We start from the raw sequence: 72089 nt of genomic DNA, 5'->3' as shown, positions 1-72089 counted from the left end.
AGGGGGGGCGGGATTATGTGTGGTGATGGGGTGGGGGGCGGGATTATTTGTGATGATGGGGTGGGGGGCAGGATTATGTGTGGTAATGTGGTGGGGGGCGGGATTATGTGTGGTAATGTGGTGGGGGGCGGGATTATGTGTGGTAATGTGGTGGGGGGTGGGATTATGTGTGGTAATGTGGTGGGGGGCGGGATTATGTGTGGTAATGTGGTGGGGCGGGATTATGTGCGGTAATGTGGTAGGGGGCGGGATTATGTGCGGTAATGTGGTGGGGGTGGGATTATGTGCGGTAATGTGGTAGGGGTCGGGATTATGTGCGGTATTGTGGTGAGGGGGCGGGATTATGTGCGTTAATGTGGTGGGGGGCGGGATTATGTGCGGTAATGTGGTGGGGGGCGGGATTATGTGTGGTAATGTGGTGGGGGCGGGATTATGTGCGGTAATGTGGTAGGGGGCGGGATTATGTGCGGTAATGTGGTGGGATTATGTGCGGTAATGTGGTGGGGGGGCGGGATTATGTGCGGTAATGTGGTGGGGGTGGGATTATGTGCGGTAATGTGGTGGGGGGCAGGATTATGCGCGGTAATGTGGTTGGGGGGCGGGATTATGTTCGGTAATGGGGTGGGGGCGGTATTATGTGTTGTAATGTGGTAGGGGGAGGGATTGTGTGTGGTGAAGTGGTGGGGGGGCGGGATTGTGTGTGGTGATGTGGTGGGGGGGCGGGATTATGTGTGGTAATGTGGTGGGGGGGCGGGATTATGTGTGATAATGTGGTGGGGGCGGGATTATCTGTGGTAATGTGGTGGGGGTCAGGTTTATGTGTAGTAATGTGGTGGGGGTGCAGGATTATCTGTGGTAATGTGGTGGGGGGCGGGATTATGTGTGGTAATGTGGTGGGGGCGGGATTATGTGTGGTTATGTGGTGGGGGGCGGGATTATGTGTGGTAATGTGGTGGGGGGCGGGATTATGTGTGGTAATGTGGTGGGGGGGCGGGATTATGTGCGGTGATTTGGTGGGGGGCGGGATTATGTGCGGTTATGTGGTGGGGGCAGGATTATGTGTAGTAATATGGTGGGGTGGCGGGATTATGTGTGGTGATGTGGTGGGGGGCAGGATTATATGTGGTAATGGGGTGGGGGGGCGGGATTATATGTGGTGATGGGTTGGGGGGGTGGGATTATGTGTGGTGATGGGGTGGGAGGGCGGGATTATGTGTGGTGATGGGGTGGAGGGGCCGGATTATGTGTGGTGATGGGGTGGGGGGCGGGATTATGTGTGGTGATGGGGTGGAGGGGCGGGATTATGTGTGGTGATGGGGTGGAGGGGCGGGATTATGTGTGGTGATGGGGTGGGGGGGCGGGATTATGTGTGGTGATGGGGTGAGGGGGGGCGGGATTATGTGTGGTGATGGGGTGGGGGGGGCGGGATTATTTGTGATGATGGGGTGGGGGGCGGGATTATGTGTGGTAATGTGGTGGGGGGGCGGGATTATGTGTGGTAATGTGGTGGGGGGCGGGATTATGTGTGGTAATGTGTTGGGGGGCGGAATTATGTGTGTTAATGTGGTGGGGGGCGGGATTATGTGTGGTAATGTGGTGGGGTGCGGGTTATATGTGGTGATGGGTTGGGGGGGTGGGATTATGTGATCTGATGGGGTAGGGGGGCGGGATTATGGGTGGTGATGGGGTGGGAGGGCGGGATTATGTGTGGTGATGGGGTGGAGGGCCCGGATTATGTGTGGTGATGGGGTTGGGGGGCGGGATTATGTGTGGTGATGGGGTGGAGGGGCGGGATTATGTGTGGTGATGGGGTGGGGGGCGGGATTATGTGTGTTGATGGGGTGGGGGGCGGGATTATGTGTGGTGATGGGGTGGAGGGGCCGGATTATGTGTGGTGATGGGGTGGGGGGCGGGATTATATGTGGTGATGGGTTGGGGGGGTGGGATTATGTGATGTGATGGGGTAGGGGGGCGGGATTATGTGTGGTGATGGGGTGGGGGGCAGGATTATATGTGGTAATGGGGTGGGGGGGCGGGATTATATGTGGTGATGGGTTGGGGGGTGGGATTATGTGTGGTGATGGGGTGGGGGGCGGGATTATGTGTGGTGATGGGGTGGAGGGGCGGGATTATGTGTGGTGATGGGGTGGGGGGGCGGGATTATGTGTGGTGATGGGGTGGGGGGGCGGGATTATGTGTGGTGATGGGGTGGGGGGCGGGATTATGTGTGGTGATGGGGTGAGGGGGGGCGGGATTATGTGTGGTGATGGGGTGGGGGGCGGGATTATGTGTGGTAATGTGGTGGGGGGGCGGGATTATGTGTGTTAATGTGGGGGGCGGGATTATGTGTGGTAATGTGGTGGGGGGCGGGATTATATGTGGTGATGGGTTGGGGGGGTGGGATTATGTGATGTGATGGGGTAGGGGGGCGGGATTATGTGTGGTGATGGGGTGGGAGGGCGGGATTATGTGTGGTGATGGGGTGGGAGGGCGGGATTATGTGTGGTGATGGGGTGGGAGGGCGGGATTATGTGGTGATGGGGTGGAGGGCCCGGATTATGTGTGGTGATGGGGTGGGGGGGCGGGATTATGTGTGGTGATGGGGTGGAGGGGCGGGATTATGTGTGGTGAAGGGGTGGGGGGCGGGATTATGTGTGGTGATGGGGTGGGGGCGGGATTATGTGTGGTGATGGGGTGGGGGGCGGGATTATGTGTGGTGATGGGGTGGGGGGCGGGATTATTTGTGATGATGGGGTGGGGGGCGGGATTATGTGTGGTAATGTGGTGGGGGGCGGAATTATGTGTAGTAATGTGGCGGGGGGCGGGATTATGTCTGGTAATGTGGTGGGGGGCGGGATTATATGTGGTGATGGGTTGGGGGGTGGGATTATGTGATGTGATGGGGTAGGGGGGCGGGATTATGTGTGGTATTGGGGTGGGAGGGCGGGATTATGTGTGGTGATGGGGTGGGAGGGCGGGATTATGTGTGGGGATGGGGTGGAAGGGCCGGATTATGTGTGGTGATGGGGTGGGGGGGCGGGATTATGTGTGGTGATGGGGTGGGGGGCGGGATTATATGTGGTGATGGGTTGGGGGGGTGGGATTATGTGATGTGATGGGGTAGGGGGGTGGGATTATGTGTGGTGATGGGGTGGGAGGGTGGGATTATGTGTGGTGATGGGGTGGGAGGGTGGGATTATGTGTGGTGATGGGGTGGAGGGGCCGGATTATGTGTGGTGATGGGGTGGGGGGCGGGATTATGTGTGGTGATGGGGTGGAGGGGCGGGATTATGTGTGGTGATGGGGTGGGGGGGCGGGATTATGTGTGGTGATGGGGTGAGGGGGGGCGGGATTATGTGTGGTGATGGGGTGGGGGGCGGGATTATTTGTGATGATGGGGTGGGGGGCGGGATTATGTGTGGTAATGTGGTGGGGGGGAGGGATTATGTGTGGTAATGTGGTGGGGGGCGAGATTATGTGTGGTAATGTGGTGGGGGGCGGAATTATGTGTAGTAATGTGGTGGGGGGCGGGATTATGTCTGGTAATGTGGTGGGGGGCGGGATTATATGTGGTGATGGGTTGGGGGGTGGGATTATGTGATGTGATGGGGTAGGGGGGCGGGATTATGTGTGGTATTAGGGTGGGAGGGCGGGATTATGTGTGGTGATGGGGTGGGAGGGCGGGATTATGTGTGGGGATGGGGTGGAAGGGCCGGATTATGTGTGGTGATGGGGTGGGGGGGCGGGATTATGTGTGGTGATGGGGTGGGGGGCGGGATTATATGTGGTGATGGGTTGGGGGGGTGGGATTATGTGATGTGATGGGGTAGGGGGTGGGATTATGTGTGGTAATGGGGTGGGAGGGTGGGATTATGTGTGGTGATGGGGTGGAGGGGCCGGATTATGTGTGGTGATGGGGTGGGGGGCGGGATTATGTGTGGTGATGGGGTGGAGGGGCGGGATTATGTGTGGTGATGGGGTGGGGGGGCGGGATTATGTGTGGTGATGGGGTGGGGGGGCGGGATTATGTGTGGTGATGGGGTGAGGGGGGGCGGGATTATGTGTGGTGATGGGGTGGGGGGCGGGATTATTTGTGATGATGGGGTGGGGGGCGGGATTATGTGTGGTAATGTGGTGGGGGGGAGGGATTATGTGTGGTAATGTGGTGGGGGGCGAGATTATGTGTGGTAATGTGGTGGGGGGCGGGATTATGTGTGGTAATGTGGTGGGGCGGGATTATGTGCGGTAATGTGGTAGGGGGCGGGATTATGTGCGGTAATGTGGTGGGGGTGGGATTATGTGCGGTAATGTGGTAGGGGGCGGGATTATGTGCGGTAATGTGGTGAGGGGGCGGGATTATGTGCGGTAATGTGGTGGGGGGCGGGATTATGTGTGGTAATGTGGTGGGGGCAGGATTATGTGTGGTAATGTGGTGGGGGCGGGATTATGTGCGGTAATGTGGTAGGGGGCAGGATTATGTGCGGTAATGTGGTGGGATTATGTGCGGTAATGTGGTGGGGGGCGGGATTATGTGCGGTAATGTGGTGGGGGCGGGATTATGTGCGGTAATGTGGTGGGGGGGCAGGATTATGTGCGGTAATGTGGTGGGGGGGCGGGATTATGTTCGGTAATGGGGTGGGGGCGGTATTATGTGTTGTAATGTGGTAGGGGGAGGGATTGTGTGTGGTGATGTGGTGGGGGGGCGGGATTGTGTGTGGTGATGTGGTGGGGGGGCGGGATTATGTGTGGTAATGTGGTGGGGGGGCGGGATTATGTGTGGTTATGTGGTGGGGGGCAGGATATTGTTTAGTAATGTGGAGGGGTGGCGGGATTATGTTTGGTGATGTGGGGGGCGGGATCATGTGTGGTAATGTGGTGGGGGTCAGGTTTATGTGTAGTAATGTGGTGGGGGTGCAGGATTATCTGTGGTAATGTGGTGGGGGGTGGGATTATGTGTGGTAATGTGGTGGGGGGTGGGATTATGTGTGGTAATGTGGTGGGGGGCGGGATTATGTGTGGTTATGTGGTGGGGGGCGGGATTATGTGTGGTAATGTGGTGGGGGGCGGGATTATGTGTGGTAATGTGGTGGGGGGGTGGTATTATGTGCGGTGATGTGGTGGGGGGCGGGATTATGTGCGGTTATGTGGTGGGGGCAGGATTATGTGTAGTAATATGGTGGGGTGGCGGGATTGTGTGGTGATGTGGTGGGGGGCAGGATTATATGTGGTAATGGGGTGGGGGGGCGGGATTATGTGTGGTGATGTGTTGGGGGGTGGGATTGTGTGGTGATGTGTTGGGGGCAGGATTATGTGTGGTAATGTGTTGAAGGGGCGGGATTATGTGTGGTGATGTGCTGGGGGGGCGGGATTATGTGTGGTGATGTGGTGACAGGATGGGATTTGTGGGGGGCAGGATTGTGTTAGGTGATGTGGTGCAGATTGTGTGTGGTAATGTGGGGGGTAGGATTATCTGTGGTAATGTGGTGGGGGGCGGTAATATGTGTGTTAATGTGGTGGGGGGCAGGATTATGTGTGGTAATGTGGTGGGGCGGGATTGTGTGTGATAATGGGGTGGGGGGCAGGATTATGTGTGGTGATGTGGTGGGGCGGAGCTACTGTGCAGGGGGCAGGATTAGCGAGTAATCACAATGCCTTTTATATATATAGATAAGTGAGTGGCTAATAGCGCACAGCTGAGCTTTAATGCAGGAAAGCTTCCGGGAACTCTCAACTGAACAGATTAACCCCTGCATTGTGTGAGGCAGTGAGGGGGATGTATGTGAGGGACGGTATTTATCCCCCCAGGATGTGCATTAAGGCTGCTGGAGTGCATTGCAGTCACAGGTATACCTGTGGTTGCAATGCAGAATAAAAGTAAGTTGATCTTGGAATAGCTATTTGCCCAAGGCAGATTTAAGAAAACCCGGCATGGGTTTTTATTTTTAATGCGAACTACAGGATGGAAGTGGGGCGGTTCGCTCCCTCCAGCTGGGTCTTACAAGTGGCTCGTGGCCACAGATTCGATTTAAAAACCCTGCAGCAAAGGGTTGAGTATGTCAGTCTTGGTTTGGCAACATGGAGCCAAAGGAAGCAATCACTCACGGCAACTGTCTCGGATATGGACTGCCTTGATGGCCTGGCTGTGATCCAGACGATACCATTTGTGAGGTTTTTTTGGACATTAAAGATGTTTGGTTTGAACTTTTATGCCTATCTGTTGCACTGCACCAACCCCTCTGCACTACAATTGTTAAAATAAACTTACACCATTTAATGAGGCAGATGGAGGTACTGTGGATGGCATCTGGCCTATGATCTGGCAGTGTCCATCTTTTCAGGTGTGCAAAAAAGCATGGTCCGCTAGAGTTTTGTGCACTTCTGAAAAGAAGTACAATGCTGAACAAAGCCCAGATGAAGTCCAGAGTAACTCAGCTTCCGCATTATAGTGAGTGGATCCCTCATGGGTTTAATCTGAACCACGTCACTTGGAGATTTAGATGGAAATCTCACAGTAAGTGCTCAGTGTAGCGTGCAAGATAAATGCGATCCCAAATGTTATGTAAAATGTTCCCAATGAAAGCTTCAACTCAATCCACAAAAAAAGCATTTTTTCGAGTCCGTCATGTGTCAGTGGAAATATAGGGGTCTTCCACGCTACTGGTAGTACAAAGGCTCTAGAAAAGCACTATGGCTCCTCGCCCTCCAAAAGAAATTCAGCAAATTCTGTTCTCCCAAATACAAATGCCCCCCTTCCTTCTGAGACTTAACATCTACATGTTTGGCATTTCTGCATTTCTGTAGCGATGAGAGCCACCCGCCTAATTTACGGGTGCGTGTCTCCAGAAGCCCAAGCTAGGCACTACCATGTACTGGTCACTACAAGCTACTGTGGACCACAATGTACAGGCACTACAATGTCAGTTTGCAATTTCTGGAAAACACCAATGGAGTCAAAATCGTCATTACACCTGTAGATAAATTCCTTGGTATAACTTCCAAAATGGGGTCCCGAGTCTCGCCGTATGACTAAGAAGTACTCTATAGCCATATGTGGGGTATTTCTACATTCACCACAAATTGTGGAACAAATTTTGGTCCCATTTTTACCCATTTCCCAGTATGAAAATATGGTAAAACTGTAATTATTATATTTTTCTTCCTTGTCCAATGGTATAGAATTCTGTGACACACCTGGTGTCAATATGATCACCACACCCCTAGATGAATTCATTGAGAGGTGTAGTTTGTAAAATGTCATCAGTTAGGGGAGGTTCTGCTGTTCTGGTGCCTCAGGGGCTTTGCCAATGTGACATGGCACCCTCAAACCAATCCAACAAATTCTGAACTCCAATATTGCTCTTCTTCACTTCTGAGCTTTGCACTGTACAGCAAAAGTAGTTTTCAAGCATATATGGGTTATCAGTGTACTTAGGAGAAATTGCATAATACATTTTCGGGATCAATTTTCTCTTGCCATTCTGGTGAAAATGAAGAAAATTGAGGCTAAAACAAGATTATTGTTGGAAAAATGTATATATATTTTTTTGCTTTTCAGAAATCATTGTTATAAAATTCTGTGAAGCACCTGTGGATTCAAGGTGCTCACCACACGTCTAGATAAATTCCTTGAAGGGTCTAGTTTCCAAAATAGGGTCACTTGTGGGGGGTTTCCACTGTTTAGGCATATCAGAGGCTCTCCAAATGCAACATGACACCCGCAGACCATTCTATCAAAGTCTCGTTCCAAAACGTCACTCTTTCCTTTGTGAGCCCTGCTGTGCACGCCAAAGAGTAGTTTTCCCACACAGTATCTGCGTACTCAGGAGAAATTGTACAATAGATAGACTTTGGGTTCCATTTTCTCCTGTTACCCTTGTAAAAATAATTCATTTGGGACTAAAAGAACTTTGTTGGGGGAAAATTGTAATTTTTAATTTTCAATGCTAATTCAGTGCTAATGTAAAGTGTACATGTGGGAAATGTTATTTATTAACTATTTTGTGTGCTGTATGTCTCTGATTTCAGGGCATAATAATGTAAAGTTTGAAAATTGCCAAATTATCCTAATTTTTACATGCAAATTGCCTCTTTAGAGAAAAAGAGGACTTGAACTCTATAGCGCAAGACTCATTAAAGGGAACCGAGTAGATGTAGTGTATATGGACTTTTCAAAAGCTTTTGATACGGTGCCACACAAAAGGTTGATACATAAAATGAGAATAATGGGGATAGGGGACAATATGTGTAAGTGGGTTGAGAGCTGGCTCAGGGATAGGAAACAAAGGGCGGTTATTAATGGAGCACACTCGGACTGGGTCGCGGTTAGCAGTGGGGTACCACAGGGGTCAATATTGGGCCCTCTTCTTTTTAACATATTTATTAATGACCTTGTAGGGGGCATTCAGAGTAGAATTTCAATATTTGCAGATGACACTAAACTCTGCAGGGTAATTAATACAGGGGAGGACAATTTTATATTACAGGATGATTTATGTAAACTAGAAGCTTGGGCTGATAAATGGCAAATGAGCTTTAATGGGGATAAATGTAAGGTCATGCACTTGGGTAGAAGTAATAAGATGTATAACTATGTGCTTAATTCTAAAACTCTGGGCAAAACCGTCAATGAAAAAGACCTGGGTGTATGGGTGGATGACAAACTCATATTCAGTGGCCAGTGTCAGGCAGCTGCTACAAAGGCAAATAAAATAATGGGATGTATTAAAAGAGGCATAGATGCTCATGAGGAGAACATAATTTTACCTCTATACAAGTCACTAGTTCGACCACACTTAGAATACTGTGCACAGTTCTGGTCTCCGGTGTATAAGAAAGACATAGCTGAACTAGAGCGGGTGCAGAGAAGAGCGATCAAGGTTATTAGAGGACTGGGGGGTCTGCTATACCAAGATAGGTTATTACACTTGGGGCTGTTTAGTTTGGAAAAACGAAGACTAAGGGGTGATCTTATTTTAATGTATAAATATATGAGGGGACAGTACAAAGACCTTTCTGATGATCTTTTTAATCATAGACCTGAGACAGGGACAAGGGGGCATCCTCTACGTCTGGAGGAAAGAAGGTTTAAGCATAATAACAGACGCGGATTCTTTACTGTAAGAGCAGTGAGACTATGGAACTCGCTGCCGTATAATGTTGTAATGAGTGATTCATTACTTAAATTTAAGAGGGGACTGGATGCCTTTCTTGAAAAGTATAATGTTACAGGGTATATACACTAGATTCCTTGATAGGGCGTTGATCCAGGGAACTAGTCTGACTGCCGTATGTGGAGTCGGGAAGGAATTTTTTTCTCCAATGTGGAGCTTACTCTTTGCCACATGGTTTTTTTTTGCCTTTCTCTGGATCAACATGTTAGGGCATGTTAGGTTAGGCTATGGGTTGAACTAGATGGACTTAAAGTCTTCCTTCAACTTTAATAACTATGTAACTATGTAACTATGATTGTGACTTGTAGGATTGCTACTTCCAACAGGTTGCGCTATAGAGTTCAAGTCCTCTTTTTCTCTGAAGAGGCAATTTGCATATTAAAGTTCCCAGAGGAGCATTACATGGCGAATAAGCCTCCTTACCTTGACAAGCCAGAGCTGGTATGCCACTCTCCACAAGGAGAAACCTTGCCCCTTAGACCTAATTTTTACCAAATTTTCAACTTTTTCACAAATAAACAAAGGTCATATCAAACAAATTTTGCCACAATCATGAAGTACAATATGTCATGAAAAAACATTCTCAGAATCAGTGGGACCTGTTGAAATGTCCCAGAGTTATTACCCCATAAGTGACAATGGTCAGAATTGTAAAAATTGGTCAGGTCATGAAGGTGATGACAGGCTCGGTGGTGAATCCAGAGAGCTACTATATGTCACACAAAATACTGTAGTTAATAAATAACATTTACCACATGTATACTTTACCTCAGCACAATTTTGAAACCCAAAAATCAGCAATTTCAAATTTTTCCAACAAAATTTACAAAACCATTTATTTAAGGACCACATCACACTAGAAGTTACTTTGAGGGACCTATATGACAGGAAATACACAAAAGTGACACCAATCTAACAACTGCACCCTCAAACTGTTCAAAACCACGTCCAAGAAGTTTATTAACCCTTCAGGTGCTCCACGGGAACTAAAGCAATGTGAAAGGAAAAAATGAAAATTTTACTTTTTCAGACAAAATATTTTACTTTAACTGAAATTTAACTGAAAATTCACAAGGGTAAAAGGAGAAAATACAATTTGTTGAGCAATTTCTCCAGAGTATGCTGATACCCGATATGTGGTGGAAAACTACTGTTTGGGGGCACGACATGGCTCAGAAGGGAGAGAGCGCCTTTTTAATTTTGGAGTGCAAAATTATCTGTGATATCGGAAGCCATGTCGTGTTTCCAGAGCCCCGATTAATCTAAACAGTGGAAACCTCCCACAAGTGACCCCATTTTGGAAACTAGACACCTCAAGGAATGTATCTAGATGTGTCATGACCACCTTGAACCCCCAGGTGCTTCACAGAATTTTATAACGTTGAGCCGAGAAAATAAAAACGTTTTTCCCTCAAATATGTTTTTAAGCCCCTAATTGTGCATTTTCACAAGGGTAACAGAAAAAAAATGCACCATACAATTTGTTGTGCAATTTCTTCTGAGTATGCTGATACCCCATATGTGTGTTTGGGGGCATGGCAGGGCTCAGAAGGGAATGAGTGCCATTTGCTTTTTGGAACACAAAACTGGCTGGAATCGTTAGTGAACACCATGCTAAGCTTGGAGAGCCCCTGATGTGCTTAAAAAGTGGAACCCCCTAAAAGTGAACACATTTTGGAAACTAGACCCTTCAAGAAATTTATATAGATATGTGGTAAGCACTTTGAACCCCCAGATGCATCACAGAATTGTATAACGGTGAGCCGTGAAAATAATTTAAAAAAATCACATTTTTCCCACAAAAATGTTGTTTTAGCCACAAATTTTTTATTTTCGCAATTGTAACAGGTGAGATTCCACAATGCAGTTTGTTGTGCAACTTCTCCTGAGTATGCTGCTACCCCATATGTGGTGCAAAACTACTGTTTGGACACATGGTAGGGCCATGTCTCGTTTGTAGAACCTTTAATATGCCTAAAGAATGGAAATTACCCCATTTTGGAAACTACACCACTCAAAGAATTCAACTACAGGTGTGGTGTACACTTTGAACCCCAAGGTGCTTTGCAGAAGTTTATTTTGAAGTTTCTGTTGCGCCGTCAGAAGGGTAATAGTAGCAAAATGGACCATATAATTTGTTGTGCCATTTCTCCTCAGGACACAGATACTCCATATGTGGTCGAAAACTGAGGCACAGTGCAAAGCTCAAAAGGGAAGAAGAGCCCTATTGGATTTTGCTGGAATGGTTTGAGGGTGCCATTTCACATTGCCAGAACCCCTCTACACCCAATAAGTGACATTATTTGATGAATTCAATGAATGAGTGAATTGATGAAGAGGTGCAGTAAGCATGTTGACACAACATGTGCCTCACAGAATTTAATATAATTGGGCAATGTGGAAAGAATTATTACATTTTTACCACTAAAATGTTTGTTTTAGCCCCAAATTTTTAGCTTTCATAAGAGATAACAGGAATAAATGGACCTCACAGTTTGTTGTGCAATTTCTCCAGAGTGCGCCAATACCCTACATGTAATCGGAAACTACTTTTCAGGCACGGCGGAAAGCTCAGAAGGGAAGGCGCGCCATATTACAGTGCAAATTTTACTGTTATGGTTGGTGGGTGCCATGACCCACTGGAAAAGCCCCTAAAGTGCCAGAACAGCAGAACTCCCTGTCACGGATCCCAGGGAGGATGTTTTTATCATCACCACCGCTGACACCAATATGACATGAACTGGGGTTGTTTGATTGCCCCAGTTCTTTTCTGAAGGGGATTTATCTATATCCCACTTCCCAGTTCCAGTTTGGAACTTGCAGCTCTCTGGCGTCCCCCTTACCCTCAGGTCAGACAGGGTACTGTACCTAGGATAATTAGTCGCCAGAAAGGCTGCCTCACTATGTACTGGCTAATGGGCACGCTGCAGCGAGGGCGATATAACTACTCCCACTCAGGCAGGAACAATAATTATCAACGCCGTCCGTCGCTACCAGGTTTCCCAAAAGCGCAGGACAAATCCTGCTACCACCAGCTCCAATTTCTTAATTAATAATGAGACCGGAGCCAACGCAAATTAGTAGCATACTTCACTTCAGAGGACGTGACAGTACGTTAAAGAGCAAGGAGAAATGAAGCTAGTAATTTTATATATTTTACTCCAAAAGGTAGGCAGTGTTTACAAAAGTATAAAAAAGATATTATAAAAGTAGACAAGTATCGTTTGTACAAACAATTACAAATAAAAAGGGATTAACAGAAGAAAATTGCTTCATATCATTCAATGGTACGCCGTGTGGTGGCTGTGCACAGCCTGTCGTAGCTGAATCCCCCGGCAAAAGACCCCCCCCTCCTTGACTGGGCCTCTGAGTTTTATACCTTTGCCCAAAACTAAGGTTCTTCTTCCACCCCGGATGAGCTCATGGGGTGGAATGCACTCCTTTTTCTTGAGTATACGAAAAAACATCATCCCACATATCTTGGTGTATGAACCTCATAGAAAGACGACAACCGTGTCGTTATGCTCAGCGTGACATAGGGATTTATAGACATGGGGTAGCTGGGTGACCCAGTTACGTAATAGAAAACTCACTGGCTGATAGTTCTACCCAGGCACATGTCAAAAATGTGTTTGTCCCACCTCTATCATTAATCGGTGCTATGATATTCATGTTTGCAAGGACAAAGAAACCTTGTTTTTTTCCATGTGCTTCTACTTGTACTTTCAGTTTAAAGCCATAAAACTGCTTAGTGAAGGTTGCTGGCACGCTGGTCTCACATTACAGCTGTATAGCAGGGGAGGGGGAGGTGAAATCGCACACAGGCACATGCAGGCAGAGGAAACTGCAGCTGAGAGCCCTGTATGTGTAATTGAAATAATAAGAAATTCTTCTTATTTCCTGACACTCCCCATAAGTGACCCCATTTCTCAAACTACACCTCTCAATGAATTAATCTAAGGCTGCAGTGATCATATTGACACCACTGGTGTGTTACATGAATTTATATAATTGGGCAGTGAATACAAAATAATTATATTTGTACCACCAAAATTTGTTTTTAGCCCAAGATTTTACACTTTCACAAAACATGAGTAAAAATGGCACCAAAATTTGTCACACAATTTCTGTTGAATAAGGTGTCACGGATCCCACCGTGCTGCCACCAATATGTCATGGATCCCACCGTGCTGCCACCGATCTGTCATGGTTCACGGGGAAGATACCTTTATCATCCCCACCACTCACCAATTTGCCACAAACCGGGGTTGTTTGGTTGCCTGTGGTTCCTTCTGAAGAGGATTTATCTATATCCAACGTCCCAGTTCCAGTTTGGAACTTGCAGCTTTCTGGCGCCCCTTACCCTTAGGTCAGTCAGGGTCCTGCACCTAGGGTAATTAGTCATCAGAAAGGCTGCCTGCCATGTACTGGCGATTGGGCACGCTGCAGCGAGGGTGATATAACTATTCCCACCCAGGCGGGAACAATAATTATCAATGCTACCATCTCTACAAAGCCTCCCAAATGCACAGGACAAAGTATGATGCCACCAGCTCCGATTCTCTAAGGATTAACGGGTCCGGAGCCAAACCAAATCAGTAGCGTAATTCACTTCAGAGGACACGACAGTTCGTTTAGAGCATGGAGAGACAAGCTAGTAAATTATATATTTTACTCCAAAAAAAAGGCAGGCAGTGTTTACAAGGTATAAAAAGATATTATAAAGAAGACAAATTATGTGTTAGGGGTCGAGTTCCCTCCTCTGCACAGGGGGAATCTCAGGCCATCTCCGCTGCGGTCTCCCATTCTTCTCCTGCCGCAGTGGAGCCTGCTCAGCGGAGACGTCGGTCCCAGCGTCTTGCTCAGTCCCACTCTGTACAAAGAGTTACTGCTGCTTCTCCTGCTTCGGCCATTGAATTCAGTGCTGGGCAGCGACGAGCAGACGCTTCTGGGACTAAGTCCTGCTCTTCTCGTTCTGAGCATGCCCTGAGTGAGATCTCTCAGTGGAGATCGAGGGTCACATGGTCAGATGCTGCAGCTAAGTCCATTGGTCCTTTCAGGAAGGTCCTGTAGGTGCTAGGACTAAGTCCTGCTTGGCACACACTGAACATGCCCAGGGCAAGATCTCTCAGTGGAGATTTAGGGTCACATGCTCAGGTATGGCAGCTTCTCATTGGTCCTTCTGGGAAGGTCTTTTACTTGCTGCAGCTATATAAGGCTCGCATGGCCGCACGGCCATGCGCTAGTATTGCTTTCATTTATGTACTTTGCGCCAGTGTGGTCTTGTATGTGTGTGTTCAGGGACCCGGCTGAAATAAGCCCCTAGAATGCTGGCACCTCCAGCGAGGAGTTCGTATGCTTGTGTGTTCAGGGACCTGGCCGAAATAAGCCCCTAGAATGCTGGCACCTCCGGCGAGGAGTTTCGTGTGCGTGCAAGACCACTGACTGCTCTTGTTAGACAGTTAGCCTGTGCCTCTGTGGAGTCTAACAGGGCGCAGCGCTTTGTGTTCACGGCTGCTCTGTGAAGTAACAGAGTTAGCTTACACTGCTATTAGTTCCGCTATTTACTAGCAGCAGGTTCTCCTGCACGGTGGACCCCGGGCTGCGAACGCATCTATCCTAATAAAATATAAACTTTCATTAGGTGCGTTCCGCTAGCCCTGTCATAACATTATGTGTACATTACAATTACAAATTAAAGAAGGATTAAAATTGAAAAAACACTTACATAGCGTTGAGATCATTTCATCTTCTGTTTGCCCATGTGCTCAGGAGATACATCAAGATGCATGTCACATCTATAGAGCAGCTGGACCCTGGGCAAAAAGACACTGAAAACTCCTGCTTCACACAGTTATTCCTAGCCCAAAACCCAGGCACTCACCCTGTGGTGACATCACTTAGAGGCTGACACCTCCCCTTTACTTAGAATATGAAAATTATTTTTACGCATATCTCGCAGTATGAACTTTGTATAAGATATTCATCAGGATCACGAGGTGCACCACGTCGGGGCGATTCTTTTAAGTGTAAGCAATTACCTGAACCACTTACGAAGAAACCCGCACTTTGCACTCATTGGGTTTAGCTTCTAGCACTTTCAGTGAGTGATAGATCTATCGATGGACATCCGGAATATATAATTCTTATATCCCTAGCCCGGATCAGTGCCCCTATATATCCCGTTAATAGAACAAAGAAGCGCATGGTTCCTACACCAGTTTTGGCTGGTATTGGTTGGGAGGAGGGAATGAGTAGTTTTCACAGAGTCTGGTATTTGTAGCTAAAAGCCATAAAATTTCAGTGATTCTAATGAGGGTTTTGAATTACACACATAAGTAGCAGGCAGAGTGAGAAGAGAGGGGGGTCGGAATGGCCCACAGCGTGTCGGTAAAGCCATGTAACCTTCTGAAACTAAACTCACAATATGGCATTTTTACATTATCGTGACACAAGGCAATACTCCATATATGGCTGCTAAGTACCACTCAGTCACACAGCGACACTTGGGAGGGACGAGTAGAAAAAATAATTAAGTGGGCACCACCATAAGTATTATACTATAGAATACACAACGAAAAGGAGGGACGGAGCGCTAATTGCCTCCTGGAGAACAGATATTCTCAAAACTTGTAAGAAAAAAAAGTTGCTTGTCATCATTTTCCAAGACCCATATGGGTTTCCATTTTTCGGGATCAGGGCTGGGTGATAGCTTATTTTTTTGCCCTGAGCTGACATTTTTATTGATACCATTTTGAGGTAGATACAAAGTTTTGATTGCCTGTTATTGCTTTTTTTAGCAATGTTGTGGTGGCCAAAAACCCGTATATTCTGGCGTTTTGATTTTTTCTCGTTACGCCATTTAACGATCTGAATAATTTATTTTACAATTTGATAGATTGGACATTTCTGATACCAAATATGTGTATTTTATTTTAAAAAATTGTTTTATTTTCAATGGAGCAAAAGGGGGGTGATTTGAACTTTTGTGTTTTTTTTATTTTGCTAATTTGTTCAACTGTTCTTTTTTTTACTTTTTACTGGCTTCAACAGTCCTGTTAGGATGCTTAAAGTTGTGATCATCTGATTGTCTGTGCTTCATATTGCAGTGCTTCATTGGCCGGCGCTTATAGGGGATTCACATTGATAGGCACGGGATTCTTCTGCATACCCCCGGATATCATGACAACCCATTGGCTGGTTAGAAGCACATGACAGCTGATCAGGTCAGCTGTCATGTGTGGGGAAAGATGCAGGCTCAGTGTCGGAAAGGCAGGGACACGACCTTTGATGTGCCTATACGTCAAAGGATGTGAAGGGGTTAAAGAAGCACTCCTACCAAAATTTTTATCCTCTTAATACATTCCAGTCATATTACATAGCACTGTATGCTTACAATTTCTAATTTTGCCCTTCTACCCAGCTAATTGTTCTCTTTTCCATTAAGTCTATGACATCACGTGATTAAAAACAGAATAGCTGAATCCTTCTAAGCTCTATGTAGTAGCATTCGTCATCACTGAAAAAGTCCCTGGCAGTGGGGAGCAGCTAGGTGAGTTGGAAAGGGGGATAACTCATGCAGGGAAAAGACTTCCTGTTTCTATATAGGGCAGAGAAAAGAGAAAATAGTGAAATTAACTGGGTTAGGGCCAAATAGACAATTGTAAATACATATAATGTGTTGATTGCAATATATTAAAAGGATAAAAAATTTTATGACAGTGCTTCTCCAAGAACTGGAGAGCTCTGCAGTCTGTGAGGAAAGCTGCATTAACAAGAGCAGGAGGGGAACCTGTCATACCTATATAATAGTAAATGCCACAAAATCATGTGTAGCGCCCCCACTGCCGCAGGGCCGAGGGGTACCCGGTACCGGGCCTCTGAGTCTCTGCTCTGGGGTTGTCACGGCGGCTAGGCCCCGGTCCGTGACCCTGCCGAGGGGCGCACAGTGAACGATGTGACGGATGTAGATGGTGCGGTGCAGTAAATAACGAGGACACCAGGTTGCAGTCTCTTTACCTCTTTACTGAAGGGTTTTGAGACCTCAGTCCAGAGCGCTGTCCACCGGGCTGTCAGAGACCGGCCGGTCCAAAGGCATATCAGGAGTTCTCTTTACAGGTGGGAATCAGTGGCTACCTTCTAGCGCTGGGTGTTGTAGTCCTTCCCTGCTGAGCTCCCGGGATAGTCCTCACAACTGAATCTGTCTGTCTCTGATGTTCGTTCTCTCCGTCCCCCAGATGATATGGTAGGACGCACCCGTATGACGGGGTAGGCCTGGAGTTCTTCCGGGACCCTAGAGTCGCCCCTCTCCCACAGCTGCCTCCGTTGTCTGCTTAGGTGTTAAATGAGACAGCCAACCTTTAATTGGCTGTCCTGCCGTGGTTTGCAGTAGTACTTAAAGTCTCTTACTTGCTCGGCGTTCCGGCCACCGACTGTTTGCGCCTCAGAAGGATGTTGCCTCGGTCTAACAGCACGACTCCTTCTGGTCCTAATTCCTCTTTTACTGTATTCCCGTTGTGCACTGGTTAGTTCTGCTCTGAGGATTCTGTCAGGATCCCATCCCTGACAGGTCCTCTCACTAGCTCTTCCCAGCTACTTCTCCCTGTCTTCCTGTCCAACCCCCAGTTTTACCAGAGTGTGAGGAGTGGCCTACTAGATAGGACCACCCCCCCGGTGGCCGGAGTGTGAAGTGTAGTGAGGTGTTACCTGATCAGAGAAACTCCTTTAGTGCAATCAGACGTACCATAGCTCCCCATAGTGGCGGAGCCACAGTACTGCAACGACCAGGACTCTGGGGCGCTGCACTAGGGGAACCTGTCATACCTATATAATAGTAAATGCCACAAAATCATGTCCTCAACATAATGTGTTAAAATAAAGATAATCTGGCTAACACTGTCACGTACCCACTTCTCAGCACGCGACTTGGGGTTGCGCCTGCAAGGGTTAATCTATCTCCCCTCTCTCAGTCCAGGATTCAACCTCTGTCCTATGCTGTAATGGGAGCATAAATCACACACCGACAAAGGCCACACACCCCGCTCATACATGCTGTCACCACTCACCGAACACACGGGCGATGAGTCCAGGAAATATTACTACTACATTCTGCCAATTATAAGGCTCACAGTTTGAGGGTATGGATTCTTTAGAACATGCAAGGTTCAACTTATTAAGTTTTATGCTTTAATATAAAAAGGTACAGTGCTTACAATAAAAAGGGTTTAAAAATATGGTAATAAAAAGACATACAAATATGCAAAAGTTATAAAAATAAATGGGAGAAAACGTACAGAAATATCTAACTTTGCATTCTGCTTTCTGCTCCCTGAGGGGGAGACTAATATGGACTGGAACACATCAGCTTGGCTGCCCTTCAATCTGTGAAGACCCCCCTTTGTGTGTAGGTCTATTTTATAGAGTCAGCCTGGAGGTCAAATTTCTAGACCAGCCTCTCATGTTAATATTTATAATTGCTTGTTTGTGACTGGACCGTGAACATTCCACCGATGAATATATTATTTCCTCTTAAATTCTCTGTGTAAGTTTCTCACAGATAGCTAATGTCAGGCTGTAATTGACATCTCTCTTCAAAAGAGAAAGAACGTGTGAAACGCTTCCCCTTCCTGGTTCTTAGTGAGGCCCCGGCGAGGTTGGAGACAGTAGACTGCTTTCTCAGGATAACATATGCTGTGACCCCTGTAAGACCTGCAGTGTCAGGACAGATGTTAGATTACTGCTAGTCACACATATATACCTATACATATTTCGCTACTCCTTTCCTTATGAATGTGCATGGGGGTTGACTTACAGGTCAGCTCCTGAGCGCGTATCTGGTTCCGCCCCACCTTGGCAAGATAGGCCAGCAGCATTGCCATAATCGATTCCCTTTTTATGCTGAATTGTAAAATCATATTGCTGTAATACCAGACTCCATCTAAGCAATTTCCTGTTGTCCCCAACTACTCTGTTGAGCCAACTCAATGGGTTATGATCTGTTATCACGGTGAAGTTGCATCCATAGAGGTATGGTTGCCGCTTCTGCAGAGCCCACACAATTGCCAAACATTCCTTCTCAATGGTGGAATAAGTCACTTCTCTGGGCAGGAGTTTCCTGCTTAGGTATACCTATACATATTTCGCTACTCCTTTCCTTATGAATGTGCATGGGGGTTGACTTACAGGTCAGCTCCCGAGCGCGTATCTGGTTCCACCCCACCTTGGAGAGATAGGCCAGAAGCATTGCCATGATCGATTCCCTTTTTATGCCGAATAATAAAATATTGCTGTAATATCAGACTACATATAAGCAATTTTCCGTAGTCCCAACTACTCTGTTGAGCCAACTCAATGGGTTATGATCTGTTATCACTGTGAAGTTGCGTCCAAACATTCCTTCTCAATGGTGGCATAAGCCACTTCTCTGGGTAGGAGTTTCCTGCTTAGGTAGAGAATTCGGTGCTCCCCACCTTGCTGGTTCAGCATCTCCTCTACCTGTTCCGTCATGTGTGCTTTCACCACTGCTGACACCCGGTATGTAGACTGCTGTACTGGGGGATTAGTACCAGTGTCCACATGGTGAGCTGCAAGGTGCATCCTTCCCAGCTCCCCTGTGAAGACTTCGGTGAACTCGCTGAGCACCCCATCAGCTCAGACGTCTGACTGTTGGACAGCTCATGGTTAAACTCTGCTGACTCCAGGGACTCCATGTTTTGAGTCCCAGCTCCCACATCTAGTAACAGATCAGCCTCCTCCTCTTCAGGCATGCTACAGACAGGTAAGGCACAGGTCCCCCTGTCATGATGAGCCTTCAGCAAATTTACATGAAATACTTTCTGACGCTTTGCATGCTCATCTAGGGTCACCACATAATTAACATCATTTAGCCGCTTGTGTACAGTGTATGGTCCCTCCCATGCGGCCTGTAATTTATTCTGTAACATAGGAACCAACACCCAAACCTTCTGCCCGTCCTCGTAGGCCCTCAGTCTGGCATTACGGTCGCACCAGACCTTCTGGTTGATTTGGGCCTGGGTCACGTTCTCATGGGCCAGGTTGCTCAGTTTTTGCATTCTTCCTCTGAGCCACAGTACATATTCAACCACTGAGACTTTCGCTGTTTTGGGGTCGTCCTCCCAACAGTCCTTAAATCAAGTTGCCCCCTGATCCTCCTCCCATAAACCGGTTCAAAGGGGGAGAATCCTGTAGATGCCTGGGGTACCTGTCTGTATGCAAACAACAGATGAGGGAGGTACAGCTCCCAGTCTCTCTCTTCAGTCTCCACCAACATTTTTAGCATTTGTTCTAATGTTCCATAAAAACGCTTGCAGAGTCCGTTGGTTTGGGGATGATGGGAGCTGGCCACAAAATGCACTCCACCAATTAATATAGTATTTCCTCTTAAATTCTCTGTGTAAGTTTCTCACAGATAGATAGTGTCAGGCTGTAATTGACATCTTGCTTCAAAAGAGACAGAAGGTGTGAAACGCTCCCCTTCCTGGTTCTTAGCGAGGCCCCCGGCGAGATTGGAGACAGTAGACTGCTTTCTCAGGATAACATATGCTGTGACCCCTGTGAGACCTGCAGTCTCAGGACAGATGTTAAATTACTGCTAGTCACACATATATATCTATACATATTTTGCTACAAACACTATTAACTGATTCTGCAGCCAACAATAGACAGCGGTTTTAGGTGGCAAATGATGCAAAATTTTGAAGGAAACCCAAAGGCAAAAATGATTTTTACCCCAATTCCATACATTTAAAGGGAACCTGTCAGAACCCCCATGCCCTTCAACCTTGCAGCATTCACTCATTTATGAGTAAATTTCTTGCCTAACCATCCCTGTATAATGTTTTTCTGTACAAATGAGGTTTTAAAAAAACATTTATATTGTCCCCATTTCTATAATGAAGGCTTTGACTAGTTGATGGGGCATTCATTGCCCCAGACTAGTCAGCCCTCTTTCTACGTTATCACATTGGATGGGATTTATAGAAATCTCATACCCACTGTACTTCCTTTTAACGACACGGTAACTCACCTATGTGCGTGGTTCAGATCCGCAGCATGTCAACTTCTCTTGCAGGTAAACTTTTCTGTGCAGTATTTCCCCATAAATTGCATTAGGTGATGAAATTCTGCAGGTATGCATTTTAAGTGAGGAAATGCATAAAAACAAACAAAATCATCACCTAAGTATGCAATAACGTTTTGTCAAAGCCAAATAACAGGAAGTATCAAAAACAAAACAGCTTTATTTAAAGCTTGACTCACTGTTACGCAAGTGGTTGTGGAACCACTTTACCAGGTCCGGGGAAAGCGTAGAGGGGCGTAACTAAATGGTTCTTCACTAGAGCCCTTGATGGTGTGGTTAGACTTGAACCCAGGTGGACGCCAGGTGCTACTCCAGGACAGATCCCCAAAGGGGCAGAGAAGCAGGACTGTCCAGGAACTGGTTGACAGAATGGATGTGTCTGGTGGACAGATGCTAGATCAGGCACAAGAAGGATAAGGTACAAGAACACAGGACGGACTCGGGTGTGGGATCACTGGTGCTGGTTCAGACTGGACGGGTGTGGGCAGCGAAATAGGCGCTGACAAGGTGGGCCAGACTCAAAGCTATGGCAGACTTAGGAACAGGTTAAAGCAGGACAGACAGGGTCAGATTAAGGGAGCACAGGTACAGGGACTTTACAACTAGGTAGCATGACTAAACTCTGAAACCAATGTTGCTAAGGCACTTCCTAATTGGGGAGGGTGCCTTAAAAACCTTAAGTCCCCAGCCATTAGCTGGGGACATTTACAGAAGAGTGCGCACATCTTCTCTAAGAAGTGCACTAGGCTGGTCTTTAATGCAAGCACAAAATTATATTTTAAATTTTTTGATGGGGCATGTGATTTATTTTGGTAAAAAAACTATCTTTTCTTGTAATTTGCCTCTATTTCTTGAAATTGTCCTTGTTTTTTTCTCAAACTCTTTGTCAACACCTTCCATTTTTCAATGGTGTTCATTTTGTCACTGAGCTAGCAAAAACGCCTTGTCTTCTAGTATTCTTGTCATATACACAGGTCCTAGCATGTGCAATATAACAAAATTTGTCTAAACCTACTTTCCATTCTTCCTCCTTTTTCAGACTATCAGAAAGTTTAGTTTTGTTTTATTTGTTTTTCTTCTCATTGTAATATTCTTTGAAGAGACCTTTTAGTTTTTCAACCACATGTTTTTTCAGTCTTGTGGGTATGCCTGCCTTTGCCCAGACATCAAGAACATCATTAGCTGTTAAAGGAGCTGCATTACGAACTGTCTGTTTAGTCATTTTATTGTAGTAGTAGTAGTAGTCATGGATTGTCATGGATTTGCCGCGACAGAGAGAAGCCAGAAGGCCTCAGCATCTGGTTCCTTCTACTCCTGCACTTATTAGAAGCACTTCACCTTCATATTAAACAAAGTAAGTTTATTTTAGCAGTGCAGGGGTTAATTTGCTTAGTTGAGAGCTTCTGAAAGCTTTCCTGCCTTAAGCCTCTCAACTGTGCACTGTTAGCCACTTCCATCTCCTATATATACTGGGTCTGGGCGAGCACTCATTGTCAAATATAGCTTTTGATGCATGGCTGGTGGTTGTTATTGGAGAAGGCATTTGGTGGATTTATCTGAGACTGTTGCTAGGTTTTGAGTATGTGATAATTCCCTTTTATTCTCCTACTTTGGTTTTACCCCATCCTCCACTCCCGAAGCATTCATCTGTTGTCTGAGTGAGTGCAGACTGAGGGCGTATTCAGGAGCTAAGGCAAGGTATGTAGCTCCGGTGCCTTCACCATCAGAAGTAATCCGGCGAAAACAGCGAGCTAGGGTGCCCATAGCGTTAGGGACAGGGAAGGTGCCCCTGGTCCTGGGACATACGACAACAGAGTCGTGACAATAGAACAGTAATATAACCTCTCTCTCGGATGGCAGTTTAGTTGAAGATAAACTACTATCAGACATTTGTCCAAGTCACACATCTGTTTCTCTTCGAGTTGTTGGCTTTGACATACTGCAGTGCTAGCTGCTATGTTTGATGTTTTGTTTTTTAAACCCCTGAAAGGGTATATGGTATACAGGAACTGATGCAAACAGGGAAGCAGGAGCAGCATCAGAGGATAGTACTGATTGGCTGAGAAAGCTGGAAAAGGAAGGTGTTATTAATGTTAGGTTATATTCAGCAAAATATGCACCGTCCTGCCACAACCAGATTTTTTTGACGAGGTACAAATGTGATTCGGACATGGCAAAAATCCAGAAAGTTTTATTGTAGGTAGGGATCCTTAAATCTGTGTGATTCTGGCTGAATTATTTTCTGCATTTTTAGATAACATATAGAAACAGAATCAAGGTGTGCCTACGGAAGAAAACACAGGTAAAGCAAGGTTCATCCTAGTGCGCACCCTAAGCATTCTCCCAGGAGAAGTGCATGCCATGCGCAGGCCCTGAGAGGAGTCAAAGACAGCAGGGACCGGGGAGGTGAGTAAACATGTCCCTTCTGAGAAGAGGAAGGAGACATGTGTAGGGGTGCTAGAGCTGCTATAATACACATCAAAAGACAAAAAAACGCAACAAAAAACGCAAGTAACCTAATTTAAATAGTAGGTGCAGAAATTCTACAACATCAAAAGATCATCTTGAGACTGTAGCCTAATAGTCTTAAATGCACACTGCTTCTTTAATTAAGAACTCCTGGATACCTGAAATCCTAGACCTCATTCAGATTAGTGTTGATCAAGCACTGAAATGCTTGATTGCTGGGTACTCAAATCGAGGAAGTCAGACCCTGGGACGTGCTTAACTCAAGCATCAAGCATAATGGAAGTGAATGGCAAACTCAAGCATTTTTTTTAGGAAAAATTCTCTCTCTGCGCCAGGCTCAGATAATTCAAACAAGCTTCTTACAGGGACTCGAGCACATGAGCACCACACAATACTCGGCACTGCTTGATGAGCGATCGAGTACCCAAATGCTCGATCAAGTAGTGGTGAGTAGCTCACCCATCACTAATATCTTCCCTCCCTGATCTATCTATCACAATAAATTACATCACGCTTTTCCCTGTGCTGGATCAAAAATATTTCCAGAATCTGTCCTTTTCTCAACCCTCCATCTTTCTAAAATGCTTGTGCATGCCCTCATCAGCTCCAGCCTCAACTACTGTAACATCCTCCTCTGTGGCCTACGTGCTAACACTCTTGCACCTCTCCAGTCCATCCTTAACTCTGCTGCCCAACTAGTTAATCTGTCTCCTCGCTACTCCTCCCCTTTACAAATCCCTTCATTGGCTCCAAATTCTTCAGCATATCCATTTCAAACTACTAACTACTACTGACTTACAAAAATCCATCCGTAACCTGTCTCCTCCATATATCTCCGAACTAATGTCTCGATATCTTCTCTCACGTAATCTCTGGTCCTCCCAAGACCTCCATACACTTATTCGTTCCTCAACCAATCGTCTCCAAGACTTCACCTGAATATCCCCCATACTCTGGAATTCTGTACTCCAACACGTTCAATTATCCACCACATTCGGATCCTTCAGACGGAATCTGAAAACCCATCCCTGCAATGACCACGCTATTACCTCAACACCACCGAAGCTAATGCAACCCCCAACCTAATGTCTCCTTCCCCATCATCCTGTAGAATTTAAGCCCATAAGGACAGGGTCGTCTTCCCTCTGTACCAGTCTATCGTTATTAGTTTATTTACTGTAATTGATATCTGTATTTTGTATGTGGAGGGGGCAGGATTTATATTTTTTCTATCCTGATTCTATTGTGGATATTCTACATATATTCTCTCCTGCTTTCCAAGATGGAGTTTGAGCCAGTATGTGTGTTTTGTGATTAGGTGTCCCTTACGAATGTCATTGTCTAACAGACTTACAAAAAACATAGGAAAGTGGGAGAAAATGAAACTGAGAGACACGCCTAACTCTTCTGCTGAGTGTAGACAGTGTTACTTTTAGCCAATGAGACATATGTATACTGACGCCAGCACATATTTAGAGATAAGCTGAGACAATTATATTGTTACCATGTATGACTATTAAATACCTATATAAGATGATGTCATCAGGTAATAAAGAGAGATATGATTTGATGTGCAATGTCCGTGTACATATTTGAATTTTACAATTTCATGTGGAGCAGGCACAATGTCTCAGAATGTTATTATGTGGTGACAACAAAACCTGGCGAAACAAACAGGAGACCTGCTAGTTCAAAGGACCGATTGATTCAAACCTTTTGCTGGCGCCTGGAAAGACAATATTAGACAGCTGCAGCAGTAGGTAAGAAATTTTATTCTTGCAACATGGTGCTTTAGCCGCGCCCCGCCACACACCGCGAAAAGACACATGCATAAGCAAATGCGGGCAAACGCATGCACCTGCGTCTGCAATGTTAAAGATAGGAAATCAGGATGCATGCGGATGTATGCATCAGAAACACTGCGGACACAACCGCAAATGTGAAACCAGCCTAACACAACCCAAATGGATGCAGCAATTATACGTCAGTCTTTTGTTGCCATCCAAAACTCACTAGGACAATTACTCAGTCAAGGTTGGCAGCTCATCTCAACCCCTGCTGCTTGTCCAGATTGCTACCACCAGACCTCATACCCAGTTTAGGGGAACAGATACTGTAGAGACCCAAGAGGCTGTGCGCTGCCCGTAGAATTCTAGTGAAATACTTGCTATAATGAGTAGAATGCCAGACCCTGAAAATGTTTCCCATGCTATTTGTTAGAGAGGAAGAGAAAAATTACAAAGGCTTTTTCCTGTTGTTGTTGGGATATAGAGGACCTAAACAAGTAAGAGAAAAAGAAGTGTATAAACCATGGCAAGGATCACCGTTATAAACAAAATGAAATACATTTAGTACAATTCAAATACACAAGAAAGACAAAAACACACATTTAAAAACAATTAAAAAGCCAAAAGAGCTAGTACAAATAATAGCTGGAAGACCATATCAGGACCATCCAGACTCCTCCACTGTGTGCACCAGGGGTGTGCTATAGATATTGCACATTCAAGATGTCCCGGGAAAAAAACTGTTCAAATAACAAAGCAGTCAATATGTTTCATAATAACAAGCTCTAAGCATGAACAAATGGAGATGAACAGATACAAAGATATATAAAGTCCTAGGCAGATAAGCCCCAAAACAGAAATGAGACCCAAGCAGTAGTATGAAGGGGAAGGAGCAAATCATGTGGTATCCTGAAAATAGAGGATACGACACATGCTATATGAGGACAAACGATGTCCCAGAAGACCAAGGCTGTATAAGACCTGTTGGTAGGAGTGGTAAGTAAAGACCACCTGGTCACACCATGATATGTGGAGGATCGTGGCTTCAAGGGAAAGTGAAGGAAGAGAATTCTATGTCGAATTTATATACTCAAATAAATTACCTATAAGGCAGGTGTGTGGAGGTAGGGTGGTGTCCGGAAGCAAGTGTGCAGATGCGCAGTGAAGGCACTTCCTGGTATACACTGTGCGGCGTAAATGTTCTGGTACTGCCATGGGCGCCCCCTCTTACACCAACCTTTTTTTTAGGTTGGTGGGAGGAGACCCATGTATGCCTGGTTTCCACCTGTGGGCTACATATGGTCAGGTGGTACTGGTTTATAGATGATATTTTTTTTTTTTGGCTAGCTTCTTTGGAGGCATGTCACTAGTTTACAAATGATTTGAATCATAACCCTTGGAATATCTCTCTCACAGTATCTCTCCTATTGAAGCTGAATTCCTGGATTTGAAGATTCCTAATAAGGATGGTCGCATCACTACTGCTCTCTACAGGAAGGCCACTTCAATGAATAGCCTACTACACTACGGTAGCTTTCATCCGACACATTCGAGATGGGATTCCCAAGGGCCAGTTCTTTTGTGTATGCTGAAACTGTAGTGACTCAGAAGATTTTCGCAGGGAGGCAAGAGACTTGACATCCCAATTCAAAGCTAGGGGATATCCAAACAAACTGGTGGCACAAGCTTTTCAGGCTTCTGCACAAGCGGATTGTAGGGACCAACTGAGGCCAGGCCCACATTAATGTCAACATTTGACTAAAAGTACCGTAATATCACTCCCTTCAACAACCATTGGAACGACATCTATAAGATACTGAAAAAGAACTGGGGTATCCTTCTTAATGAACCGAGACTGACCTCTTTCATTAATGATTTTCCAAAGCTTATTGCAAAACGAGCAAGGAACCTTTGGGACTCACTTTGCTCAAGTTAATTTACAAGACCTACCATGGCTTTGGGAAATGGCACGAGAGTAGTTGGCACATATATGTTGCAACTGCACTATCTGTCTCTATGTGGTCTCCAACAGAAGGATTTGGTCTCCTGGCACCTCTTTTGTCCTCTTATAGCATGTGCTGTATCCTCTATTTTCAGGATACAACATGATTTGCTCCTTCCCCTTACTACTGCTTTGGTCTCATTTCTATTTTGGGGCTTATCTGCTTAGGACTATAAATATCTGTTCATCTTGTTATTATGTAACATATTGACTGCTGTGTTATTTGAACAGTTTTTTCCCGGGACATCTTGAATGTGCAATATCTATAGCATATCCCAGGTGCACACAGTGGAGGAGCCTGGATGGTCCTTATTTGGGTCCTCCAGCCGTTAATTGTACTAGCTCTTTTGGCTTTTTGTTTTTAAATGTGTGCTTTTGTCTTTCTTGTGTATATGAATTGTAATAAATGTAATTAATTTTGTTTATAATGGTGATCCTTGCCATGGTTTACACATTTATTCTTCCGTTACTTGTTTGTGTCTTATCAAGTGTGTGGCTAGTGATCCCCTACATTACTCTGTAGTGCTCTCAGCATTTTCTCAATTCCCGGGATTTAGAGGACCTGGTGTCAGCAGAGGCAGGGGATACCTTCTACCCCTTTGTAGCAGGGGCAATAGGAACCCCACCCGCAGATGATACGTTCTTCACTGGATTAAGGGAACCAGTATATGAGAAAACTCACCCAGTGGGGTCAGGACTCCTAGTCAGCCATCCTTCATGATATCCAACAGGATGATACAGTCAGTAGAAAAATATTATACCTGGCTCTGGCAAAGATGGCAGGACTTATGAGAATATGTCTGAAGTCCACACCCATTTAATGTCGTGTGCCTTTGTTGATGGTTTAAAGCCCGTGATTAGACAGCCACTAGTAGTGTCCTTCTCGGTGTACCAAGTAGTTTGTCTCCTAGATTCAGAGGAGAGCATGATAAGGCTACGTTCACATTTGCGCTCGGCGCCGCAGCGTCGGGCGCTGCAGCGTCGCCGCATGCGTCATGCACCCCTATATTTAACATGGGGGCGCATGGACATGCGTTGCATTTGCGTTTTGTGACGCATGCGTCACTGTGGTGCATGCGTCAGGGCGCAGAGAACGCAGCAAGTTGCCGTTTTTTCTGCGCCCAAAACCATGCAAAAGTGGACGCATGTGTCAAAAAACGCTGCGTTGTGCATGCGTTCACATTTGCGTTGTGCGTTGCGTCGCCGACGCTGCGGCGCACAACGCAAATGTGAACGTAGCCTTACTCCCCTCCTTACCTCTTCTCCAGCTGGGAAGTTAGGGCCTCACTAAGTCATGAATGCTGTGCAGTTCCTGCTGTAATTGTTCTTTCTCCCTCACAGTTTATGTCTCTCAAGATGTTACAGCCATTCTTTCTCAAATACTGCTTGACATTACAGCCATTCTTTCTCAAATACTGCTTGACATCTCAGGTTTCAATGTTCCCCCCTCATGTCTAATAATTAATAACATCATTATTCAAGGTTGCACTACTGTAAATCCAGACACTTTGTTGCCTCTAGAGAGGGAGGGTAATGGTAAATTAGGTGACATGCTAGTTAAGCCACGAGAGGAACATGACTGTGTACGACTAATATCTCACGAGGGGGGGGTTCAGTCATGTTACCGATGTCCCACTAGATTACCCAGACCAAGAGCTCTTTGTGGATGGTTCACGGTATGGTGTGGATGGCCGGTTCTACACAGAGTATGTTGCTGCTTACCTCCAGGAAACCAAAACGTGGTTTCCTCCAGGAAACCAAAACCTAGAAGAAGCCTTGCAGACATGCTAAAGCCTAAACTGCCAACAGTTATACAGACAGCAGCTATGCTTTCACAACTATGGACCTATATGGAAAGCTTGATTTTTTTTCTCGCAGAGGCAGTCAAGCCTATCGAAAAATGATAAATCCGTCCAACGCCTGATGGAGGCCCAACTTTTACCTGAGAAAGTTGTCATAGTGAAAGTCAAAGGCCATGCAAAGGACAACTCAATTACAGCAAAAGGCAACCAGCTGGCTGACCAGGGAACAAAATCTGCAGCTAACCAACCAAGAGACAACCATGCCAGGGTGGCAGCTGCACAGGGGGCCTCAGCCACAGACCCATGTGTGACCTACAACCTTCTCCTGAAGCTACAACAGGCTGGTGTTGAAGAATTCACCTTATAGCAAGAGAAGGGAGCTCTTCAGTCACCAGAACGACTGGAACATGGGGGACAAAGTTTGACTTCCCCGATTCTTGAATCCCATGATGGCTCAAGTCACCCATGGCAATACCCACTAATCAAAGACTGTCATGACAGACCTCATCCACCGCCATTGGTATGCTCTTGGGTTCAGTGTCACTGCAGCCAAACACGTTCAAGCCTGTATGACTTGTGCATACTGGAGCGCCCCCAGACGCAGGGCCACGGGGTACTCAGTACCGGGCCTCTCAGTCCTGGGGTTGTCACAGTGGCTAGACCCGGTCCGTGACCCTGCTAAGGGGCGTCCGATAAAAGGTGATGGTGTGTGGTGCGAGGCGCGATGAATAACGAGGACACAGGGTTGCAGTCTCTTTACCTCTTTACTGTAGGCTTCGGGATCCGCAATCCAGAGTACTGCTAACAGGACTGGCTGAGACCGGCCGGTCCGAAGGCACATCCAGAGTTCCCTTTGCAGGTGGAAATCAGTGCCTACCTTCTAGCGCCTGTGTGTTGTAGTACCTCCCTGCTGAGCACCACGGGATAGTCCTCACAACTGTTGTGTCTGTTTCTGATGTTCTTTCTCACAACTCGTATCTGTTCTGATGTTCTTCTCTGTCCCCCAGATGATATGGCTAGGACGCACCCGTATGACGGGTAGGCCTGGAGTTCTTCCGGGACCCTAGCGTCGCCCCTCTCCCACAATTGCCCCCTATGTCTGCTTAGGTGTTTTAGGTGAGACAGCCAACCTATAATCAACTGTCCTGCCGCTGTTTGAAGTACTGCTTGGAGCCCAATACTTCCTCGGCATTCCAGCCACCGGCTACGCGCCTCAGTGGGATGTTGCCACGATCTTAAGGCACGACTCCTACTGGTTCTATTCTCCTTTTTGCTGCGATCTCGTTTCTCACTTCTCCACAATATATCTCGCTTCATATCCTTTCTTAAGATGCCACCGCAACGGGTGCAGGCGCGGCTCCGTAACGTTCTGTCCTATTCGCTAGGTCACTGCCAGGGTCCCACCCCTGTCAGAGACCCCCCTGAATCTTCTCCCGCAACACCCTCTGCCACAGGGTGTTGCCTGGATCGAACCCAGTCAGCTTCTATCTAACTTCCTATCCAGCCCCCAGTTTTACCAGATTGTGAGGAGTGGCCTAATACATAGAACCCTTTGCTCCCCCTGGTGGCTGAAGTGTGAAATGTAGTGTGTGACTGTGATACCTGGTCAGGTGAACTCCTTTTGTGCAATCAGACGTAACATCACTCCCCTTAGTGGCAGAGAAACATTACTGCAACGACCAGATCTCTGGGGCGCTGCACATACAACAACGTGGGACACACCACCAAGATGCCTATGAGACACACAACAAGGCCCCTGAACCTGTTCCAGCACCTTCAGAAAGGCTACATTCAACTTCCCAAGGATGTACAATTGTACATGTGTGTGTTGACTTATCAGGATTGCAGAAGCGTACCACGTGTGTATAAAGCCATCACCAATGGTGCAGTGAAGAGACTAATCTCAGAAGTCATCTGCAGATACGTGGTGCCTGGTGCCATAGAGAATGACATAGGCTCCCACTTTACTGGAGAAGTGATGCAGGAAATAATTTCCACCCCGGGAGTGGAACAGGCCTTTATACTGTGTACCTTCTACAAACTTGCGGTAGAGAGATTGAATGGGATCCTGAAACTGAAAACCCAGAGAGCCATGGCTGAAACGGGCAGACCATGGACAGAAAGCTTGCCCCTTGCACTCTTCTCAATCAGGTATACGCCCAACAAAAAGACAGGCTTCAGCCCATATGAGGCTTTATTTGGGTCAGCCCCTAGGCTATGGTTGTATTTTCTACAGCAGCTCCAGATGCAACATTTTAGGCTTTTTTATGTTACTGCACTTACAAAACGCTTGTCTAACATATACTCTTGAGTTTACTATTTTCTTCCAGATTCTATGGAAGGTAGCCACACAATACAACCCTGAGACTGGGTGGTAGTCAAAAGGAGATCCCTTGACCTTCAATTTCATGGGCCCTTCCAAGTTCTACTGACAACTGAGACAATCATAAAGCTGGAGGGAAAACCCAACTGGATCCATGCCTCACACTGCAAGAAGACAGCAAAGCCCAAGAAAGCCACCGAATGATGTGGACACACAGACTGTACCTTATCCTTTTTGCTTTAAAGAATGGGGAGACAGGTACCACTTTCTAGTTTAATACCTGTAGTCCGTTATAAATTTGACCTGTGTAACATGGTCTCCTGCCCTAGGGTGGAGTGGCAGCGTGGGGAAACCTATAGACTCACCCAAAAGTATATATGTTTCACTGCCATCAACACTGGCTATGGGTCTGATTGTGAGGCCTGGAGTATGGTGGGGTGGAAGACTGGACCTACAACCATTCCGTAGCCCAAGAAAAGACAGCCAGCAAGGGTAGAAGCTTTCTTACTAGAATGACTCTGTTACAACCAGAATGTGTCCAAATGTTGTACAGTATAGTTGTGTCTAACTTGTAAGTCTGCCCTTAAACTTGACGATAGAGAACCCCTCGGTTAAGGACACAGGAATACATGTGATGGGCATGAACATCCTGAGGGACACTGACCGATTAGGACTCTGAATTTAAGGATATATTAGACCGACCTTCCAAAGACTCATTCCTGGTGCACTTCCCTATAAGCAACCAGACAAACCCCTTCTTTCTCCTGTTTAATTCAGCTGTTTTCTGCTACAGAAGGAGAAAATACTTCAGAGTGTAATCTGTTCCGACAGTTGTATTCTTACCATAAGTGTTTTAGCCGATTTTCTCACATTTGAAATAAAAAAATGCAACATTTCTAAGAAGGGCCGCCATCAGGGCATTACTGCCCTTACTTCTATATGGAGCCCGGTGAGCAGCAGTACAGAGGGGGGCCTGGGCCCAGTTTGGGCCTCACGTTTCATGCTTCTGCTCACTGGGCCCAATCATGCAATGAAGATCTGTGCACGGCGCACACCTCGGCACTGGTAGCTTTCTCGGAGGTCCATGCCCGCCTAATCTGGATGGCTGTGCAGCTCCCATTCCCTCTGGACTTCCAGTCAGTTTACAGCGCGTACGCGATGACATCATCAAATACGTGCTGGCATGTGCGAGGACACCAGAAGCAGTGCTGGGCTTGCAGGGGATTGTCAGTGAGGTAAGTATGAAAAGCGTTTTAATTTTTTCTTCATAAAATAAATTAAATGGGTGAGGGTGGAGGGGGACTGCAAGTGATGAAGTGGGGGAGGGGGAGTGCACATGAAGAAGGGGAGGGGAACTGCACATCATGAAGTGGGGGAGGAGGACTTCAAATGATGAAGTGAGTGGGGGGGACTGCAAATGATGAAGTGCGGGAGGGGGACTACAATGATGAAGTGAGTGGGGGAGGGAGACTGCAAATGATGAAGTGGGGTGGGGGGGGAGTGCAAATGATGGAAGTAAGGGGGGAGACGGGGCAACCATTACCGCAATGGAGGGGCCGATGTAGCATGATTAGTACATAAGCACCGACCCTACTAATGAATATGGGACATGGATATCAGGGTCTGTTGCTGCATAAGGCATCTATACTATTCAAAACTCTCTTTTGACACCCGAGCATTCCAGCAAATGATGAATTGAGGGTGGTGGATGGAGGACAGCAAATGTGAATTGAGGGTGGAGGACTGCTAATGATGAATTTAAGGTGGAGGGTGGGGAGGACAAATGATGACTTAGGGATTGCAAATAATGATGTATTTTGAGGATGGTGTTAGTAAAGTATGATGTATTGAGACTGGTGGATGGGGGACAGAAAATTATAAATTTAGGGTGTGGGACAGTAAATGATGTATTGAATGTGGGGGAGAGAAGTTGATAATGAATTAGAAGGTGGGAGTGAGAGAGAGCGAAGACATTACATAATAAATTGGGGCAGAAGGGTCATGTAAATATAATGAATTGGGGGAGCGGGAGGTACATAGTGGGGGCCATTGAGGATGCAGTGACTGGTATTGAATTGGGGAAAGAGTACAGGAGCTAATTAATTTATATATTTATTAGGTGGGGAAAGTGGCAGTTTATAGTTGGTGGGGTCACAGTGGCGGATTATAATTTATATTTGGAATGGTGGATTGCATAATAACTAATTATGTATTAATTGTGGGTGCACTTCTGTATTCAGCTGTGTAGTGTAGAAGAAAGGGAAAACGTTGGGAATGTGCTCTAGGCAACTATATGTTATTTTATGAAGTGAAACGTCCTGGCTGGAAGAAGTGATGGCGGTCTGCTCTGGATGAAGAAGAAAAGAAAAATGAATGACTTCAACTAGAGACATCAGTGTGTTATCTGTACACTGACACTATATACTAGGTACAGAGCTCCTGTCTATTACGTCACTGGTGATCACTGTATTACCTGTACACTGACACTATATACAGATCTCCTGTGTATAATGTCACTGGTGATCACTGTGTTACCTGTACACTATATAGAGAGCTGCTGTGTATAATGTGACTAGTGAACACTGTATTATGTGTACACTGACATAATATACAGAGCTCCTGTGTATATTGTCACTGGTGATCACTGTATTACCTGTACACTAACACTATCTACAAAGCTCCTGTGTATAAGGTCACTGGTGATCACTGTATTATCTGTACAGTGGTGACACTATATACAGAGCTCCTGTCTATAATGTCACCGGTGATCACTGTATTACCTGTACACTGACACTATATACAGAGCTCCTGTGTATAATGTCACTGGTAATCACTGTATTATCTGTACACTATATACTGATCGCTGTATTATGTATAGACTGACATAGTATACAGAGCTACTGTGTATAGTTTTACCGGTGAGCACTGTATTACCTGTACCCTGACACTATACAGAACTCAAATGTATAATGCCACTGGTGATCACTATTACCTGTACACTAACACTGTATACAGAGCTTGTGTGTATTATGGCACTTAGTATTTTGTTTTTTTTTTATTAATTATCAGTATTGTAGTATTTGGTCACTATGTAGTGGTAATAAGTGGTCTGGTCATGGTGTGGCAGTATTTGTCCCTTGTATGTGGTATTATTTGGTAACTATGTAGTGGTAATATGTGGTCTGGTCATGGTGTGGCAGTACTTGTCCCTTGTATGTGGCATTATTCAGTCACCATATGGTGGTAACATATGGTCTGGTCATGGTGGGGAGGTATTTGTCCCTTGTATGTGGTATTATTCGGTCACTATGTGGTGGTAATGTGGTTCGGCCATGTGTGGTGGTATATGTTCCTTGTACATGGTATTATTCGGTCACCATGTGGTGGTAATATGTGGTCTGGTCATGGTGTGGTGGTATATGTTCCTTGTACATGGTATTATTCGGTCACTATGTGGTGGTAATATGGGGTCTGGTCACGATATGACGGTACATGTCGCTAGTATGTGGTATTACTTGGTCACTACGTGATGGTAATATGTGGTCTGGTCACGGTGTGACAGTATTTGTCCCCTGTATGTGGTATTATTGGTCATTTTAAAAAATGTATGTGACTCATTCCCTTAAAGAAAAATAAATAAAAATATATCTAAAAAGAGTATTGGATATTTTAAAAAATGTTTAATAAGTTAGAGTGGAGTAGGGTGTTGCCGAAAGAGTCTACTTTGTCTTGGTGGCGGCTGAAAAAATCTTTTGGAAAAAAAAGAGCTGCTGGCTATGTATATGATATGGTGCTCAATGGAAACTTTAGGCCATGTTCACACTTTGCGGGTTTTACCGTGGATCCGCAGCGTTTCTGCAGCTGCGGGTCCGCAGCAGTTTCCATTGCGTTTACATTTACATGTAAATGGAACGCCCCCAGACGCAGGGCCGCGGGGTACTCGGTACCGGGCCTCTCTGTCTCAGTTCTGGGGTTGTCACGGTGGCTGGACCCGGTCCGTGACCCTGCTAAGGGGCGTCCAATGAAAGGTGTAGGTGGTAGGTGCGTGGTGCAGGTCGCAATGAATGATGAGGACACAGGATTGCAGTCTCTTTACCTCTTTACTGAAGGCTTCAAGATCCTCAATCCAGAGTACTGTTAACAGGGCTGTCTGAGACCGGCTGGTCCGATGGCACCTCCAGAGTTCCCTTTGCAGGTGGAAATCTGTGCCTACCTTCTAGCGCCTGTGTGTTGAGGTACTTCCCTGCTGAGCACCACGGGATAGTCCTCACAATTGTTGTGTCTGTTTCTGATGTTATTTCCCACAACTTATGTCTGTTCTGATGTTCTTCTCCGTCCCCCAGATATGGATAGGACGCACCCGTATGACGGGTAGGCCTGGAGTTCTTCCGGGACCCTAGCGACGCCCCTCTCCCACAGTTGCCCCCTATGTCTGCTTAGGTGATTTAGGTGAGACAGCCAACCTATAATTAACTGTCCTGCCGTTGGTTTGAAGTAATGCTTGGAGCCCAATACTTCCTCGGCGTTCCGGCCACCGGCTACGCGCCTCAGTAGGATGTTGCCTCGATCTTACAGCACGACTCCTACTGGTATTATCTCCTTTTTGCTTTGATCTCGTTTCTCACTCTCCACAATAAACCTCGCTTCTTGTCCTTTCTTGAGACACCGCCGCGATGTAGTGCAGGCGCGGTTCCTTAACGTTCTTTCCTTTTCGCTAAGCCTCTGTCAGGATCCCACCCCTGACAGGGACCCCTCTGAATCTTTCCCTGCAACACCCTCTGCCACAGGATGTTGCTTGGTTCCAACCCAGTCAGCTTCTGTCTAACTTTCTATCCAACCCCCAGTTTTACCAGATTGTGAGGAGTGGCCTAATACATAGCACCCTTAGCTCCCCCTGGAGGCCAGACTATGAAGTGTATTGGTGTCTGTGATACCTGGTCAGGTGAACTCCTTCAGTGCCATCAGACGTACCATCACTCCCCTTAGCGGCGGAGCATCAGTACTGCAATGACCAGGACTCTGGGGCGCTGCACAAACCCTATGGAAACCGCAATCCGCTGTGCACATGCAGCGTTTCGTATTAATAGCCTAGAAAGGGTCCATGGTTATTGGCCCCCCTGGCTACAAACATCTGCCCCCAGCCAACCCAGAAAAGGCACATCTGGAAGATGCGCCTATTCTGGCACTTGGCCACTCTCTTCCCACTCCCGTGTAGCGGTGGGATATGGGGTAATGAAGGGTTAATGTCACCTTGCTATTGTAAGGTGACATTAAGCCAGATTAATAATGGAGAGGCGTCAATTATGTCACCTATCCATTATTAATCCAATTGTATGAAAGGGTTAAAAAACACACACACACATTATTAAAAATTATTTTAATGAAATAAACACACAGGTTGTTTTAATATTTTATTGCTCTCTCAATCCACCTGAAGACCCTCGCTTGGCAAAATAATAAACCAACAATATACATACCTTCTGATGAACTGTCACGTCCCACGAAGTAAATCCATCTGCAGGGGTTAAATCAATTTACAGGCAGGAGCTGTGCTAAAGCACTCGCTCGTACCTGTAAACCCCGGGTGCTGAAAGGAAAGCTGGGTGATCTGTACTTACATTGAGTCGCGGTGAGGCGCCCTCTGCTGGATGTTCTCATGAACTGCAGCCTTGGAAAAGTTCCCACGCTCGAGTTCATGTGAGTTCATCCTGCAGAGGGCGCACTAGTCACTGACTAAGCAGAAGGAAGAGATTATGGAGATAATACATTAATTAATTTTTTGGCCCACCTCATATCTCTATGCTAAAGACACACAAAGCTGCAGTCTTTTATTTGCTAACTACTGGAGATATGATGTGGCCAAAAAATAAAGTGTGTGGCAAAGTTTATTTGGCGCACGGTGTGTGTTGCTGGCGGCGAAAGACACAGTAAACCAAACATAATTGTGCCAAAAAAATTTTTTTTTATTTTTAAACAACAAAAATATTTAACTGCGCCGGCTTGGGGTAGAGTGATGTAAACGGGGGGTGTGAAGCACTGAGGCCTGGCTAACCGTGGACGACGCAGAGGTGGCAGGAGAAGGGGCAATGAAACTAGTGGGGTCTGGTAGTTCGGGGAGGGGGCTTGACACACGAGAGGCTTGAGACGCACTGGAAGGGTGAGACAAACCTGACATTACAGACACACTGGGAGGTGAAGGGGGAGGAATACTTAAGGAGTCCGCTGTTTTTTTAGGGGGGATTGCCGGGTTCTGGGAAGCCTCGGTGGGCTCATATGGCGTGGCATGGTCGTGGTGGGGGACCTTTCAGGGTCCGGCTGCACTGTGTCACAGTCCATAGTGCTCGTAGAGCGTGCAGCCATGCCAGAGTCCATAGTGCTCGTAGAGCGTGCAGCCATGCCAGAGTCCATAGTGCTCGTAGAACGTGCAGCCATGCCAGAGTCCATAGCGCTCGTAGAGCGGAAGGCCATGCCAGGGTCCTGCTGCATCGTGGTGGTGGTGGTACGGAAGGCCATGCCAGGGTCCTGCTGCATCGTGGTGGTGGCGGTACGGAAGGCCATGCCAGGGTCCTGCTGCATCGTGGTGGTGGCGGTACGGAAGGCCATGCCAGGGTCCTGCTGCATCGTGGTGGTGGCGGTACGGAAGGCCATACCAGGGTCCTGCTGCATCATGGTGGTGGCGGTACGGAAGGCAATGCCAGGGTCCTGCTGCATCGTGGTGGTGGCGGTACGGAAGGCCATGCCAGGGTCCTGCTGCATCGTGGTGTCAGTGGAGGAGGTCCAAGCAGGAGCAGCGGTTGTCATGGTGGTGGCGGTGGGCTGTCCAACAGCACTTGGTGGTAGTGCTGTACTGGTGTCCGGCACTGCTAGGAATAGAGGTGGCCGTTTAGTGGTATGCAGCAGAGGTCGGCATTGAGGATAATCGTGACAGTGAAGGCACAGCTGGATATGCCGCCACTGTCTGCTGCAAATACCGACTCTGCTGCATAGCCTGCACGTAAGCAGCATTGCAGGCCTGCATGACACTCAGCTGGAGATCAGGAGTAAGGTGTTCCGACATGCCCTGCTCAATTTGGTTAAAAAAATGATGTGCTGGCCTCTGGAGGTCGGCTTTTACTTGGCTTTTGGTGACCTCCTGGATACGTGTATTCATGTGGCTAAGTGAAATATCCATTCGGTCACCCAAAGCCTTGAGTCCTTCGTGAAAAACCGAGCTCAAGTGCAAAAACTCGGGCATGAGGGACCTGTCCGATGCCCTCTGCCGCTGCCGGGAGGAGCCCAAAAAAAAAGAGGCAGTGGCAGAGGACTGGGAAAGGGGAACACCTGATGGACCAGCTTCCTGGTCTCCAGTTAGTGTGGCAGGCCCACTTGCTGCAGCGCTGCTGGATGGCTGGGACGGTGGCTTTCTGATGAAGGACCGCTCCAGAACCTGGGCCAACAGTAGTGCTCCATGTGCTGTGAAAAAAGAAAAAAGAAAATTAATACCAAGAATTAACCAGACGCAAAATCCTGTGGAAAAGAAATATACAGATTATGGCAATACAATACAACCAAATGCAAAGGGGAAAATACTTACGTTCTCTGGGCAAGGACCAGTCTTAAAAATGCCAGAACGCGATGGTATTTGTATTTTCTGATCCTTGCTCCTGAACCACTGGGAACACTGCTCTCTTGACGCAGGTCCTTGTTGAAGCGGTCCTTCATCGAACGCCAACGTGTTTTCACTTTGGCCACTGTTAAAAAAAAAAAAAAAAGGTCAGAAAAAGGACTTTTGGCCATGCTCACACAACTGTGTGTGATGAGAGAAACTCCTGAGAGTTTCTTTCATCACACAGTTGTGTGAGCACGCCCAAGGTCTCTGCTGCTTCACACTGCATTGCAATACTTACCAAATGCACTTCGGACCCAATTCGGGGCGTTGTCCCAGCCATCCCACATCGCTATGGCCACCTCATTCCATAGGCGCCGGATCGTCACGTTGTTTGAGTTCAGTGGATCCCGGGTGTCCCACAACGGAACTCGCTCATGGACCAGGGAGATGAGGATATCATTGTCAATGAGGTCCTCATCCCGTTCTGGAACCTAAAACATAAATTAAGACATTAAATGTTGCATACATTAACATAAGGAAAAGAAAGAAAACACAGGCTGAGAAATGGCATGAATAAGGAAAGTTAAGATAAAAAGGAGTCCAGAAGAAAAATGTAAAGAAAGTGGAAAGTAAAGAAAGGAAGATTCAAGAATAGTAAAGTGAGGATACAGTAAACAGTCAGCCGCCTTGTATACATACACGCTGCCACCTTGCCACCCGACCGTGGCTCCTGCCCAGTCTCAGCCGCAGTAGAAGAAGAGCTCTAAAAAAATGAAAAACCAAAATTGTCATATGTGTAGATGTGACAGTGAATACTTACCAATCTGAGGAGGCAAGTACTCACCTCACTGACATGTTCTACTTCAGAAGGCCCAGGACATTGCTCCTCATCAGAAGAAGACATTCTGATGCATGCAGAAATAAAGAAAGAAATGGCAGAAATTAGGACATGTAGAGACAGAAAATAGAAAATAAAGGCATTGGATAGGATATACTCACATTGTTCAGTGTCCTGTTTTCCTCCAAGGATGTAGCCTGCATCTCGTCTGCTTCTGTGTCTGCTGAGTAGTGACCTGCAAATGTCCACTCCCTCCCTTTATCACCTTGCATGTGGGGGGTGGCTTATCAGTGTCTAGACATGTTTTTCTCTTGTGGAACGCATGCATTCACGAACGCAAACAAACGCAATGCTTTTTTTTGGCGCATTCCTTGCGCAATCGACCGCATACGTTTCCAGGCGGCAAATTGACGCCTCTAAAAATTACTACATGTTGCATTTCCGCGAAAAGCCGCAGACGACGTAACGACGCATGCGGCGTCAAACGCGGTAAAACGCGAACGATCGCAAACGCATGCGTCCCTAATGTTAAAGATAGGAATACACAACGCATGCGGATATTTGCGGTGAAACGCTGCGGACACAACCGCAAATGTGAAACCGGCCTAAAAGCGTTGCAATTTGTATATTTGTTTTTTTATACATGAAAATCACTGATGACACCCAGACTATGAAAAATCATCTGAATGAGGTCTAATACACTTGTCTGAACAAGCCCTTAGCCTGAAGCTGAAAGTTGCAAAAATTATTTTATTTTTCACCACAAAGATGCTCTAACACTTAGGGTATGTTTCCACATTCAGGAATTGCTGCGTGTTTGATGCTGCTTAGAGACGCAGCGTCAAACACGCAGCGTCCAGATGTTACAGCATAGTGGAGGGTATTTCATGAAATCTGGTTCATTAGTCGGGTTCTCACAAACAGCTGATCAGCTGATTGTGAGAACGCTGCAGTGTAGGTGATCGCTGGAGAGTTATCTCCGGCGATCATCTACTGGCTCTGCTACATCTGGATGTCAGGCATCCAGATGTAGCAGAACCGGACTCGTCTACACTGTGTGCACATACAACACACTACACCATGCGTCATACAACATGCGACACACAACATGCAACATACAACATGCGACATGTGACACACATGCAACATACAACACGTGACATGCGACACACATGCAACAAGCAACATACAACATGCGACACACAACATACAACATGCGACATACAACACGCAACATGCACCATACAACATGTGCCATGCGACATACAACATGCGACATACAACATGTACCATGCGACATGCAACATACAACATGCACCATACAACACATAAATACTATACATACATATATACATACAGCACATTAAACATAGAGTACATACTCACTTTCACCTTGTCACCTTGATCCCCGAAGCCAGTGTCACCTGTAAAAAATATTAAAATAATAAACAAATATACTCCCTGATCCGCAGAAATCCAATTAAAACGAGTGTCCCACGACGATCTCCCGTGGAGAGCAGCAGCATCAGCTGATGTGACCGCTGTCCAGTGGCTCCAGGAATACAATGACAGAAGGTATCCTTCAGCAATGTATTCCTATGCCCCTCTGAGAAAGTCCCTAGTCTTACTTGTGGCACTGCTGTGTGTGAAAATTCCCACGCAGCTTTTGCCATAAAGTGAGACCTTGAACTAAGGTAACCTCAGTGATACACAGTAGGAGCCATTGTCTCCTGTCAGTGTGTCACTGGAGGGCCTATAGAGCAGTGACATCACCCGATGTCACTTCTCTAAAGGGGAGATCGTCGTGGGACATTCGTTATTAATTGGACTACGGCGGAAAGGTAGTATACGGTTGGTTTATTATTTTAATTTTTTTGCAGTCGATCGAGTATGGTAAGTATGGTTAAATTAAGAATATTAAAATACTTTTTCTGGCTGTGTTTTTATTTTTTTTAACCTTTTCACTACTCTAGGATTAATAATGGATAGGCATCTTATTGACGCCTCTCCATTATTAACCAGGCTTAATGTCACCTTACAATAGCAAGGTTACATTAACCCCTTATTACCCCATATCCCACCGCTACAGGGGAGTGGGAAGAGAGGGGCTAAGTGCCAGAATTGGCCACGTAGTATATAACACAGCCCACGTAGTATATAACACAGCCCACGTAGTATATAACGCAGCCCACCATATCCCTGTCAAAAAAAGAATTAAAATAAAAAATAGTTATATTCTCACCTTCTGTCGTCCACCGAAGCTGTCCCGCGATGCGGCCGGCAGCTTCCGTTCCCACAGATGCATTGCGAAATTACCCAGATGACTTAGCGGTCTTACCCAGAGACTGCTAAGTCATCTGGGTAATTTCGCAATGCATCTCTGGGAACAGAAGCTGCCGGCCGCATCGTGAGGAGCGGGACAGCTTCGGTGGATGACAGAAGGTGAGAATATAACTATTTTTTTTATTATTTTTAACATTATATCTTTTTACTATTGATGCTGCATTACCAGCATCAATAGTAAAAAGTTGGTCCGGGATGGGGCGACACACTGGCGCTGACTGGAGGGGAGTAGGGAGGGGGCACTGACTGGAGAGTAGGGAGGGGCCAATTCGCAGCCGGACTAAGCCTGTCCCTGATTGACAGTGACTCGGGATTTCCGTTACAGAAAGACAAACAGATGGAAGTACCCCTTAGATGATTATATAGATAGATGGATAATCTAGCTATAGATATATTTATAGATAGATATATCTATAGATACATTGATATACTAAACATCGGGCTTGGTATTATCTATCTATCGTATGTATCTATTCTATCTATCATCTATGTATCGATATATCTATCTAGCTCTCTCTATATATATATATCGATAGATATATTTATAGATAGATAATAGATACGATAGATCTATCCATTATCTATCCCATATCTATCATCTATCTATCGATCTATCTGTTATCTATCATCTATCTGTGTGTGTAAACATTATTCTTCAATGGAGTATGTAAATGAAGAGGTTGGACAAGAAATGACATCACCCTTTTTTGTTTGGATAACTTTATTGAGCTTACAAAAACACACACAAATCCGCATGAAAAACGCATCAAAAAACGCATGAAAAACGCAGGTGACCTGCCAGTGACCTCAGGTGCAGATTTTACCTGCGTCAAATCCTGATGCAATCCTGAACGTGGAAACATACCATTAGGCTAAGTTCTGACAATGAGTATTTAACGCTGCAAATTCTTATTGCACAAAATACATAACTGATAGATTAAGGCTTGTTTCACACGTCAGTGGCTCCGGTACGTGTGGTGACAGTTTTCTCACGTACCAGAGACACTGACTCACGTAGACACATTAAAATCAATGTGTCTCTGCACATGTCAGCGTGTTTTCACGGACCGTGTGTCCGTTTGAAAAACACGGAGACATGTCAGTGTTCGTGGGAGCGCACGGATCACACGGACCCATTAAAGTCAATGGGTCCGTGTAAAACACGTACCGCACACGGATGCTGTTCGTGTGCCGTCCAGGAGACAGCGCTACAGTAAGCGCTGTCCCCCCAGTTGTGGTGCTGAAGCCGCCATTCATTTCTTCTCTCCAGCAGCGTTCGCTGGAGAGAAGGAATGAAAAATCAATGTTTTTTTATTATTTTTGTGTTTAAAATAAAGATCCTTGTCATCTGCCACCTCCCACCCCCTGTGCGCCCGCCGGCATTAAAATACTCACCCAGCTCCCTCGATGCTTCCTCTCAGCGTCGCAGCTTGTCCTGTATGAGCGGTCACGTGGTGCCGCTCATTACAGGGATGAATATGCGGCTCCACCTCCCATAGGGGTGGAGCCACATATTCATCACTGTAATGAGCGGTACCACGTGACCGCTCATACAGGACAAGCTGCGGCGCTGAGAGGAAGCATCGAGGGAGCTGGGTGAGTATTTTATTTCCAGCGGGCGGGCGCACAGGGGGTGGGAGGTGACAAGGAACTTGATTTTAAAGACAAAAATAATAAAAAAAACCATTGATTTTTCATTCCTTCTCTCTGCTGGAGAGAAGGGATGAATGGCAGCTTCAGCACCACGTTGGGGACAGCGCTTACTGTAGCGCTGTCTCCTGCACGGTCCGTGAGGTACTCAGTCGGCACACGGCTGCCGCACGTGTGCCACACTGATGTGCCACGTGAGCTCACGGACACGGATAACTCCGGTACCGGAATTATCTGGACGTGTGAGACTGGCCTAAGGCTGTATGCACACGTTCAGGGTTTTCCGCTATAAAAACGCGATAAAACCGCTAAAAAAGCTTACATTAAGCATCATATTATTAGAATGCATTCCGCATTTTTTGTGAATATGCTGTGTTTTTTTCCAGAGCGGAAGCGCATTCCGTAAAAAAAAGCAGCATGTTCATTAATTTTGCAGAATCACGGCGATTCCGCACACATAGGAATGAATTGATCCGCTTACTTTCCGCATGGGGTTATGCCCACCATGCAGGAAGTAAGCGGATCATGTGCGGTTGGTACCCAGGGTGGAGGAGAGGAGACTCTCCTCCACGGACTGGGCACCATATCCCTGTTAAAAAAAATTAAAATAAAAAATAGTGATATACTTACCTTCCAATCGCCCCCGGAGTCCTCCCGCCTCTCAGCGGTGCATGCGGCGGCTTCAGTTCCCAGGGATGCATTGCGCGAAGGACCTGGGATGACGTCGCGGTCACGCGACCATGACGTCACAAAGGTCCTTCGTGCAAATCATCCCTGGGAACGGAACCCGCCGTGTGCACCGCTGAGATCGGGGGCTGCTGGAAGGTGAGAATAACCATTTTTTTTTAAACATTAGATCTTTTTACTATTGATGCTGCATAGGCAGCATCAATAGTAAAAGGTTGGTCACACTTGTCAAACACTATGTTTGACAAGTGTGACCAACCTGTCAATTAGTTTTCCAAGCGATGCTACAGATCGCTTGGAAAACGCTAGCATTCTGCAAGCTTATTACGCTTACAAAACGCTAGTGTTTAGCGAGTATACACTGCCAATTCCATATGCGTATTTCCCGCGGCAGGGAGTTCCGGAATTGCCGCGGAAATTTCCGCAGCAATTCTGGACGTGTGCACATAGCCTAAACGAGACGAGAAAAATCCGCAGGTAAAATGCATGTAATTCACACAGGGCTATCAAAAAAGTTTTTTTTTTTTAAATTATAGTATTTAAAAAAATTACATATCAAAAGAAGCAGTACAATATACAATAAAAATGCATATTAAAAAAAAAACAAGTAATCTGTGTCGAAATCCTGCAGAAAATCTGCCACTTCAAAAACGCACCAAATACTCATCTTGGAACCTTAACTAAAAACCCAACAGATTACATTTTAAGAGACTTCACGGCTTTCTGCCGTTTTTCAGTCATGTTTTCCCCTCAGACAGCTGCCTGATCCCCTTCATCACTGTGACACAGGTACTGTGAGGAAATTCTGTGCCTGCAGTTTCCCGCCTTGGCGCTGCTAGGATGCTATGTAACAGCACTGACTAGAGCTTACTGGCCACCTACACAGTTGTCCCCCCTAAATCTTTGTCTGAGCCTCCCACCCTGTTGTGCTGGTGAAGGGGGATTATCAGCTCATGCTTTACATGCCATATGCCGCCTCTTCCTCTGCTCTCCCAGCCGTGGAGCTGGCAGCAGGAACGGGCACTCCATAGTTCCCAAGTGAATCCTTTTACGGCCCCAGCCTCCTTTTACCTGGTGCCCGGCCAGACTGGCCATGTATGGGCACTCTGCGACCAGTCTGGAAGCCCAAGGGGGGCAAGGTCGTTGCCCAGAGGCCTAATATGGCTAGACAGAAGGGGAGAGATCACGGAGTGGAAGGCTGGGCTGAGAGCGGTGCATGGGTTATATATAAATATGCTTTAGACTGGACTGCAGCCTGAGCAAGCCGAGAGCTGCCATAGCATCCCTGCACCGCCTGTGATAGACCGGAGCCTGAGGTGAGCTGAACTGCGCGGCTGCTCCGCTAGGGGGAGGGAGTGGGACGTGCGCCGGTTTCCTATACCTGAGGTAGTGGGCGGGAAAAGGGAAACGCCATCAGCCGTAGTACAAGGTAGATAGCGGCTAAAGCAGCTACTGAGTTGTGAGGGGCTGCCTGAGCCATATACAATACTATTGTATCACTGCAGGGAGTAATAGTTCAGTCAGGTAAAGGAAGCCTGCAACCTCTTCGAGTTATAATTGGACTGAACGTAAAAAACCACTCACTTTATAGAAGTGGAAGGAAGAGGTGCTGGTAGTCTCCTTATCTTGTGAGTTAGGCCCATAAGGCTACTTTCACACTAGCGTTTTCTGCCATACGTCGCAATGCGTCGTTTTGGCGAAAAAACGCATCCTGCAATAGTGCTTGCAGGATGCGTTTTTTCACCATTGACTAACATTTGCGACGCATTGCCACACGTCGCAACCGTCGTGCGACGGTTGCGCCGTGTTGTGGCAGACCGTCGGCTGCAAAAACCGTTGTAACGTTTTTTGCTGCCGACGGACCGCCATTTCCGACCGCGCATGCGCGGCCGGAACTCCGCCCCCACCTCCCCGCACCTCACAATGGGGCAGCGGATGCGTGGAAAAACAGCGTCCGCTGCCCCCGTTGTGCGGCGCATTCACTGCTAGCGTCGGTATGTCGGCCCGACGCACTGCGACGGGCCGAGTACGACGCTAGTGTGAAAGTAGCCTAAGCTGTCACTATCACAAATTCATGGATTCTGCTGAACCCAGTAGAGTTTTAGCCATTTCATTTTTTTTGTTAACATTAATTTTTCTTTATATTTTTAAATAGCGAAATTCGCAGCAGCTTTCCATGCGTTTACAGTACAATGTAAACCTATGGAAAACAAAATCCGCAGTGCACATGCTGCGGAAAAAAATGCACGGAAATGTAGCATTTATTCTGCAGCATGTCAATTCTTTGTGCGGATTCCGCAGCCGTTTACACCTGCTCCATAATAGGAATCCGCAGGTGTAAAACCGCATGTGAAATCCGCAAAGAAAACGAGGTAATCCGCAGTTTACCTGCGGATTTACCAAAACAGGTGCGGAAAAATCCACGGGGGTTCCATCTACGTGTGCACATACCCTTAGGGTAGTGTCATAGCATATTAAAAACCGTCCACAGTGAAACACATGCTACTTTCAAGTTCTGCTACCTGAAAATGCTTAGTATTTTTTATGCATTTTTTTCCCCCAACATTTTGTGGCTTTTTTTCATGACTGGAAAAAATGCATTAAAAAAATAAAATGAAAAAAGCCTATGACTGCGCTTGTAGTAGAACTTGAAAATAGCATGCAATATCTTAACCATACATTAACCTGCTGCTGAATGTTACATTTATATGTTTTGGGGCATTTATAAATAAAAATGGCTATAAATAATAAAATATTGTGAAGCAGTATGCTAGCTATATTCTATTTCACTCTGATCAGAGTGTCAGGTTCCTTCAGATGGGAGAATCCGAACACACTGAGGAGAAGATGGACAACAAAACTACTCCATCTTCTCCATTGTGTCAGTGTGCAAAAATTGGACCGCACTACAATGTCATCCGAGTGCAGTGCAATGATTGGCACACACTCATTGACTTGCATGGCTGAGTGTGATCTGAATATCGGATCAAATTTGGGCATGCTGTGATGTTTTTCGTATGACCGACTGAAAAATATCACAATTGCGCGGCCCCATAAAAGAACATTGGTTTGAGTGCGAGCCAATGTCTTTGCAGATCGCACTTAGATGAAAAATATGGTGGTGTTCATCTGGCCTTAGTTTAATATAATAATATTAAAGGGAACCTGTCACCCCCAAAATCGAAGGTGAGCTAAGCCCACCGGCATCAGGGGCTTATCTACAGCATTCTGTAATGCTGTAGATAAGCCCCCGATGTATCCTGAAAGATGAGAAAAAGAGGTTATATTTTACTCAACCAAGGGGCGGTCCCGCTGCGGTCCGGTCCGATGGGCGTTGCGGTCCGGTCCGAGGCCTCCCACCTTCTTACAATGACGTCCTCTTTTGTCTTCATGCTCTGGCAAGCGTACTTTGCCCTTTTGAGGGCAAAGCAAAGTACTGCAGTTCGCAGGCGCCGGGCCTCTCTGACCTTTCCCGGCCTGCGCACTGCAGTACTTTGCTCTGCCCTCAACAGGGCAGACAAAGTTCGCCGGAGCCGCAGTGTCAAGACAAGAAGAGGACGTCATCCTATGAAGATGGGAGGGACCGGACCGCGATGCCCATCAGACCGCCCGCCCAGGTGAGTATAATCTAACCTCTTTTTCTCGTCTTTCAGGATACATCGGGGACTTATCTACAACATTACAGAATGCTGTAGATAAGCCCCTGATACCGGTGGGATTAGCTCACCTTCGATTTTGGGGGTGACAGGTTCTCTTTAAAACATTGTAACTGCAAAAATGAATTAATGGTGCAAGGAGGACTGTAGAGGGAATTCAAAACACGTTCACATTGTTTTGTGCTGCCCATGTACCAAAGTCTAATATGGTTAGACTCCTGTCATGAACTAAATCATATCTAATTTGTACCACTTTTGATACACACAATGTCTTTTTCAGGCAGGTACATTCCTAATCTCACCTAAAATGCACTAAATAGAATGAATATATGCGTTGCAATTGAGAATGACTTGATTTGCTTATGTTCAGTCTTTTGGGTTTCTTTTAACCACTGCAGGTTTCCAAATACATGAAACAGTTAATGAAGTGACCTGGCCGTTCTTTAGATAACTTTTGCTTGGAATCTGCTCACTAGTATATTCAATACATGTTAGAAAAAGCTGGTGGCAAGAGATGGCATATAAAAACGACAGAAAAAATTGCAAAAAAGTCGCTAGCATGTCTTGAAGAGTCTTCCTCCAAAAACTTGACAGCTTCACACACGTCTAAAAGATGTCGCTTGCACAAACCTGTTTTAGCGTAAACTGTAGTGCCAAGCTGCACCCTCTATATTAAGTCGTACATACTTGTCAGAAAATAGTCAGGGCTGGCATAAAAACAAAAAAAACAAAACACAAAATGCTTGCGCAATTACATGTTGCCCCCAAAATTGTGACTTTTACAACCCAGTTTTCTGGCATAACCAGTTTAAGGAATTCCCTTCCCATAGTTTTGAGGCTATGTGCACACGCTGCGGATTGGTGTGCAGATTTTTCCGCACTGTTTTTGCAAAATCCGCAGGAAAACCACCCTGCAGATTACCCGCTGATTTACCGCGTTTTTTGTGTGGATTCCACCTGCGGTTTTACACCTGCGGATTTCTATTTAGGCGCAGGTGTAAACCGCTGCGGAATCCGCACAAAGAATTGACATGTGGAAAAAACAGTGCTGCGTTTCTGCGCGTATTTTTCCGCAGGATGTGCACTGCAGATTTTATTTTCCATATGTTTACATGGTACTGTACAACGCATGGAAAACAACTGCAGATCCGCAGCGTGAAATCCGCTGCGGATCTGCAGTAAAATCCGCAACGTGTGCACATAGCCTAAGAACTGGCAGAATGCTATATTCGAAGGGTTTTTTTCTGGTGTCAGGAAAAAGTGGTGGTGATAGTTCCAAATATCATTAATATGTGTTTGGATATCTGTTCATATGTTTATTTATTGGTTCATTGCCAATGAATATCATAGATGGACATTTATAAACATGTTTAGTGTATTGCCATTGCAGGAAATTAAGTGTAATCTTTTAAAATAATGGTATATTTTTTGTGTCTGTTTTAAGAAAGCTACCATCATGTGTGACGATGAAGAGACTACTGCACTTGTGTGCGACAATGGCTCCGGGCTTGTGAAAGCTGGATTCGCCGGAGACGATGCCCCCAGAGCAGTATTTCCATCTATTGTTGGACGCCCCCGTCACCAGGTATGTATATATATATTTGACTTTTATATTTTCATATATTATTTATTTTATTATGTAGTAATAATACAATTATGTAAAAATAGTATGTGTAATATATTTTACATTACTGAACAACTATTTTTCAATAGCTCTAATATGCCTGGTAAAAAAAAAAAAAGAAAGCATACTTACTAGTGATGAGTGAATGTGCTCGGATGATGTGTTATTAGATTATGTTGGTCATGCTCATATATTATGTTCTTTCCCCTGCTTCTGTATGATTTGCGGCTTTTAGACAGCCTCAATACATGTGAGGATTGCCTGTCATAGGGACTCATTATAAACGAGCACTCCCAGATTCTCGGATAAGACGTTATCTGAGCAGGTCCGCTCATCACTAATATTTAGCTTCCAGGCCACTACTGCTCTTCTGCTCCGAGTGCTGTGTCCTCCTTAGTCATATTGTGACATTGCAGTTGATGGACTGCAGCCTTCACAGTCCCTTCCCACGAAAGTGCTCCATCTGACAGAACTGTGAAGGTTGCAGTTAAAATGTACTCTTTTAAATTATACAATTGCCACATTTTACTATTGGAACAAAAATAAATAATGTTTTTATCACCACTGGCTAAAGTTATAAGTAGTAGGAATGTACTTCAGAGATTATCCCTCACACACACACTCTTTCCACATAAGCTACATTCAATACTTTTACATTTGTCCTTTTCAGGGTGTTATGGTTGGTATGGGTCAAAAAGATTCCTATGTCGGTGATGAGGCCCAGAGCAAGAGAGGTATCCTCACTCTGAAGTACCCAATTGAACATGGTATTATCACTAACTGGGATGACATGGAGAAGATATGGCATCACACCTTCTACAATGAATTGCGTGTTGCCCCAGAAGAGCATCCTACCCTGCTTACTGAGGCTCCATTGAACCCCAAAGCCAACCGTGAGAAGATGACCCAAATCATGTTTGAGACCTTCAACGTCCCAGCAATGTATGTTGCAATCCAGGCAGTGTTGTCTCTGTATGCCTCTGGCCGTACCACTGGTAAGAGTTCATCCACTAAACATTTTAATTGATAAAATAATTAATATGTATATATAGATACTGTATATATGTTTTAACGAACATTTGAGCACATAAATCCATTAGATGTCGGTTTTGCAAGCCTGCGAGGAAATATCGCAGTACGGATGCCATACGGATTACATACGGAGGATGCCATGCGCAAAATACGCTGCCACACCCTGCCTATGGATGACATACGGATCACTATTTTGGGAACATTTCTGCGTATTACGGCCGTAAAAAACGGACCGTATTTTCATACGCCGAGTGTGACGCCGGCCTAAAGCTGTGGCATGGCAGTTGTGTGTGAACACAGCCTTAACCCCTTAGTGTCAGAGCCAATTTTGTACTTAATGGCCAAGCCAATTTTTACAATTCTGACTACTGTCACTTTATGAGGTTATAGCTCTGGAACGCTTCAACGGATCCCACTGATCCTGAGAATGTTTTTCCGTGACATATTGTACTTCAAATTTCTTCAATATGACTTGTGTTTATTTATGAAAAAACTGAAATTTTCAAACTTTTTGTGCCCTTAAATCAGAGAGTCATATTGCACAAAATAGTTAATAAATAACTCTTCCCACATGTCTACTTACATCAGCACAATTTTGGAAACATAATTTATTTTTTTTGTTAAGAAGTTATAAGGGTTAAAAGTTGACCTGTGATTTCTCATTTTTCCAACAAAATTTATAAAACCATATTTTTTTTAGGGATCACATCACATTTGAAGTGAGTTTGTGGGGTCAATATGACAGAAAATACCCCAAAGTGACACCATTCTAAAAACTACACCCCTTAAGGTGCTCAAAAACCACATTCACGAAGGTTATTAACCCTTAAGGTGCTTCACGAGAACTAAAGCAATGTGGAAGGAAAAAAATGAACATTTTACTTTTTTCGCAAAAAATTTAATTTGGAACTAAAGTTTTTTTATTTTCACAAGGGATCAAAATGAACCAATAGAAAAAATCTCCTATTGTTGCCGGGTGTCGGTCGGCAGATCTTGGTGGGCGCATGCCATTTTCTTCCTGGAAGAAGACGCTGGGGGACAGAGCCAGAGGGTCCTGGGACAATGGGGGGTTTGGGGGACCCCATTTCACTCTTCTCTGGTGTGCTAGATGATATCAGAGGAGAGAGGAATTAATGGGAAATCAGACAAGACTGGGCATGGTAAAAACTAACCAGAATCAAGTTCTACGGTCCCGGAGATTTTCTGACACTGGGGGCGTTATAACCTTATTTCTCAGCGCCGTTAAAAAGCAAAGCTGAGGAATAAGTACCCTAAGGCTACTTTTACACTTGCGTCGGTACGGGCCCGTCGCTAAGCGTCGGCGCGACGTACCGATGCACGATGTGAAAATTCGGCACAACATGGGCAGCAGATGCAGTTTTTCAACGCATCCTCTGCCCATTGTAAAGTCCCGGGGAGGAGGGGGCGGAGTTCCGGCCGTGCATGCGAGTAGGAAATGGCAGACCCGATGTACGAAAAAACGTTCCCTTGAACGTTTTTTCGTGACGACGGTCCGCCAAAACACAACGCATCCAGTGCACGATGGACGCGACGTATGGCCATACGTCGCAATCCGTCGGCAATAAAAGTCTATGGGAAAAAAAACGCATCCTGCGGGCACATTTGCAGGATGCGTTTTTTTTCCCAAAACGACGCATTGCGATGGATGCCAAACGGCGCAAGTGTGAAAGTAGCCTTAGCTGCTGCCGTTAAAAGGCGTATTGGTGGTCGTTAAGGGGTTAAAGTTAAAAGCTTACACATAGGTACATTTAACAGTATCCTGAATTAAATACATCTAAATGCCATGTTTATACACCCATTTTGCTAAATTTTCTTGTTAAACTACATCAATAAAAGTGGGTAGGTCTTCCATGTGACTTATAAAGCTTTTAAATTATCCTTGCCCTGAGTACCATATTCTTTAGAACAGTGTGGAGAGAAACTGTATTTTGGGTTGTAATATTTGAATGTTATTTGCTTGCAGGTATTGTGCTGGACTCTGGTGATGGTGTAACACACAACGTCCCAATTTATGAAGGCTATGCCTTGCCACACGCAATTATGCGTCTTGACTTGGCTGGTCGTGACCTGACTGACTACCTTATGAAGATCCTCACAGAGCGTGGCTACTCCTTTGTCACTACTGGTAAGTATTAGTGGAACAACCCTTTCCTCTCTACTGACGTGTTACTTAAGTGGATTGTTTTATAAAGACACCCTCTGTCTATATGCCCTCTGAGGGCATCTCCAACCTAGCTGCCTCTTCTATTAACCAAAACAGAGAGCAATTATATAGGGTGACTCTTCTTTTGGTGGACTCAAGTCATCATTCTGTTATCACAACTAGATATGCACAGTTTCCTCCAGAAAAATCAGCTGTTTGTGGAGAATTCCAGGTAGTGGTCTTAATCCAATCAATTGACTGCTCTAGGGGCCATAATTTGAAAGGGATTGTCTTAAGGCTGAGTCACACATAACGATATCGTTAACGATATCGTTGCAACGTCACGCTTTTGGTGACGTAGCAACGATCCCGCTAACGATCTCGTTATGTGTGACAGCGACCAACGATCAGGCCCCTGCTGGGAGATCGTTGGTCGATGGGAATGATCAGGACCTTTTTTTGGTCGCTGATCACCCGCTGTCACCCGCTGGATCGGCGTGTGTGACGCCGATCCAGCGATGTGTTCACTTGTAACCAGGTTAAATATCGGGTTACTAAGCGCAGGGCCGCGCTTAGTAACCCGATATTTACCCTGGTTACCATTGTAAAAGTTAAAAAAAAACCAGTACATACTCACATTCTGATGTCTGTCACGTCCCCCGACGTCCACAGGGTTAAAACTGCTTTGGGCAGGAGCGCTGGTAATGCACGCGCTGCTGCCGAGAGCTTCCCTGCACTGAATGTGTCAGCGCCGGCCGTAAAGCAGAGCACAGCGGTGACGTCACCACTGTTACTGCCGGCGCTGACACATTCAGTGCAGGGAAGCTCTCGGCAGCAGCGCGTGCATATTAGCAGCGCTCCTGCCGAAAGCAGTTTTAACCCTGTGGACGCCGGGGGACGTGACAGACATCAGAATATGAGTATGTACTGTTTTGTTTTTTTTACTTTTACAATGGTACCCAGGGTAAATATCGGGTTACTAAGCGCGGCCCTGCGCTTAGTAACCCGATGTTTACCCTGGTTACCCGGGGACTTCGGCATCGTTGAAGACAGTTTCAACGATGCCGAAGTCGTTCCCCTGATCGTTGGTCGCTGGAGAGAGCTGCCTGTGTGACAGCTCCCCAGCGACCACACAACGACTTACCAACGATCACGGCCAGGTCGTATCGCTGGTCATGATCGTTGGTAAGTCGTTTAGTGTAACGGTACCTTTAGACAAGACAATACCTTTCTGGTAAATGTAAATATGACATTATCTAGACACTGTGGAATAGCCAGAGTCCTTTTTTTTTATTATGCTAATCCTGTGTTGTCAAGTAATGCACACAGAAGATCCTCTGACCTAATACTTCTGTTAGTTCTCTTTATAGGACCCTAATCAACGGACTTTTTTGTATAATATTTTGTAATTGTATTGCAGTGTTCAGTGTAATATACCATTAGGTTTTGCTTGTGAGCACAATATTTGTCAGTATGTATTTTACTAAATTCAATATTCCCCATAACAGCTGAACGTGAAATTGTCCGTGACATCAAGGAAAAGTTGTGCTATGTAGCTCTTGACTTTGAAAATGAGATGGCCACAGCTGCCTCCTCCTCATCTCTGGAGAAGAGCTATGAATTGCCAGATGGACAGGTTATCACCATTGGCAATGAACGTTTCCGCTGCCCAGAGACTCTCTTCCAGCCATCCTTTATTGGTATGTATTCTGCATTTGTTATTCTGTATTTTGATGTATTCCTTCCTGACAAAAAAGAAACACTGACTAACTTAACTTTTATCTTATTAACATTTTAGGTATGGAGTCTGCTGGTATTCATGAGACAACTTACAACAGCATCATGAAATGTGATATTGACATCAGAAAGGACCTGTATGCCAACAATGTCATGTCTGGTGGTACCACCATGTACCCAGGTATTGCTGACCGCATGCAGAAAGAGATCACTGCTCTAGCTCCCAGCACTATGAAAATCAAGGTAATGTTGATATATAGTACATACATATTTAATGTAATATGCAATTCATACATCTGTTTTGTAATCTTGTGTTTATGTTCTCTCAGAACATTGCAAAAATACCAATTAATTCACTTTTTTACATACAGCTCTGGCAAAAATTAAGAGTCCACTGCAAAATGTTTAGGATGTCTCATTGTTCTCTTTATAGGTATATTTTTGCGTAAAATGTAAATTGTTCATTCATTATATAAACTTCTGACAACATGTCTCTGAATTTCCAAGCAATAAATTTTGTATTTGTTTTTCTAAAAAGGAGAAATGGTCAAAATTAAAAAAAAAAAAAACCCCATTGGTTTCAGACCTCAAGTAATGCAAAGAAAACAAGTTCATAATCATTTAGAAGCAACAATACTAATATTTTAACTCAGGAAGAGTTCAGAAATCAATATTTCGTGGAATAGCCATGATTTTTAATCACAGCTTTCATGCGTCTTGGCATGCTTTCCACCAGTCTTTCACACTGCTTCTGGCTCAAAAATTAAAGCAGTTTTTCTTTGATGGCTTGTGACTATCCATCATTCTCTTGATTACATTCCAGAGATTTTCAATGGGGTTCAGGTCTGGAGATTGGGCTGCACATGAAAGGTTTTGATGTGGTGGTCTCTTAATTTTTGCCAGAGCTGTATGTCTTACTGTTTAAATTGTTCTAATGATTTTATGACCTCAATGGAAGCCGTTTACTGTATATTATTCCTCACATAGTACATCTGTAGTTTTCATAATAAAATGAAAGTTATTGGCGTAAATGATGTGTCTCCTGAGTTCAAAAGTCCTATCGAATTTCTTATCTCTTGCAGATCATTGCTCCACCTGAGCGTAAATACTCTGTTTGGATTGGTGGTTCCATCTTGGCTTCTCTGTCCACCTTTCAGCAGATGTGGATCACAAAACAGGAGTATGATGAAGCTGGCCCATCCATTGTCCACCGCAAATGCTTCTAAACTTGTTACTTGATCCTTGTTATAATCTGCTGTCTCAGGTTGACCATGTTCTTTGCTCTTGGCTGCAGATAGTGTCCTAACAGCCACATTACTGTACAAATTACGACTTTTCATATTTTCCTCATACTTATTGTGACTCAAAAGTATGTAAAGTGTACATAAATTGTAATTTATTTTAAAATGTTTTGTAACTTCAAAAACATTGAACTAATGGAAGCAAACAGAAATCTCAAGAAACAATAAATGAGTCATGGCCCACCAGAGTTTCTTTATTATTTTAACGTTTGTTATTTAATGGATAGCTAACTAATATTACATTTCAATGTATATTAAGGATTTGCATTTCTATGTATACTAAATATGGTGTATATCAAACTCCATCTGACAAATCTAGCATTTAAGTCAATACAGGTAGAGAAAGGTGGCAGAGATTAAAGGAGTTGTTTGATAAAGTTGTATAGATAGCAAACATTAATCATTCTTCATTATGGTGCTAAAAAGCATAGGCTGAAAAGCTGTATCCTGATGATTTCCTAACTTCTTTCTCCTGCTACAGTGTCCCGATTCACAATAGATTAAAAAATATTTTAAGTGACATTTTAAAGAAGTACTCTGCACATCTAATATATTGTACTAGCTTCCTTTTAAAGAAGACCTTTCAGCAGGTCAAAAGTGAACAGCTTTTGCACTTTTTCTATTTTTGCCCCTCCCCCCATCCTTCCCTGAATATTCTGTTTGTTGTATTGTGTGTTTGTTTATTTTCCTAATTCGCCACAGAGCTCAAGAGAAATGGGCCTTTTTAGTCAGTGCTATTTTTTACGATCTTTATCTAGGGGGTGGTGCTTACAGGGTAATGATATAGAGAAGCCTAACTACATTTTTCCAGAAAATCCTGTGAGCCCTGCCCCCTTGCTAACAAACATAAAAATTAGTACTATATTAAAAGGCACATATCTCTAAAACCCTTGGACATCTTTAAAAAAAAAAATACTTGATGGAGCAGCCAGAATAAAATAACAGCTAAAAAATACAGCCAATTTTGACCTGCTGACAGGTCTTATGTAAACCCCTGTTTTCCTCTCTTCAGGATCCATCTTGAATTTCAAATTTGACTTTATTTTTTCCCTCAATGTTCTGTTATCAATCCCTGATGTGTGGGCAGCTACAGACAGTACCATTTCTGCGTGATGTGGTAATGGTGTGATTATCCTCTCTTCTGTAGTCTGTTAAATGAGCTAATAGATGATGTGCTCACTGTCCAGAGGCTAAACTGTGATCTTTTATATTATTACTGTATGATACTAGCTTTATAATCCTGTTCTTCATCAACTTTGATATTTGTTTTTGTCACCCTTTACCTCTCTAATTCCCGGTGGAAAAAGTGTGGTACATTCCATGCAATATCATAATGTCTCATTTTTTGGGTATTTAAAAACTATGGAAACATGTTCGATAAAGTAAATAACATTCTCTTAAGTACTAAGCTAGAACTGCACCTTTGCATCATTCTTTCAGCAATCTAGACTGCTATGTGCTTCAAGCTATTTATATGTTTGCTATTGCTGTCTTTTATGGCAGGCAAAGATGGCTTAATAGCATAGAGCTTTTAAATCCGTATGGGGGCATTACAATATTATATTAGTTACAGTGTGTAATTTTAACAATTTTCATCAGTAGTTGTAAAATATGAGGCTATTTAGTTTTGTAGCTATTATTGAAATACTGCAGGTGTTGTTTTCACAAAGCCACAGTAATAAGGGTATGTGCACACTAAGGGTATGTTTCCACGTTCAGGAAACGCTGCTTGTTTGACACTGCGCAGCGCTGCAGCGTCAAACAAGCAGCGTCCAGATGTTCCTGCATAGTGGAGGGGATTTGATGAAATCCTGTCTCCACTATGCGTGGAAACCCGCACGCGGCGGCCCTGCGACTACGGACATGCTGCGCGTCTTTTCAGATCGCAGCATGCCCGTACACCTTGCGGGGACGCAGCGTCCCCGCAAGGCATATCACAGGGCCCTATGGGAGAGAGCGATCATCCCGGATGTGAAGAGTTAACACATCCGGCATGATCGCGTCCCATTAAGGGGGCGGGGCTTAGCGCCGAGCGGCTTCGCCGCTGCGGCTATACCGCCGCCCATCCGTACCGTGGAGACATACCCTTAGAATGGTCCACTGCGGATTTTTCCACAGTGGATTTGATAAATCCGCAGGGCAAAAGCACTGCTTTTTTTTCCTGCGGATTTACCGCGGATTTACCGCGGTTTTTGTGCGGATTCCATTGCGGTTTTACACCTGCGGTTTTCTAGTATGAAGCAGGTGTAAAACCGCTGCGGAATCTGCACAAAGAACTGACATGCTGCGGAATGTAAACCTCTGCGTTTCCGCGCGTTTTTTTCCGCAGCATGTGCACTGTGGATTGCGTTTCCCATAGGTTTACATTGTACTGTAAACGCATGGGAAACTGCTGCGGACCCGCAGCTGCGGAAATGCTGCGGATCCCGCAGCAAAAACCGCAGCGTGTGCACATAGCCTTAAGAGAGTAGACTAGTGACTGTAATAAGGGAACACGAACACCCCATAGTGTGCAGATTTTGCATGGACTATATGTGCAGAAAGACTCTGCCACTTGATGTTAGTTGATTTCATTCGATAAATTGTAATTAGTTTAGATGTTTTTCTTTTGTAGCTTGTAATATTATGTCTATGTGTAATAGATCAGTTGAGATTGGAATTTGATCTAGCTATTCATATTGACCCTTTAGTGATCACTAGTACATTCTTTTTACTGACCTCACAAATGAGACAATAGCATCCCAAATGGGTGACAATGCAGCAGCTGTCAGCTGTACACTACTGTATAGCTGACACATTGCATCAGCCTTGATTGGTGTTGGAAGTAGCCATGTTTTTTTAACCCCTTAGATGTTGCTGTCATTAGTGATTATGGCATCTAGATGGTAAACAGAGTGTGGGGGGTTCCTTATTTAACCCCATTAGCCGCATTACAGTCACTACTCACAGCACTGAGATTGACAACTGTTGGTATGCCCCGGCACTGACTGACAGACGGCTCTACAGTGCATCAGTGCAGAATCGGCTGTCAGTCAGTGCAAAGGCGATTTTACAGCTGCCGATCTCAGTGCTGTGAGCAGTGACTATAATTTCTACGGACACGCCTGTATGACTGCAGTTCATTGCCTCCCAGTACAGTCGCCAGGCACCTTCATAACGCTAATAACCTGCAGATTAACCCTCTATCTTTTGGTCAATAGCATTATCAAATAGGACACATTCCCTTTAAGGGGAATCTGTCAGTAAGATCAATACTCGCCCAACCACAGACATGGGCATGCAAGTTTTTGAAATGTAACTTTATGGACACATTTATATTTTCTATTTATTGCTTTATTCCAGAGTAATTAACGTTTTAATTCATATGCAAATTATGTTTTAAATGTTCTGGACCTTAAAGGGAATCTTTCAGCAAGTTTTTGCTACATCATCTGGGAGCAGTCTGATGTAGGCAAAGAAAAGCTGAATCCAACCATGAATCACTTAGATTACTGGGTGCAGCTGTTCTGTGTCAATCAGCACTTTTAGGGTATGTGCACACGTCAGGATTTCTTGCAGAAATTTTCCTGACAAAAACCGGACATTTCTGCCAGAAAACCGCATGCGTTTTTTTCGCGTTTTTTCATGCGTTTTTGACGCATTTTTTTCCAAATGCATAGAATTGCGGGAAAAACGCGGAAAATCCGCAAAATTAACGAGCATGCTGCTTTTTTTTACCGCGATGCGTTTTTATCACGGAAAAAAACGCACCATGTGCACAAAACATGCAGAATGCATTCTAAATGATAGGATGCATAATGTATGCGTTTTTAATGAGTTTTTATAGCGTTTTTATCGCGAAAAAACGCAAAAATACCTGAACGTGTGCACATAGCCTTAGATTTAGCATGAAGCAGAGCTGAGAAAGCTAATCCCTCCCACACCAAGATCTTTATGTACAAAGTCCACAGACAGTGAGTTGCCTATCACAGGATGGGCCGTGTCAGACCAGGGCTCCTGTGACCAGCTAGTCACAGCAATGATAAGCTACTGGTGCCAAAACAATCATTGTAGGCAAACAAAACCTGGAGCTTGATGAGAGAGGCATTGCTGTCACAGTGGCTTGTTAGTTCTCTGCCACACCAAAAGTACTTACCGTAGCATTTCATTTTCGTTCATATGTAAATGTGTTAATTACTTGGGAATACAACGAGAAATAGAACATATAGGGCTTGCTCACACAAGCGGATAGCACTCGTACCAATGTTATCTGAATCTGTCTGGAAAATCGCAGCATGCTATGATTGATTCCGCAAATCGGTTGACATGCACCCACCCAAGTCTAACCATGGATACCTAAGGTCCTGCAATGCCTGCACAAGAGGAAAGAGACATAGTGAATCAAAATACTATACTACATTTCTAATTGGAGGTATTTTTTTATATTATTATAATTATACCTACATATTGGGATAGGATCTTGGAGGTGGGAATATCTCTTTAAGTTCTCCATACCTGTGCTACAATTCTCTCATTTGTGTCATTTACATAATCACTCCTATTCTTTCATCTGAGAGAATCAACACTAGTGTGAGCGAGCCCAAAAAAGTCCTGATTGATTTACAATTCAAACACCTACATACCCACACATTTGGAATGGATGGATTGATCTTACTGACAGATTCCCTTTAAAGAGAACCTGACACGTGATACATGCTGCGCAGTCCGTCAGCACCATGTTTTAGGCACTTACTGTATGAACACAGTCAGGTACATGTGACTGAAATGCTGCATATCGAAACCGCGATATAGACTATTCAGACAGGTGGGTCCCCAGCAGCTTCTCCCCTCCTGCTGCCCTGGAGAGGCAGTAGACGTGCACTGAGTTCATACAGCCAGTGCCTGATACATGCTGATGCCGCCGCCCACACATTGTGCAGCATGTATCAGTTGCCAGGTTCTCATTAAAGAATATTAGTAAGCTTATTCATTGTATGATCAAAAAGTTTACAAATTTCCAATATGTTTATTGTATAATTTTTTGTGAAAGACAGATTGGTAGCTAGTTTTTTATTGGTTCATGTGAACAGAACAAGATTAGGACAGAATGTCAACCCTTAGAAGCAAGCGATGAAGAAAAAACATGTAATGCCTTTTAAATAAGTAATAATAACAGAAGTAGTGCTAAGAGTGCTAATGCCACTTCTGCCTATCAATTTCACCTACATATTCTTGACCAGTGTATCTCACCTTCTGAGTAAAAACGCATTCTAATGATAGGACACTTGTTTTTTTGCATAAAACATAGAAAATAGACAAAGCACCCTTTTTGTTTTGTGCATTCTTTTAATTAAGCAAATGTATTAATAAACAATGACATCATGTTTTCTTTTTGCATTATCTGTAATGTATCTCAAGTCTATCAATGTTAAGAGGAATAGTTAAGAAACTCATCACTAGGAGCTTGGCATATGAATCATGTTGCTCTGTCCAAAACCCTGTTCCTATTTTTAAATAAATGCCTTACTATATTTGCATTTCATGATAGCCGCACTTAGTAATAGATATCTTTCTTAATCACATCTTTATTTGAACAAAACACTCTGAAAGATTTATGTATCGGGTGTGGGCTTAAAAGAAAATCTGTTATAATAAGTAAGTGATGCAAATATACTGTATTTAACAGTTCATTTCATATACATTTTTATACTTTGATTTTTATCAGCTACATTCAAATTGTAGATGTCATTTTAGATGTGCGGTAACACAGACATAACTAGAGATGAGCGAATATTTCAATGTTCGGTTCGGCTCACGATCTGCGAATTTGCAATAGTCGCCGATTTAATCGTTGATTAAATCGCCGAATATAGCTGAACATACACAGCAGAAAAGCCCGTGTTTCCCAAGCTGTGTGACAGCGTGGGAAACACTGGCGTAGCCCTTCTTAGTCGGCAGTGAAATCATCCCCTCCGGTCAGAGAGCCGCTGTTACCGTGCTGTCAGAAGACAGCATGGGCGCTCAGCTGTGATCGGAGGTAAAACGTTTACCTCCAATAACTGGTGTCAGCTGATGGGACTACTGATCCCATCATCCGACAATCCGACACCTGCTGCCGCTAAAAACAGTGAAAGCAGGAGCAGCAGATGAGTATTCATCAGCCACTCCTGCACTGTAAATAAATTATTAGAAAAATAATATTTGATATTGACATTTGATAACCAGCCAGGCAAAACTCCATAGCCCCCAGCTGTCAGCTTCACCAAGGTTGGTTATCAAGAATAGATGGGTCCACACTCCATATTTTTATTTAAATAAATAATTTAAAAAAATGGTGTGGGGACCCCCCATTTTTGACAACCAGCCTTGCTAACGCAGACAGCTGGGGGCTGGTATTCTCAGGCTGGTAAGGGGCCATGGATATAGGCCCCCAGCCTAAAAATAGTAGCCCTCAGCTGCCCAGAAAAGGCGCCTCTACTAGATGCGCCAATTCTGGCAATTTGCCCAGCTCCTCCCACTTGCACATGGGTGGCACATGTTAAGGAGCTGAAACTCCTAAACCCTTCATCCAATTTTAATGTGGATACCCTCAAATGAAAGCTGAAAGTCTGAACTTCAACTGCATCTGAATTGTTTTGTTTAAAATTCATCGTGGTAATGTCTATAACCAAAATTAGAAAAATGTTGTCTCTGTCCAACTATATATGGATGTAACTGTATATATGTGTGTCACTGACATCTACATATCTACCTATTCTATTTGTATTTACTGTATGTAATCCATCTCTTCTATCCTGTCGGCTCCTGCTGTGGTTTTACACTACGCGGCTGCTGAATTGCCTGCTTTTTTTTCTATCTATCTATGTAATATATATACATATATACAGCTCTGGCAAAAATTAAGACACCACTGCACAGATTTATAAAAATCAGCTTCTCTTCATGTCTGACAGCCATTCCATTCCAGTGCCAGTTGAATTCCAACCAGAGTACACCTCATTCTACTTAATGTGCTTCTGATTAGGTGATCACCTGAACCAAGTCTTATTTAATGAAGGAAAGTATAAAAACACTGCTGTGGTGTTCACAGTCCTCTTGCAATAGGACAATCTGGATGGCAAAGCAAGTGCTAGTAATATCACAAAAGTAATTGGAATGAAAAAATAACTTTTATCCATGCCAAAGAAGTTCAAAAGAAAAGTCTTGAGTGAGGAAAAGAAGGGCTCAATTCTGGCTTTACTAGCAGACGGACACGTCATGTTGCCTCCAACCTTAAAATTTCTAAGATGGCAGTCAATTACAACAAGGTCAAGCAACAGATTGGGGACAATGAAGCTAGAGACCGGCAGAGGGTGAAAATGACTCTCCACTGACTGGGATGACCGTCATCTTATTCGAATGTCAATCAGCAACCGCAGGATGACATCGAGTGACCTACAAAAGGAATGGCAAATGGCAGCTGGGGTGAAGTGCACAGCAAGAACAGTTCGTAACAGGCTCCCAGAGGCAGGACTCAAGTCATGAAAAGCAAGAAAAAAGCCTTTCATCAATGATAAGCAAAGGAGAGCCAGGCTGAAGTTTGCCAAAGACCATAAGGATTGGACTATAGAGGACTGGAATAAGGTAATCTTCTCTGATGAGTCTAATTTTCTGCTTTGCCCAACACCTGGTCGTCTAATGGATAGACGGAGACCTGGAGAGGCATACAAGCCACAGTGTCTTGCACCCACTGTTAAATTTGTTGGAGGATCGGTGATGATCTGGGGATGCTTCAGCAAGGCTGGAATTGGGCAGGTTAATCTTTGCGAAGGACGTATGAATCAAGGTTATCCTGGAAAAACAGTTGATTCCTTCTGCTCAGGCAATGTTCCCCAACTCTGAGGACTGGTTTTTCCACAGGACAATGCGCCATGCCACACAGCTAGGTCAATCAAGGTATAGATGAAGGACCACCACATCAAATCCTTGTCATGGCCAGCCCAATCTCCAGACCTGAACCCCATTGAAAACCTCTGGAATGTAGTCAAGAGGAAGCCATCAAACAAAGAAGAACTGCATACATTTTTGTACCAGGAGTGGCATAAGGTCACCCAAAAGCAGTGTAAAAGACTGGTAGAAAGCATGCCAAGACGCATGAAAGCTGTGATTAAAAATCATGGTTATTCCACAAAATATTGATTTCTGAACTCTTCCTGAGTTAAAACATAAGTATTGTTGTTTCTAAATGATTATGTACTTGTTTTTTCATTGCATTATTTGAGCTCTGCAAGCAATGCATTCTTTTGTTATTTTGACCATTTCTCATTTTCAGAAAATAAATACAAAATGTATTGCTTGGAACTTCGGAGACATTTTGTCAGTAGTTTATAGAATAAAAGAACAATTTACATTTTACTCAAAAATATACCTATAAAGAGAAAAATCAGGCAAACTGAACATTTTGCAGTGGTCTCTTAATTTTTGCCAGAGCTGTATATGTGTGTGTGTGTGTGTGTGTGTGTGTGTGTGTGTGTGTGTGTGTGTGTGTGTGTGTGTGTGTGTGTGTGTGTGTCACTGACATCTAAATATATATGTATTCTATGTGTATATATCTATTCTATCCTATTCTAACCTGTCACGGATATATTTTCAGGCCGTTAGGAAGTTTTAAATGGAAAGCAATTGGGTTAATTTGTGCAGAAATTTGAAAAGGTTCTATGAATTTTTTACCCAATTTAGAAGACAGTAGATTAATTTTCAGATTTTTTGTAGAAAGCCAAACTTGTCACCAACCTGAAGGATAGTAGGGGCTTTGCATTGTTTATCCGCTGTTTCTTTGTAATCTTTATGGGCCTTTTGTAACATCTCAATTAGTTCTTCCTGAGCTTTCCGCAACTTTGGAAATCTGTCAGTAACACCAGGAACCAAAGTATTCAATGGAAGATTAGGAATAAATACCGGATGCAAGCCATAGTTAGCAAAAAATGGGCTTTGGGATGTAGAACTGTGCTTGTAGTTATTATAAGCAAATTCTGCTGTTGGTAAATAGTCCACCTAGTCATCCTGTAGATAAGAAATAAAACAGCGCAGGTATTGTTCAAAAGTTTGGTTAGTTCTTTCAGTCTGGCCATTGGATTGAGGGTGGAAGGCAGTTGACAAATTGTCAGTAACTCCTAAAGCTGTACAGAAGCTTTTCCAAAATCTTGATGTAAACTGAACACCTCTATCAGGAATTCCATGCAGCCTAAATATCTCTGACCACTAATTCTGCAGTTTGTTCAAGGGTAGGAATCCCTTTAGTGGGAATAAAATAGGCTATCTTTGTGAGCCAATCCACCGCAACAAGGATAAGTCATTTCTTTAGAGGGAGGTAGGTCCACGATAAAATCCATTGAGATTGATCCCGAGGGGCCTGGTGCTGGAGGTGAGGATCGTGGTGTCTTGTTCCGTGCACATATTAAACAGAAGGAAACATTTCCTCACATCCTTCCTACAATTAGGCCACCAAAAGAATGAAGCAATAGTTATTGCGTTTTCATGATTCCAGGGTGTCCTACAAGTTTAGAATCATGGACACGTTCAGGGTCGGACTGGGGTGTGTGGGGCCTACAGGGGGAATTGACCCTAGGGGCCCACCCTGCAGCTATATGCAAATATCTAAGACAATATCTCCATTATAGTTGAGCATCGACTGTAAAACACCAGGCAGCTCCTGCACATCTACTGTAACTGGGATATACAATTGTGGTAGTTTACATTAAAGGGGTTATTTTGTTAAAACAAGTTAGCACCGATCCACGGGCTCTACAGGATACGTGATCGCTTAGATCTGACCATTAAAAACTGCACCAATCAGAAGAATGAGGAAGTTTTATCCCTGACAGGACACTTATCCCCATTTGAAAATGGAGAGGCAGGTGGGATGTCTGACCGCAGCTCCATTCATCCTCTTTGGGGCTCCCATAAAAAAACAAGTGCAGCCCCTTTTGGAATGAATGGATCGGTGGTCGAGTTGTACATGCACTCCAGTCCAATTGGGACAAAAGTTCCACATTCTGCCAATTGGGTCCAAGCAGTCAGACCCCACCAATCAATATGTTATTACTTATCCTGTGGAGAGCTGATTACTTGTTTTCACAGGAGAACCCCTGTAAGTGCACCTCTGCCTCTGTGTTCCAAGTATCTAATCTCTAATGGAAATAAAGAATCTTCTCCTAATTAATATCATAGAGAACAAATGACCATCATATACAACACAATCCACTATACCAAGACCAATAATACCACATACGGGCAAGAAATACCACCACACCATAACTAGACTACCTATTCCTCCTCATAGTGACCGAATAATGCCACATACTTGGGACAAATACTGCCACACCGTGACAGACCATAAATTACCACCACATAGTGACCGAATAATACTACATACAGGGGATAAATACCGCCACACCGTGACCAGACCACAAATTACCACCACACATTGATTGAATACTACAGTACTGATCATAATTACAAACCACACTAACAAAACTGTTATTACCACCAGTGCCATTATACACAGAAGCTCTGTATATAGTGTCACAATCAAAATGTAAACGGGCACCAACCAATAGATCAAGTACACTGGGATCACCTAATGCATATCATTACAATTCAACCACAAAAGAAGAGAAAGCATATGCACATAAAGGGATCACCAAATAAAATGCAAAGAAATTTTTTTGAAAAACCACACACAAAACATTAAAAACATTTAAAAGTCCCATTATGGACAAAAAATCAAGAAGGGGTCACACAATGAAGAGTATAATACTCAAAGACCTACAAGTCGTGATATTACATACATATAGTAACTTCAATATCTTAAATAATCCCTTAGGGCAAAAGATAAATGCCCATCATAATCAGGCTAAATACAAGTTGTTTGATGTATGCATGCTGTTATCACAATGGCACCACAATACCATACACTGAATAAATAAATCCAGCAAAGTGCTTAACAGAGCAAAAGAAGGCCAAATACAAGAGAGGCACCTCCCCATAAGGATGAGTTTTAGTGAGGCCACTATCTACGCTGTAGTGGCTTCTTTATTGCGCAAGCGCGATTTGGAGCGCCATTCTGTATATCACTGCCCTTTGCGGTGGTGCGCATGCGCAGCCTGGGATGCGATTACGGTAGCGCTATACGTTTTGCATCACCGCTCCCTGATAAGTCGAGGTGGGCGGCTCTGGATGCAGTACGCCGCTTGGCGCATGCGCTATCAGACTAACATTACCGCAAGGCACTAAGCACTACTTTAAGTGCGAATATGTGGGGTGGCATACTGAGTTGGGGACTGCGCATGCTCGCATAGTATTACAGGAAGTGAGCGCCAATAGGAGGATGAACAGTTGGACCTCTAGTGCCTTCACTTTCCTAGACATGCGCCGTTCCGGAGTGAGGACAAGTAGATAGGGTACTTGCCTATCTGTTGCTCCCCCTCGCGCTCCTTCTCATATAACACGTGGGCCGGATTAACCAGCCCCGGGTGTTTTTATACCCCAGCTTTTTGCTGGACTGCACACCTGCAACCAGGATGTCATGACTGCCGTATGCTGTATCTTGAGACATCGGCTTTTCCATTAGCCTCCTGATGAACTGTCATCATGGAAGGGAAACGCGTTGAGGCGTCTGTTGATCATATGGATTGAGGAAATATAGTATATGATAATCCAAAATTAGTATTTATCAGAAAACTAAACCAAAAACTAATATTTTCAATATCTTTATTTAAATCAAACTAGGAATAACAAAACCGACACACCCCTTAAAAAAAACCCTCTACATATGAGTGGGTTACATAAAAAACTGGCCCGAAAACTCCTGGGCAATGGGTGGGAGCACCGAACTAGAGTCTAACCTCTACGCGTCCCTAAGATGCCCCCTGCCTGTCTGCGGAGGTTGGCACCCTCTTGGACGCAATGTGGCGCCCCCGCTCCTCGACGGCTAGCCCTATAGGCCCTACGGGTCCCTGATTTAATAGGTGGATACTGTGGATATAACCCAGTTGCCCACACCTAGGGCCCAACTTAATAATAAACAAATCGATGCCAGATGGTAATTCACCAAAGTACCCCAATAGTAAAGGCTTGGTCAAAACCATATAACACCCCTAATCGTGTACTCTAAGCCTACTCTGCTGGCTATTACACCCTTGAAAGTCCCTACCCGGACTGCCCTGCCTGACAGCGGAGGTTGGCACCCTCTTGAGCGCAAAATGGCGCCCCCGCTCCTCGGCGGCTATCCCTTATGGCCCTAAGCGAATCCCTACAAAAATGTGGGGATTCTAAAAAGTAGTGCCTACGGGGCTACAGTAGTGGACTACAGTGAAGATGTATGTGTATAGCGGTTAAGCCAAATTAGTAAAACTCATACTGGACTAACAAAACCACGGTGTTTGGATGCCACCCACCAAATTTGGTTGTAGCTTATTACACAGAATGACCGGGGAGATATAAAACCTCCATTCTCCAGATACACATGGATACAGATATTTGAAATAGTATTTTTAACCTCATAAACCTTGTGTTTACAAATACCAGCCTTATTTTAGAGTACACACATGGTGAAAACCAATAAATGATTTTAAAATAATTCTGATACACTTATCTGTGTTCAGATCTCGCCTCTACGCGTTTCCCCCCCATGATATGGTTCCTCAGGAGGCATATGGGAAAAAGATCCGTGTGTACTTCCAACCACATCAGAAATATGCTGTGCCTGGTTGCAGGTGTAGGGATTACACTGACAAGGACATACTTAAATAGCCCCCGCCCCAGGGGCAAAGTTCAGGGGGATAGTTCATACCTGTAAATTAGTGTTTAATCAGTAATGCAGGCGCCCGGATAGATATCCCTGCTCCAGACGCTCCTGCTGTGCATTGCGGCCGCCATTGTCCTCATACAATCTCCGGCGTCCTCACACTGCGCATGCGCCGTTATTGGACCATAGAGGTCTGTCATACCCTCTACAACAGCGCAGGCGCTCGCACTCTCCATTTTGTTGTAGATTTTCTACCTCCCCTTCGGTCCCTGCTGTTACGCAGGCGCCGTTCCTTAGTGATCCACAGGCGGTGCAGACTACACAGTGATGCCACATAGCAGAAGGCCGGGATCAAAGATGATACACCCAGACAGTAATGCGCCGTGCCCCATGTACAAAAGTGCCATATAAAGCACCCAGAATGCCCCGCTACTTGATAATCATGGGCTACCTCTAATCATTTGCGGGCTCCAGTACATATATATTCTGCCAATCCATAGGCTATTCGGGCCCCTAATATCGGCATATCACTTATAAAACAGGTATATTAAAGTATTACAATATACCAGCCATCCGCTTGAAAGGTTGCAGAGTAAATGCAATACATGTACTATCCACCATCCCCCCAGTATGGATTCATAAGGAATACATTTATCTCTAATCCGAGCATGAAAATGTCCACAGTTGATAATTCACTAGAGACCCACACCAATGGTCAGCGTATCCCCCACCCACAGTTATCTTATCCTAAAGCCTATAGATAGCGGCTAGTTGGAGTTATAGTTTTAATCAAACTCCATTCTCCTTACATTATACGCTGCAGACCATCTAATAGGTCCGCACAGCCACACCATTCATGTCAGGGAGACAGGGAAGCCAAAACAAAACCTGTGAAAACAATTCACACGAAGCAACTATAGGTTAACCGCTCATTTAGTCCTCTAGGGACCACTGACTCCATTCTAAATATCCACTGGGTCTCTTTCTGTAGGATAACCCTGTCCCAGTCACCTCTTCTCCCATTTTGCTTAACCACCTCCAGGACACAGAAGGAGAGTACCTTGTTGTCACCCTGGTGTGATTCCCAGATGTGACGTGCTATGGGGGTATGCCTGCAGTTCTTTATGTCACCCAAGTGTTCCCCGATCCTCCTCCTCAGCTCTCTCTTGGTCTTTCCTATGTAATTTTTCGGACATGCACACGTGGCCATGTAAACCACACCCGTGGTCCTGCAGTTCGAAAAGTCCCTGCAGAAAAATTGCCTTCCATTAGATGCACTGGCAAAATTCTTACAAGGTACTATAAAGTCACAGAACGAGCAATTTCCACATCTAAACGTGCCATTGACCCGTCTATCAAGCCAGGTTCCTACATGTTTTTCTCTTTTATAATGACTGTGTACAAGCCGATCTTTCAGAGAGCGTCCCCTCCGGAAGGTGATCTGGGGTCTACTTGAGATGACATCTACCAAAGTCTCATCCATCTGCAGGATGCTCCAATGTTTTTTGAGGATACTGAAAACCCGGTTGGTCTGGTTATCATAAGTTCCAATAATCCTCGGAGCATTCTCGATTCCTGATTCTCTGTTGGTATGTAAGAGGGTCCGTCTATCCCTCCCCATAGCATTCCTAAAGGCTGGATCCAGAACCTCATCTGGGTAGCCTCGATCCCGGAATCTCTCCCTCAGATCGTAAGCCTGTGCCCTGAAGGTGGCGGGACTGGAACAGTTCCTCCGAACCCTAAGGTATTGACCCCGAGGGATGCCCCTCTTCAGGGACCCGTAGGGCCTATAGGGCTAGCCGTCGAGGAGCGGGGGCGCCACATTGCGTCCAAGAGGGTGCCAACCTCCGCAGACAGGCAGGGGGCATCTTAGGGACGCGTAGAGGTTAGACTCTAGTTCGGTGCTCCCACCCATTGCCCAGGAGTTTTCGAGCCAGTTTTTTATGTAACCCACTCATATGTAGAGGGTTTTTTTAAGGGGTGTGTCGGTTTTGTTATTCCTAGTTTGATTTAAATAAAGATATTGAAAATATTAGTTTTTGGTTTAGTTTTCTGATCATATGGATTCCAGATAAGATCATGTTGTTTAAATGTGGCGTTCCATACATGTTGGGTATTGTGCAATAGGGGAAAACTGCTGAGGCATTAGTTTACACAATCTATACGGGGACCGCTAGATACGTTTATCTTAATGATGTTTAGTGTGATGTACCCCTAGTGGTTAAAAAATTAGGCTTAACATCTATCAATACTGCCTTTTTTTAGGTATTTGTGTATTACTTTTTGACCCCAGATAACAGTACGTAGTTTTATAAAGAATTCATACATCTGTTGGGCGATTATGCTATACTATCTAACTTGTGCCGTCTATATAAACCCACCTTGGTCTTGTCAGCAAGGGTATTATCCCATGGTTTGTCTCTCAAAGGGTTGCTCTTTGTGTTTTGTTTTGTTTTTTCTATATCAGTAGAGCAATCCACAATTTGATTGGCACATGTATTTATCATATATTTACCCAAATAATGTGAAATACCCCTATTGACTATACAGTTAGGTCATTCTCCTCTTTTTGACCTTTTTATATATATCTATGTGACACTGTCCTTTGCACTCTCCCCCCCCCCTTTTCTTCACACACACGTGGTTCCCCTACCGCCTTTATTATCTGAGAGGTGATAGGGTAAGTGGTAGGGTGATCAAGGGTCAGCTGACGGGAGCGGGGGCGCCACTGGCGTTGGTTTGTAGAGTGTCAACCTCTGCTGTCAGGCCGGGACAGTGACATGAGGGTGTTGCAAGGGCCAGCTAGACTAGGCCTTTCCAAGTTCTCATCATTTTTTCACCCCAGCCATTAGCCACTTATCTGGATTTCCATTTTTAGTCATGTATGTATATATAGGTATTACTGGCTCCTTGTTTAAGAGGCAAGACTGATTGGATCTGCTTCTGTAATTTGAGTTAATATCTCCCTATCGGGTCACTCTCCACTCTCTTTCTGTGCGGCACGCTTATGTTTGAACCGGTTTATCTCACTTATGGACTGTACTGTAGTC

General features: G+C 44.8%; 1 protein-coding gene across 1 annotated transcript; it reads left to right on the top strand.

Moving 5' to 3' along the window:
- The first annotated feature begins 45788 nt into the window (after window positions 1-45788).
- On the top strand, window positions 45789-56456 carry LOC143807506 (actin, alpha cardiac muscle 2). The gene is made up of 7 exons (XM_077289125.1): window positions 45789-46075; window positions 49860-50000; window positions 50710-51034; window positions 53056-53217; window positions 54744-54935; window positions 55034-55215; window positions 56055-56456. The coding sequence occupies exons 2-7, from the start codon at window positions 49872-49874 to the stop codon at window positions 56196-56198; spliced, it is 1134 nt and encodes a 377-aa protein (XP_077145240.1). The 5' UTR covers window positions 45789-46075; window positions 49860-49871; the 3' UTR covers window positions 56199-56456.
- Window positions 56457-72089: the final 15633 nt, after the last annotated feature.

Source organism: Ranitomeya variabilis, chromosome 2 (genome assembly GCF_051348905.1).
Source record: "Ranitomeya variabilis isolate aRanVar5 chromosome 2, aRanVar5.hap1, whole genome shotgun sequence".
Lineage (NCBI taxonomy): Eukaryota > Metazoa > Chordata > Amphibia > Anura > Dendrobatidae > Ranitomeya > Ranitomeya variabilis.
The sequence above is the reverse complement of the archived record's forward strand: the minus strand, read 5'-3'. Positions and strand labels throughout refer to the sequence as shown.

What these genes read in the sequence shown, in the direction of transcription:
- LOC143807506 (XM_077289125.1), top strand. Translation starts at nt 49,872, where the DNA reads ATGTGTGACGATGAAGAGACTACTGCACTTGTGTGCGACAATGGCTCC. An exon ending in TTGGACGCCCCCGTCACCAG is followed by an intron (nt 50,001 to 50,709) that starts GTATGTATATAT and finishes TGTCCTTTTCAG; the next exon opens with GGTGTTATGGTTGGTATGGG. An exon ending in CCAGCACTATGAAAATCAAG is followed by an intron (nt 55,216 to 56,054) that starts GTAATGTTGATA and finishes TATCTCTTGCAG; the next exon opens with ATCATTGCTCCACCTGAGCG.